Source organism: Callospermophilus lateralis, unplaced genomic scaffold (assembly GCF_048772815.1).
Source record: "Callospermophilus lateralis isolate mCalLat2 unplaced genomic scaffold, mCalLat2.hap1 Scaffold_82, whole genome shotgun sequence".
Lineage (NCBI taxonomy): Eukaryota > Metazoa > Chordata > Mammalia > Rodentia > Sciuridae > Callospermophilus > Callospermophilus lateralis.
The window spans coordinates 7,921,515-7,993,603 of NW_027516260.1; the positions used below are offsets into that span (position 1 = coordinate 7,921,515).

At 36.4% G+C, this 72,089-nt stretch overlaps 1 pseudogene; it reads right to left on the reverse strand.

Moving 5' to 3' along the window:
* Nucleotides 1-26,232: 26,232 nt before the first annotated feature.
* LOC143641027 (uncharacterized protein KIAA2013 pseudogene) lies at nt 26,233-28,155 on the reverse strand (annotated as a pseudogene).
* Between the last annotated feature and the right edge of the window lie 43,934 nt (nt 28,156-72,089).

The window sequence follows — 72,089 nt, forward strand, 5'->3', positions numbered from 1 at the left end:
CTAACACGTGAAGTCGTATGTATGTGTGTGTGTGTGTGTGTGTGTGTGTGTGTGTGTGTGTATTTACTTATTTATTTTGTAGTGAAGTTGTATTCAGCAACAATTTGGAAAATATAATATTTTATTCATTTATTTTTCTTCTGAGTACAGGGGATGGAATTAAATATCACTTTACCATTGAGCTTTATATATATATATATATATATATATATATATATATATATATATATATATATATATAATTTTGATATGGCACCTTACTATGTTGCCAATCCTGTCATTGTACCTGCAATCCAGCTTTATAAGATTTCTTCATTGCAAGAAATACTGGCATGAACCACAACAAATTACTTAACACATTTTCTGTAATAATATTTTCCAATTAAATTTTTTTAAATTGATATGGTTCATGAACAAGGCACTTAGAACTGTGTCCTGTATCTTGTGTATTCTAAATAATTTTTAACTGTATTGAGTGGACAAAAGTGACTATCAAAGATCAACGTCTGAAAAGGATATCAATAATACAATGCAGGGGCTCTAGTTTGAATTAACTGCCCTATAATATTTCATGTACTAAAGGCTTGGTCCCCAGGGTGTTGTATTTAGTGGAAGCTTTACAAGGTAAAGCATAGTGGGAATCATTTAGTTCATTGTAGAGTATGTACTTGAAAGGTATTTTTTTTTAGTTTTCTGTTTCCATGTGCTCCTGCCATAATGTACTCACTCACCTCAAACATAAAGCTGTAATACCAAATACACTTATCATTTATCAAGAAGAATCTCCAAAACTTTTACTCAAAATAAAGATTTTTCTTTAATGTGATTATCACAGGTATTTTTCATAGTTAGAAAAACCTGACTGACAAATTGGGTGAGTCTGAAAGGCCAAAGTCATGAGCATATATCTTATGTGTCTTTGCAACTCATTCAACAAAATATGTTAATTTAAAGCACTAGCTTTTAGTTTTGCTACAAATAATAATTCCTTTCAAATTTTTCAAAAACACTGATGACTGAGTTCATATCCAGGGATATGGATTCCATTGTTTTAATGCAATTTGGTTTTTGAAAATTAAAGAGCACTTTAAGTGACAGTACACTTCAGCCAGAACTAAGAACCATTGTTTCACAATTGAAAATGCATTAGCTCTGTGTGGTTTCCATGTATGCTGTGTTGATTTGTCCACTTCAGCCTTTCATGTGGGGGTTTATAAAAAACAAATTTGTCCATGTTAAAAAAATAAAAGAATGATTTTCTTGTATCCTCAAGTGTTTAGTCAAACTGTTGGTGAAAAAAAATATGTTTTCTCAGTAGACCTGTCTTGTTCTCTTGCTTTCATGTCAAGAAATTCTTTCATTAGAACAATGTCTAGGTTTAATCTATGTTAAAACTCATAAGTAAACTAGAAGGAATAAAGAAAAAGAATGAACTCAGTTGCAGACATAGTGTGTGTTATTCACATTTTTACTATTATCTCATGATGAGAAATAAAAATGGATAATTTGACTTTCATTTTCAAAACATAGCCCAAATCTGTTTACCCAAATTATTCCCTATTTAGAAAATAAAACAAAAGAAAACAAAAGAAAAAGAATGAAATATTTGAGTGTTCTCTTGAAAATGTTTGAATACTAAAAATGTAGTAAGGGATATGAAGCTAAAAAAATTTTTGCTTCTCTAGCAGAGAAGTTCCTGAATTCCTAAAAAAGTTGCAGTGTGTGTGTGTGTGTGTGTGTGTGTGTGTGTGTTGTGTGGTGTTAGAGACTGAACCCAGGGTCTTGTGAATTCAAGGCAAGCACTCTACCAATTGAACTAAATCAACAGCCTTAGAAAAGTTGCATAGTTACTTTGGCCTAGAAAAATCTTTGAGTTAATGAGGCAGGCAATTGTGATTCTGAGTTCAAAACCTTACGAGCCTCTTAGTACCTGTGGTATCGTACAATTTTATTAATTTAGAATAGGAATACAATTGTGTTCTAAAAGAAAAGGAAAATAAAAAGGTATGAAATGCAAAAACATCTCCAGTTTCATATCCTTTCCTGCATCAAGGCCCTTGACAATATTTTTTATAGCTGTCTTTTTCAACAGGCAGAATCTGTTTGTCAAGATGTAAATAAAATTGGTTATTACATTAGAGCCAGTAGAAGACAGACAATATGGAAGTTTACTGGTATGGTGTCTAGACTTAAGTGTCTTGAATTCTTCCTGTTATTATCTTTTTAAACCTCACCATCTCAAGAAGGAGAAGTTCATATTAGGCTTATGAAGGAGAAGAAGCTATATAAATGAGAGTGAAAAGATCACAGAGGACAGCTATTTCTCTTCAAGGCACAGGGTAACAAAGTCAAATAAGAGAGCATGTGCTTGAAAAAATCCTGGTGAATTCAGAATAGCTCAGATTAACACAGCCTAATTGGTCTTACTCACAAAATGTTCATTTGAATCATGAATTAGTTTGCAGGTTGTTTGTAATACTTTATAGCTCATCAACAAAATGCATTCAATACAAACAGGAAACCAGAATTTAAAACATTCTGATTTCAAGTAAACTGAATAGAATTAGGCATGCATGAAGCACTCAATTCATTTTTTTAACTTGATATTTTGCTCTCAGCTTATTAAAAGTTACATGAAAGGGAATGCATGGATGGTTTTAATGCCACTGAACACTATACAGTAAAAAGTGCAGAAAGCCATTAATATCCCTGGTGACAACTCTCAGACAAGTTGAAGATGGAAAACAGTCCTATGTTAACATAGTCAAGTTAAGTCTTGGCTCTCAATTTTTTTTATCTACACATATGAAAACTCATCTTATTAAAAATTCAAGAAAAAGTCACCACCTTATTCATACTGATCACAAGCCCAAAATATAAGCTCTATTAATTTATACATTTCTTCTCATTTTTCCAACTTTTGAACATTTCATTTTGGATGACCTTGAAAGTGTCCAGTTTGCAAACTATGGTATTTCTCATTTGAAGAAAGAATAAAACAAAGATAGCAAAAGACACAAGGAAGATACAATATTTTTTACTTGGACAGGAATAAAAATGTTATATTTTTATTATTATAACACAAGATTAATTTCAAAGGGTTAGCAAAGCCACACTCTCTCTAGAGGTTCTAGGAAAAAATTCATTCTAGCTCCTGGTGACTTCTAGAATTTTTTGACTTGTTGTCAAAAATGTTTATGGAACATGATAATATCCCAACAGATATCAAGAAAAGCAAATAACACTAGCATAATTGAGAGTCAAGGATCAGAGAAGAAGAAGGTGGAAGAATAGGCAAACTAAAAAGAGCAGAAGAAAAAATAGTACTGAAGAAGGAGAATCTATCTGAGAAGAAACAAGAAACTACTTAAGATGTATAAGATGCAGGGATAAATAGGTTGCTCTCAGTTGAAAAAAAAAAGAAAATATTGTGAAAGCATAATACTTATTCCAGTGGGCTCATATTTAGAAATTCCTATAAACCAGGAGTTAATGGTCCAATCAAACAAGTGTGCCACATACCTGGCTCCCTGCTCTTACAGCTCTACAAGAAATTCCACAATTTTTTTCCTCTCAAGTTTTTTAAATTTTTTTTCCTCCAGCCACTGCTCATCCAACTTATATCTGCTGTTGCTCCTTGCTCCACTTCCTGACCTATTCCCTCTGATCTCCCCAAGCTTGTCTTTAGTAATGCTTACCCATTCTTGTTTTTCTTCAACCCATCCCACCAAATTATATTCTCTGGTAACCTCTCATAAAATCACTATTAATGCCCCAACCCCTCTTTATTCTGGTTTCTGTATCACCCTTAGATTTTCTGTAGTAACAAAGCATCAAGTATGATTATCAGATTTGGTTTTCTACACAATGAGCTACCTTTTTTGTATAATTCAATAAATATATGGTCACAATTATTATTTTTTGTTTGTTTTTTGTTTCATTTTCAAAACTAATAGTTCTTTAAAAGAACTAGTTGTACAAAACTAATGTGTTGCCTTAGTGAGACCCGATGGTATAGTGAAAGCAAGAGTACCTGTAGGTATTATCTGTAGCATAATTAATGTTCTATTTATTGATATAAATATTAGTTCCATTGTATTTTACCTTTTAATAATTCATTATAGTTTTTATGCTGGTTCATTATTTGAGTTGGTTAATAATATTGAATTCATTAAATAAAAGGTAAGTGGGGAAGAGCAGAAAAGATTTAGAAAAATACCAGAACATACATTGGGATGTTGGTTATATTAATTATGTTGATTATTGAGCTGGTGTTATGGATGTGTTCAAATGTCAAAAGATAATACATAAACCTTAAATATGTTTGGTAATCATATCAATAACACTGAAAAATGTGTAATGTGTCTAGGTTGAGGTTAAAAATAAATCACACATATAAATAATAAATTTAAAAGAAAACAGAATTCATTCACTAAATATCTGTCTCAATATTTTGATAAAGGAAATGTTTATAAAAAGGCAAGTAGAGAAAAAATACACAGAAAATGAGCAACATTTAAAATAATAACAATGAACATACCATTGAAAGTATCAGGAATGACAGGTGTTTCATATAGACAATAAATAAATTGAAAGAGTTCTGGTAAATTTTACAAGTAAACATTGCATACTATTTATATTTTGTGATTCAACATGTATGGTTATATATAATGATGCCTAAATTAATGATGGGGATACATTCTAAAAAATGCATCATAAGTATATTCTTTTATTTAGCAAAAGATACAGGTTATTGACACATTACTTGATGGCATAAACCCCTACATACCTAGATTATATTGTAACCATCAGTGCAATGAATTCTAGTACCGATATAAAATATTATGCCATATATAACTATAAGATTTAACATTATAGCAATCTGTATAGACCTCTAATGAGATAAAAAAAATTCTCCTTTGGAAATAAAGAGAGAATACTTAAAAAAACACACAGCCATTTGGACAATGAAATATAAAAACTGCATTGAAATATATTACAAGGGCTGGGGATGTGGCTCAAGTGGTAGTGCACTTGCCTGGCATGCGTGCGGCCCGGGTTTGATCCTCAGCACCACATACAAAACAAAGATGTTCTGTCCGCCAAAAAATAAAAAATAAATATTAAAATTCTCTCTCTCTCTCTCTCTCTCTCTCTCTCTCTCTCTCTCTCTCTCTCTCCTCTCTCTCTCTCTCTCTTTTTAAAAAAAGAAATTTATTACAAAAATTGATATATTTTCCACAAAATCTATTGGGACAATACTGTATTTTTGTGACAAATATGTCATTATAAATTTTCCTGATATGAGCTACTTAGAATGAAAAAGCAGAATTGCAAGATCAAGGTAAGTCATGGCATATATGCACAAATATCTGTATATACATACATATATATGTTTATATATAAATATATATATTCTTAGTTATACATATCTATATAATTATATAGATATTTATATATATATGATGCATATAATAAATGTATATATACATACATATATTTAAAGGCATATATATATATGCCTTTAAATATATATATATAAGCTGGGATATTGTTTATTTGGTAGAGTGCTTGCCGCAAATGCACTAAGCCTTGGATTCAATCCCCAGCACCAAATAATAATAATAATAATAATAATAATAATAATAATAAAGAAGTTTGCTGAAGCAAGAGGCTCTCAGTTTTAAACCCAATCTTAGCAACTTTTCCAGGCCATAAGCAGCTTTGTGAGTCATTGTCTCAAAATTTAAAAAGTAAACAGACCAGAGGATGTTGCACAGTTGGAAGCATCCCAGAGTACATAACCTGATGTCACAGAAGTAAATGAAAAATGAAATTAAAAAAAAAAGAGACTCCAAAAAAGAGAAGTCAAGAGTCAGGGGTGGCAGCATATGCCTATACTTTCAATACTCAAGAAGCTGAGAAAGTAGAATCACAAATTCAAAGGAAGCCAAAATAATTTAGCAAGGCCCTAAGCAAGTTACTGAGACCCTGTATATATATATATATATATATATATAGATATATATATAGATATATATATATATATATATATCAGTGATGGTTAAGTGCCTCTGGTTTCATCTCCAGTACCAAATACCAAAACAATAACAACATCAACACAAAAGACAAACAAACAAAAAGAGAAAAAAGTACTTAAAAAGTCACTTCATAAATGAAACATAAGTGCTCACTAATTATAAAATAGCTCAATAGTGTTAGAAATTAGAGAAATGGAAAAATAAAATCGCACCTGTGAGACAAAATTAAATAGTATCTAGGAAACATATAGAGCAAATAAATTCTTATGAACTGAAGATGGAGTTAAAATTGTTATTTCTTTGAATAAAATAGCTATTAAAAAAACATGATCATGCAGAACTTAGTGACATATGACTGTAATCCCAACAGCTCTGGAGGCTGAGACAGGGGGATCAGGAATTCAAAGCCAGCCTAAACAATTTAGTCAAATACTAAGCAACTCCTGAGACCTTGTCTCTAAATAAAATACAAAATAGGACGGAGAATGTTGCTCAGTGGTTCAGTGTCCCTGAGTTAAATTTTGTATACCAAAAAAAAAAAAAAAATACTCATTCCCCAGCAAAACCATATGCTTATAAAATCATCACACATGTGTACCATGGTAACATGTGAGGATATGGCAGCTTTTGTACAAACAGATAAAACCTACAGCATGGATATAAAACAAAGTATATTGGGAAAGACATAAGTAGTAAAGACTGGAGAAAATTATTTCCTAAACCCATTTTCATCACACTGTATCTATTTGGAAAAATATTCTGAAACACCAGAGTTTTAGTAGAAATCATTTACATGTGATATTTTACATGCATCTATATTTTTAAAATAAATATTTAGAATTTGAGAAAATAAAAATATACAAAAGAACATAAAAGACTCAATTATGCACATCACATGTATACAATAAAACTGATTATTACCAATCTGTAAAATTCCCATGATATCTATTTTTTTTTTTCAAAATACCAGCATATTTTAGTTATAACTGAAGAGGGGCCAGAGCAAAAATTCTAAAATTTATCTGAAATGTTACATGTATATATTTGAAATTAGCCTCTAAAAATTTGAATTAAAAAATAAAATTATTTTGCAATAATAAAAACCAAGAAATTATAACTCAAAGTACATGTATAGGTGCATTAATATTCATGTAAAAATTTTATGCATTTTCATAGCAATTGAAAGGCCTACATAAATAAGCACATCACAAACAACATTTCTTGTGAATGGATGATAGAGCCAAATCTAAAGGAAAATTGACTTGGAGGCACAATTCACTTGCATAATGTGTTTATAAAATCTTCAAGGCACTGGGTCAAATCTCAGCACAACAATAAAAGGCATATCTTACCTGAGGGTGATATTAGGAATATAGGAAAATAGGAGGCTCTTGACTATCCCTCCAATGTATTGAATATATTGATATATTTTTCTTAGAAAAAGTAAAAAATAATGAGTTGAGAGATATGTATAATACTCAGAACTGGGAAAATGCCTGCCAAAAGATGATTAAGAAACCCTAGGGTAGACTTGGGTCTTATTCCAGCCTTAGGCAATGTGCCACATAATTGGGAAAAAATACCCAATCACCAGTGTCTTCCTGAGAAAAGGAAGATTGAAATATATATATCATCCTAACTCTAAAAATATTTATATAGATTATATCTTAGTCTGTGCTGAAGAAAAATCTACACATTCATAAGTAACAAGTACACACAAAAAAGTGATGGTTGTTTATGTTCATGCAAGTTCATCCATGGCTTCAACCCCTCAGGGAGAGATAAGCTAAAGCTCAGCTGGCATGAAATATGCCTAAAAAGATTTGCTAGGGTATTCTTCTAACTAATGTTGGTGACAGTTGAGGTACTCCATAGCCTGCATCAGAGTTACAAATGATAAAAATATATAGGACAAATTATACCCTTTATTGGTGTTTAGCACAGTGAGGTTCAATCTCTAGCCTCCCTCATAAAAATTACACAACTGCCAATTTTCCCTGGAACAAAAATTTTTCTCTACTATGTGTCTCATCGCAAACATGTTTCATTCAGTGGAAGAAAATAATTGACTCACATATAGCAAAATATTTAGAAATATAAAGAAAGAAGGCTTAAGAGGAGGAACCCAAGTTCAAAATTCTTCTAAGCCAAGTGTAGTTGCACACGCCTGTAATCCCAGTAAATCTGAGGCTCAGAAAGGAGGATCGTGAGTTAAAAGATATCCTCAGTAAAAGTGAGGTGCTGAGCAATTCACTGACATTCTGTCTACAAATAATATACAAAATTAGGGGATGGGGCAGTATCTCAGCTGTAGAGTGCTCACTTAGCACATGTCAGGCACTTTGTTAGATCCTCAGCACCACATAAAAATAAATACATAAAATAAAGGTACTGTGTCCAACTACAACTAAAAAAATACAAACTTTTGCTGGATATATGGTTCAGTAGCCATGTGCCCTTGAGTTCAATACCCAATACCAAAAACAAAACAAAACAAAAAACAGAAAATGTTCTAAACCCTCAAGCTCTGGGAATAAAGTTTATTAAGCATTTGCAAATGTTCTCAGGATCACAATTCAGTGGTTTTCCTTTTGTGTGCAAATGTCTCCATGGGCTGCTACACTCATGAGCAGTAGTTCAATAAAGGGATTAAAAAGCACATGTCTGATAATTCCCAGAAAATAATTAGAGCACACTCTCTGTGGCTACTTGAGTAACTGAACTCTCCAATTTTTCTATCAGGGATTTAGTGCAGAAGTCAAAATGTGGACTCTTGTTTAATGAGCAGAGCTTTCAGAATAGTTTAGTCAATAATCTGAAAGATTACAAAGAGTCAAGAATCTATAGATATGGAAAAAAAATGTGTTTACACTGTTGGTGAAAATGTATGTTTAGTAAAGTAATTTTTAAAAATAGTACAAAGAAAGAACAATTAAAAAAAGAATGAACATATAATACAGCAAAATTAATTCTGTTCATAAATTTAAGGAATAAGAATCAGTGTCAAAAAACTACTATATGCCCATTTTCTTTGTAACCGTATTGTCAGTAGTCAAGGAAAAAGAAATAAATTTTTCTATGTCTGTGGAAAAACAAAGAGAGAACAGGAACAAGCACTGTTACAAAGAGTCAATGATTTTTCTCATTTTTTCTCATATAAAATGTTCCAAACAAGAAAAAAAAGTCATAAACAGTGCCATCTCATGCTGGAGAAACAAAGTTACAAAATACTGTGTGTATTTGAAGTATGAGAAATAAATCATTATGTTTTTGAGAAATAAAGTTGGCATTTTGAATGTGGACAAAGATATGAAAATATAGGAACACATTCTAAGACCTCAGGGGAAAAAAATTTTTAAAAAAGAGTATAGCATTCTGAATTTGAGGTCCTGCTTCTCAAGCATCTAGAAAGCTCAGAGGAAAATTCAATTTAGTCTTGTATATACCAGCACTACTTTTATGCAGAAAATCACTCATGGATTTGGGATTCTCCCCTGATGATCATGCCAAACATCATAACACAATCTGGGAAGATGCCAGCCTGACAGCACAAACCTGTCCACATAGGCTTCTGTCCATGACTGGAGACACCATGAATAGATAGGACAGAATGTCAAGCATTCCAGCTAGTAACAAAATTTATACCAATATAAGCCATCACACTCAAGTTTTCAGTCACAATTTTTGTTTTCAAATCTAAAGCATTCATCCAACTAATTTTTAAGAACCACATCACAGATGATCAACTCTTACATAAGTAATAAAAGAGTCACCCTCCCATGATTTAATTAAGCATTAAAAACATATAATGTAGTCTCCAACCAGAAGCTGGATGTGCAGCTCAGTGGTACAGTGTGTGCCTAGCATGGACCAGGCCCTTGCACCATAAATCAACAAATAAATAAATAAATAAAAGTCCCAATAACTTTGTTGGCTCTCACTCTTTTTCCTATATTTTTACAAATTCCTCATATTTGTATTTATGATTACATTGAAAATATCCTCATAAAATACAATTTTACCACATGGTAGGTATGAAGAGAAAAAAACAGAATTAAGACTGCAAAAGACCCAAGAAAATTTAATCACCCTTTTCTTGATAAAGTCCAAAGTTCAAATATTTTGATGGTAACCTTAGAAGACACACATATCTACAAGCTAGAAAAGTAGAAAATGTTACCCTAATCTTGACCGAGTCACATTCACTCAATGCCACAGATGATAGAAAAAGAAGCCAACAAAAGGTGAAGAAAATCTAAAACAGTAAGCTCTGGGAGTAAAACATGCTGATCATATGCAAATTTCCCCTAGATCACAAACCACTGGTTTGTGATATCAGCCAATCTCAAAAATTTAAAAAAAGAGTTGTCAGAAAAATTGTCTCAGTAGAAAAGCTATTTTCATACAAATTACTGTTCTTAGTTCCCAATAATAAAAATGTATCCCCATTCAATTCATAAAAAATAGTTTTTTACAGCAGAACTTACCAGAATTAACTCTCAGCAAAGAGAGCATCTCAGTATGCAGCATGAAGGGAATAATTCCTAAAAGAACAGCACATAGTTCACATCACAGAGGCTCTGGTATTAATAGAAGAATCACAATTCACTTATATATAATCAGAATTTAAAATCAGCCTGATCAAGTTGTTGCTGACACTCAAAATGTCAGTGAATCGTGACTTTCAGTAGCTTCGTTCAATGCTTTAGTAACTATCATTTAATACTGACCACAAAATCATGATGGGAATTTTATCCAAAACAACTTGCTTTACATTGATAAATTGTATAAAATTTAAGTTGCAATGAAATATAAGTTTCTACTTCTCTACTTGTTGGAATAAAATAATTAGAAATTATACAATTACAATTATGCATAAACTTAAGTACAAGATTTTCAGTGTCAGTTACTGTGTATGGACTCATATACAAGTGATGGATGGATCATGCTACATTTAAAGGCTCTAAGAAAGAATAATTCTTCATATTTTCTCAAATATGATGGCTTCTGATATTCCTTAGCATGTGGCCACAAATGTTTCTATTCTGTGTTGATGGAGCCATCAAAGCAAAAATGACAGAGAAGTCCCTCTCATAAAAGCTGATGAGCTGTCCTCAAAAGCAACAGGATCTAGGACCAATATAAAAGGATATTAAGGACCCTACAATAAGCTTGTTTTTCCAAACATTATTTGAACTATTGATAAAAATCATTGCACAGAAGAAGTGAGGTCAGTCTTTGCAGAACAGAACAGACAGTAAAACAGCCACAAAAGTGACTTGGGGACACGATATTAAAGGATATAACAGATAGAATCCTGAAAAAAAATTAGAGAGCACCAAATGCACATAATTATCAAATCTTCATAAACCAAGGATGTAGGTTCATCTGAGAGAATCAAATTCAGATAAAGAACACAGGACTGAGGCACATACAGAGGGATTTAGCTGTGTTTTTTTTTTACTAAAATTTGTTAATATTTTATACAACTGCAGAGTGCTGAATCACCCCAATTTCTATTTTTTATCTTCTAAATATTATCACAACCTTTCATCTACAATGCATGTGGCATACTGAATTTATCCTCACACTTCTGCAATTCAAATTTATCTTTTTTCTATATAAATGTATATTTATGGGCACATACTTTTGCCCACATTCCCAAGATTATACTCTGGAAATTTGTCTGATATCACCTCCCTGAAATGCATTTTTGTAATTTAGATCAATAAATTTAAATATTCCAGTCTGTATATTTGGGAAAAATAGGACATTGCAATCACCTACCGATTTTACTAATTATGCACTACTATTAAAGACAAATCTTAATGCCTCCAGAAAATTAATTCTCATTTACCTGCTCATACATGGTGCTTTAGAGAGTCTCAAAACCTACCCTGGTAATTTGACTCAACCTCACCACTGAAGCTTCTAGATTACATTCCAGGTTGGACACTGGTGCTATACTTTCACTGGAAGTGATTCTTTGGTCATGGCTATTGTCCTTTCACTGCCTCCTACATGCTTGGAAATATGCAAATTGAATGGAATGTTTAGAATCATAATTTTCAACACATTTAGCATAGATCTATGCTATAACAGGTTACACCCACGCTCTTTAAGCAAAGAATAAGACACTTCACCAAGCCCTACACACACACATAATAATAATAATAATAATAATAATAATAATAATAATAATAATAATAAATAATCCCCAGGAAGGAAAAGAGTAATCATTCATTAAATTGACTTTAAAAAATATTTTAGTTAGTCATACATAACTTTAATAAAAAACAGTGATAAAAATGCAATTTCAATTTCTACACTTGTGTCTGATTACTTTAAAGACAACATAAAATGCTGGCTGCAGGGCTGGGTTTGTGGCTCAGTCATAGATGACCTGCCTAGCACATGTGAGGCACTAGGTTGTATCCTTAGCACCACATAAATAAATAAATAAATAAATAAATAGTTTTAAAAAACTTGGGTGCAGTGCAGTATGCCTGTAATCCCAGTGGCTTGAGAGTCAGAGGCAGGAGGATCACAAGTTGAAAGCCATGCTTAGCAACTTAGTGAGGTTCTAAGAAATTCATCCAACCCTAGCTCTAAATAAAATTATTCATAAAGGGCTTGAGATGTGGCTCAGTAGCAAATTATTACTGGGTTTGATGATGTGTGATACCAAAAATTCAATCAATGAATAAATACAAATCAGAGAGAGATAAAGAAAGAGAGAGCATAAAACAACAGAGAAATTAAACAGCATCACTATTAGTGACACTGTCAATGTCAAGGATGTAAACAATTTTCCATACAAGTGTATGGAAAACTTATCTAGGTTTATTAACTTATGCTTTGGACAGTTACTCTCCTGCTCTTGAACATATAAATGGAAAACAAAAGTCCTATTTTGAGATATGTATGATACTAAACATGCATTTCTATATAGCTTTTTGTTGACAAGGATGTCCACTTTTTGCAGGATTGAGTTAAGCCCAGATGACAGATTCTTGAGCTGTTTGAAATGATGTGTTTTTATCAAATCTTTATAAACCAAGATTAAACACAGAAACTAATGTTATAGAAGTTAACATTCAGTATATATAATACACACACACACACACACACACACACACACACACACACACACACACCACAATAACAGTAAAGCAAAAGTGAATAAAAAATGGAACAAATAAAAAATAAAAAATAAAAAACAGATGAAAGGGTACAAAGATTTTATGTGACTAGAATTGTCAAATGTTGATTGTGACCACACAAATTTGTAAAACTACTTGGAAATGGTTTTATACTACCTAGTGAAAAATACTCTGTGAATTATCAATTCCACACCAAGGTGGGAAGAAAAAAACACATAACCCATTCACCTTACTCTTTCTCTTGGGAACTGTGCCAGAGTTACCTTTTTCTTTCTCCCCTACCTTATTTCTCCCCCCAAAGAAACTACCCCTTACCCTCATGCTACCATTGATCCACCATTAGACTTTTTTTTTAAATTTGTTTTAGAAATTTATTGGTTGCTCAAAACATTACATTGATCTTGACACATCATACATCATACATTTGTTTTAAATAAGGTATGAATTCTTATTATTCCCCCATGTACAGATTGCAGAATCACCTTGATTATACAGTCACGTTTATACATACTGCCAAACAAATGTCTGTTGTATTCTGCTACCCTTCCTATACCCTTCCTATCCCCCCTCCCTTTCCCTCCCCTCCCCTCCCTCTACCCCAACCACCACAAGAGCCTGTCCAGTGACACCTCAGCAGCATCCTCACATAGAAAATGAGAGCAGAAAGCATGCCTGCCATCCAGTAGGACGAGAGTGCCATGGATCTATGAGAGGCTTCAGGCTGAGTGGCCTGCAGCAGGAGGCCAGAGGCATCTTGGTGCTGGTTACTAAGTCCTTTTCCTACTGGTAAATGGGTCCTGGGAGAGTGTGGCCATGGTCTTGGACTGTGGCCCATGCCATCTGATACCCACAGTCCATCCTGAGCTGTGTGCCTCCTTATTTCCTTGGGCTTCATGCACAGCACTTAATCCCAAGCAGTTCTTAAGTGTCAGGGGACATTGGAAACAGTGAGTGGGAGAAGGTGCTTGGCAGCTTTGAGGATCTCTGAGTCCTGGTCACAGGCTTCCTTAGCAGTCCCTACCCATGGCACCCAGGGACCACTGTACTCACCCACTGGGAAATTTAGAGTTCTTTCCACCTGTGCACATTATTAAAAAACCACCAGGATTCAGAAAAAGGGACAGCAGAGTCAGGGAGAGACTTGTGAGGGTCTCCAGTGGACGTCATCTCTCCTGGCCGAGGTTTCTCAGGAAATGCCAAGAACCATTAGACTTTTTAAATCTGAACTCTTGAGCTGGTCATGCTTTCCCTCTTTCCTTCACAGCACGTTTTTTCCTACCCCTATCTATTCCACCATTACTTTTTCATGAATACTCACTACTACATACTCAGCATCCACCAATCTCACATCCTGACCCATCCTTGTTCTGCCTTGTCCATGGATCATTTTAAGATCCCCTCCACTCAGATATCAATAGTCCAGAGTAAAGTCAGTTTAGGGTGTTATATATGCAGGTTTTTAGAAGTCATTTACATAACAATAAGCCTATAAAAAGTGGGAAGTATTTAAAGCTGAGGTTAAAATAAAATCTACAGAATGCACTGTTAAACTGAAGTGTCTAAAATTCATTAATCTCAATAATTTGGAAAAGAAATTATATAAAAAAGAGAGTAAAAAAAAACCATAATATATAAGTGACAAATTTGAAGACACACAAAGTGTATATATCCAGAGTGTCATATATTGCTGCTTTCAAAAGACAAATTAGTTTGAAACAAATGTGGTTGATGGGAGATATAGTAATCATTTATTAATTATATATAATGGTAATATATATGTATATGTAAAAAATGCATTTCATATAATTATACATTGCAAGAAATGAACTCTACAGTGATTTTTTTTTAATTTTGCTGAAAACAGTATAAATACCTACATTTAGGTTTTTTTATTACCAAATGTTCAGGATACATTTTATACTTTATAAAGTTTATCTCTGACCAACAGACCTTTTTTTTCAGTTTTTAAAAGGAGTAGTATTTAATTTTTAATTATTTTTAAATTATATATGACAGCAGAATGCATTACAATTCTAATTGCACATATAGAGCATAATTTTTCATCTCTCTGGTTTTATAAAAACTATATTCACATCAGTTCACTTCTTTATACATGTACTTTGGATAATAATGTCCATCATATTCCACCATCATTTCTAACCCCATGAAACCTCCCATCTCCTCCCAACTTCCGACAGGTCATTTTCATACACATTGTTGTATGTTATGAAGTTATAGAAAAGAGTATATACCTTATAATAATATGAACAAATAAATTTTTGCAACTAAGACATAGCTTAATAATAATACTAATAATAATAATAATAAACAACTTGCCATTTAGACAACAATAAAGTATATATCTGGCACTACTGTGTGGAAATAGAAAAATTATAGCTTTTCCAAAAACAAAACAAAAGCAAAAACAAAAACAAAAAAAACCCACAAAGCGGTATTTGTGGGGGAAAATGGTATTCTATGCTTTCTTAATATCAAGTATAAATTACTTTTAGAAGTAATATATATTTCAATATAAAAATAAAATAGAAGAAGGTGCCATGGCACACACCTCTAATCCCATTGGATTGGGAGGCTAAGGCAAGATAATTTTGAGTTTAAAATCAGCCTCAGAAACTTAGCAAGGCCCTAAGCAACTATGTGTGACCTAGTCTCTGTGTGTCCCTGATTTAAATTTCCAGTAAGAAATTACGACAACAACAAAAACAATACATAGTATTGATGAGGACACAAAACAAATTCTCATGAACTAAAGATGGAGTAGAAATTGCTGTTATTTATTTGTGAAAACTGTTTATACATATATCTAAACATATATTTGTATGTTTTCACAGTATGTACATATATATGTGTATGTACATGTAAATGTATACATGTTTATACGAATAAGTTTTTTTTTCTTATTCATAGTCATAAGCAGAATAAATACCCATCAAAGATCCTTCTAATCTGCAGAACCTGTAAATAGTTATGTGATAACGCAAGCAGACATATTGTTTGAAATAGAATTAAAGTTGTTCTTAAGGATATTTTTATATTTTGAGGTAGAGATGATGTGGTGATTATCTGAGGGGTGATTATCTGATTTAGTAATATGGAAGAGAGTCACAGAAGAGTAAGTTGCAAAGTGACACAATATGTGAGTCTACTGGCCATTGCAGATTTATCTTTTAGTGATTCAAAAGGAACACAATCCTGTCAACACCTCAAATTTACCCCACTAAGACCCATTTTAAATGTCTCACCTTTAAAGCATCCAAATAATAAATATGCATTTTTACCGAATTTGTGTTATTCTATTTAACAACAATAGACAAATAATGCACAAATAAATTTAATCCTGTTGAAATGTATGCAAATATACACTTGGGTAAAATAAAATTTTGAATATGTAGATTATATAAATATAAATAAATACAAAATACTTGATCACCATTCTGCTAAATGAAACAAAAAAGATGTTTAACATCTTCAAAGGGAATAGGAATACTGCACTAAAGTTTAAATAAGTGAGTTAAATTGGGTAAAATATATAGAGCTCCTAAATATAAGTTTTTTGATATAAGTTTTTGGACATTTTCTATTATTCTTTTTGGGGAGAATTATATAACTTCCAACTGTGATAAGATGATAACTTGATGTTAAGATAATGCTCAAAAAGAATTAGCACTTACAAGCATGATGATTTTTATCATAAATGAGGGAATGAGAAGAAAAGGGGGGGGGTAAAAAACAAAGAATTCCAGAAAGACTGAAAGAGACAATGGGTTCTGGAACCATCTGTCAGAATACAAATAGTTGCTTCTATGGCAGCAGCAGTTTAAATCAAGGGAATCAGGCATTTGGATGATTCATTGCTGCATCAGCTCCTGTCATTTGCATTTTACTTTTGCTCATTGCCTTTATTAGGTAAAGACACTGAAAATCATGTAATTTATGCAAAGCAATTATCAAGAGAAAAATACAAAACCTGCACATAATATTTTAGAGACCAGTAAACGACAAAGACAAAAATATACAAATATAACAACATTTTAATTTTGGCATATTTTGGAATTAAAATTTTAGAAATAATAAAAAGTGAATATGAGATTTGCAACATAGAATTGGATTACTTTAATAGCTGACTTCCTTTAAATTAACATAATATGAAATATGCTTTAAAAATGATCAAACTTTATGTCAATTATCAGCTCATTTTCTTCCATATTCATTTTTCCTCATTATACTTTCATAAGTTGATCTTTATGCTATGGGTCACATAAGCCAGTAAATACTTCTTGTTGAGCATCTTTCTGTGCCTATCTGACAAGCTCATCTCTAGAATCATCATGATTTCAAAGATAGGCTTCTTATAGGAAGAGCTTATTTAAAAATTACTGCACTAATGTGAAAGATTAGTAAGTGTTAAGTAATGATAGGTAGAAAAAAGAAAAAGATGACTAGACAATGAGATGTACAGACACTGAATACAAAAGTAAAAATTGAGTGGCCAAGAGACAGCCAAATAGATGAATACAATATCATATGGTATTCTAAAATTAAAAATATAATCAAATGAATTAGGGAAAAATATGCATCCTACATCAGTCTACAACTTCTCTATCTATAAAATGATCCACAGTGTTGTTTTTTTTTTAATAGTATGTAGTCGTTATGCATTTGAAAATATATTCTAAATTATCTCATTTAATTTACATATCCATTTAAGTGATATTCCCTATCTTTTAACTTATGTTTCAATATTTGTTTCATACAAACTACTCCTGCACATTTTCTTTCTTGGATCCCAAAACCTAGATTTGTTCCAATACTTTTGATGGCAAAGACTAGTCTGAATTGCAAGTATCTTATCAATATGGGATATAGTACCTATGTGTATATATATATATATATATATATATATATATATATATATATATATATACTATATCCCATATTTATATATAATAAACATATTACTCATAATATAACTTCATATATAGAGGATGCCACCTCTGTGACCATCAGGCCTGATCCCCAAAAGTCTAGTAAATCATATATTACCAGACTATGCCAGATATGCACAATTTTAGGAAGGGTAAACAAAGACATCTATGTATGCTTCATTTTTAGTCTATATGGTCTTGATATAAACTTACTTATACTAGAGAACAAGCTGTTTTCCAGACTTAAGACACAAAGAAATATGCATTTGTAAAATTAAAAATGAGTGCTATGTTATATAGGATGAGTGTTTTTAATGAAAAATTCTAAAATCTAAAAGGGATTTAGATCATTTTAGACTTCATATTTTTACATTAGGAATTCTCAACTAGTAAAGTTCTGAAAGTATTCCAACTTGTGAAATACTTTGATAACATCATGTCCAATAAAGGATACTCTGTGTATCTTTCAGCAAACTGTTTATGCATCCTTAAATATCCATAGCAATCCAGTCTGTGATGTCCTCTTGCAGTAGCTTCCCAGAAGAGATAACAAGGTGAGTTAATTCATTTACTTTTTTAGAAATAAATGAGCACATGTTAATTAATCTCAGCATTTACAATAAGCTATATTAAGATAAAGAAATGGAAAAGCACATGCATAAGTCTATACATATATAACAGAAAAATGACCATAGTGACCAGAACAAGATCATTAAACTCACAGTAACTATTGATGATTTTATAACTCTCATCACAAAAGATAAAGATCTTTAGATTTTAGTAATCAATAATTTGCATTTTGTTTACAATAGACATAAACTTATGGTGACACAGAAAATTTGAAAATAATTCTTTAAAGGGGACAGGCAAAAGTATACACAATAAAGGCGAAAGAATTATATTGACAATATTAATATTAGACAAGGAAAATTCAAGGGAAAAATTAAGTGGAGCAAATGCTTGTTTATTACAATGTTAAAAAAAAAAATGGTTTGTTGAAAAGGCTAAGACGTGCCTTGGGGCATATCTGGAGGTCAAATGCTGCCATCAAAGTGTAATTATCTGTTGTGCACTCGCTAGAGGAAACTTAAGAAGTCATTTTATGACATTCTAAATACCGAGCAAACGTCAAAACCTCTATGTAGAGGCTGTTAGAAATATAGGGAAGAACTAAAATTTTTATTAGAATCTGTTTCATATTTTCTAGTCAGCTATAAATATATTCAGAAAAAAACAAAATAAAATAATTAATGGGTAAAATAGTTACTTAGCTGTATAAACAAATGAGTTACACAAATTTGCCAACATTATTTCCTAATAAGACACAATAGGGGCCTTCTCATTCAAAATATTCTGATAATCTTTTACTGGAGATGGTCTGACCCTAAGGCAATCAAAAATAAGCCCCAAAACTAATATTTTTACTTTCCTTCAAAAATTATTTTAACATTTCCATGTAATCATTAATGTATATACATAGAAGCAAATATGTATACACATGCATATGTATATATGCAAAGGCAGGCATATACAAATATTTATGTACATATGTTATACACATACATATATATTATTTTTGAGTTGTAATTTTATTTATTTATTTTTATTGATTTAAAAAATACATGACAGCAGAATGCATTACAATTCTTATTACACATATACAGCACAATTTTTCATATCTGTGGTTGCATATAAAATATGTTGACACCAATTTGTGTCTTTATACATGTACTTTTGATAATGATGTCTATCACATTCCACCTACCTTACTAATCCCCTGCCACCTCTCTTTCCTTATACCTCTTCTGCCCTAACTAGAATTGATATATATTAACCATATATTGTATGTACACAAAATAAATACAAATGCCAAAATCTTCAAATTTGTAATTACTACATCCATTCATTCTAAGAGGAAAAGCAATTAGCCTCTCAGGAACATAATATAGATGCTTAAAGGATGCAATTGCCCAATTACTATGACATTCTACTGACATTTTAGATTCTTTTATTTTGCATTTTGGGCATGTTAAATACCATTTCTTTTAGAATGACACAATTATCTCCTACAAGCAAATAGTATGCTATCCCAAGACCTAAATGTAAATCCTTAAATTTGTAAAAATAGAGTCAAGCAAACATATAGTCTTTTAAAATATGAAAAATAACTTGTTGGCCTCATGGAAAAAGATAAAACAAAGTAATTTATTCCATTACAGTAACATTATGATTGATGCATCCTGTGTTTTCTAAGGCTGCAAAATCTCTTGGACTCCAATATAAGCAATATTCTACCTAGTCATTTGGCTTTTCCAGTTACACCCCTGAGTGAAAGTGAAGTTCTTCAGTCTACCTCACAATATTCATTTCCTTTCCACTGAACTGGGGGTTCAGTAATATTCCTGAAATTTTAATTAAGAGTTCATCAAAATAACAAAATTTCATTTCAGCATAATTTTCTGAGTTAAGCCAAAACCATATTATTATTTAATGAGAGTTCACTGTATCATAAATTCACTAAATCCATTTTCTCAATTATTCCTGCCACAGAATTTTTCAAGTGGCTATATGTTCTAGAGTAAAGATTTTTGTAAAAGATCATTAAAATATTAACTAACTGCTTAAGTTGTTTTTATAAGTCCAAAATTTAGGATTAAAAACCAAATTAGTGTTTTCTGTTTGTTTAAATCAAGCTAGAAATGTTCACCTTTCCTCTTCTTCCTACTTTCAGCAAATTTGAAAAAGTTTTTTTTTTGGAGACCTAAAACATATCAGAAGCAGAAGTGTTATGTCTAGACATTAGTGCTATTTCTTTCCTTTAGGATGATTTTGAAAATCCTTCTCTAAATCACACCAATATGGGGTTGATCAGATACCAAAAGAACCCTGAGCCCCAAACCAGTGGATTAGAATTTCCAAATTATGTCCTGAAAAGTAGATATCTCCTATTATCTAGTATTTTATACATTTCATAAGATGCCTTGAAATTGGTCCACTGGAATAGTGATAACTGTGATATAGGGTTATATTCAGTCATTTTAGACATGGGCCAGAACCATTCTCTGATTTAGAGTCCATAAATCAACTTGGATTAACAGTTCCTAATTCTTGCCCTTATTTTTTCCTTACATTCCAGTGTACAGGGATTCTAACACAATGTATTGTGACAGTATCATTGTTATTATGGGTCCACACCAGTGGCATGCATGATAGTCAGTTTACCTGTTTTTGAGGTTCCCTGCCATATGTCAAGTAGTCCTGTGAAAGAGGGCATATCTGTCACTTCTTATGGTTTATAAGATCTTTGCTTCTCACTACCTATAGACCCTTATGATTAATGTTATATTTTTCTCTGAACCATGGGGAAATATCATGATCTCTAGGTTGGACTTTGGCATGCCAGTTGAGGAAAGAGTATTTCCTGCAGAAATAGGAGTGGTGCATAAATGTCAGAGTTGTGGTCAGTATTGAAAAAGATTACATTCTAGAATGCAGCATTTATTGCCTAAAGAATTGAAGAATGTGTTGTCCTCTACTTTTAAAAATTCCAAATTATTAATATAGCATTGCATTAAAAAATAAACCATTGTTCACACTTTTCTTCATATTGCAGGCAATATTTGCACTTGCACACTTCACAACTACAGCCAAGTAAGGTCATTTGGGAGTGTCATTGCAAGCCAGGAGTTTTGGTGACTTAATGTATCGTGATGCAGCATGATATTAGTAATGACATATAACTACCCAAAATGTACTTACATAAGTAGGAACATTTTTTTTTGCTTCAATACAAACTAGTTTCAAAGAAGTGTTTTTGTGATTAATAATAGCGCTGTGATCATTACTCTAATAAGAGAGATGAAATTAGACAGGAATTATAAAATTGACACATGAATTTGTGATTAACAATAGTGCTGACATTATTTCTTATAATGAGAGATGTGGAATTAGCTAGGAATTGTGAATGCAACTACAACACACAGAAGGAATGGGTTTCTGGGCCCAGGATCAGGAAGAATTGGTATTGTGGCACTTTAACTGATCAGACTAAAACAGTTACCTCTTCTGGACCTATTATTCTAAATCTTCATTGAGAAATCATATCCCTCACAGAATTTCATAAATTCTCATATTTTTTTAAAGAGAGAGAGAGAGAGAGAGAGAGAGAGAGAGAGAGAATTTTTTTAATATTTATTTTTTAGTTTTCGGCAGACACAACATCTTTGTTTGTATGTGGTGCTGAGGATTGAACCCAGGCCACACGCATGCCAGGCTAGCGCGCTACCACTTGAGCCACATCCCCAGCCCTAAATTCTCATATTTTATTGAAATTGCTTATATCAGCTGAGGAGCCATGAAAAATTCTTTGCCAAAGGTGATGCATGCCTTACTGGAAGCTTTTTCCCAGGGTGTTTATTAGTTCTATAGCCTCCTCTGTCTTGTGGCTCACATATTTGCTCCTCCATGAATACTACTCGTAACTGTAGTTATTTACTCTTTTGTACACAAATCAGTGTTACTTAAGTGACAAAATTGTTGCAAAGTTCATTTATGTTATACTTTAGTCTATGGGTTGAAAACCACTCAGACATCTTTTTTATCACTAATATTCTGAAGATGATTTAATGTATAAGCTACCCTTTAAGAATCCTTCCCTTTAAGACCCTGTCAAGGTCTCTGTTTTATGCCTGTTACCTTGTACCTTGGCCAGAAAAACAAACAAACAAACTAACTAACTAACCAACTAACTAAGCAGCACATATATTGTTTTGCAATTGCCTGGGATATATTATAAAATGAAAGTTTCAAGTTTTAAAGTCACACTATTCTCCACCTATGTTCTGAATCAATAAAGAGATAAAATAAGACAGATGAAAATAACCATTTCATAGGCCTTACTGGCATAAATCATTGTTCCTAGTTTAAAAGTTACTAACTTTTACCTCAGAATTAGAAAAAAAAATATTGATCCAGTCTCTGGTAAATAACTGTGGACAATCATCCAAAATGGCAGAATGTCTTGCATGACATTACACAGCATGTCTGTGCCCTGAAGGCAAGCTGTGTTCCAAGCATAAAAAGCATAAGGATGAATTACACATATTTAGCACCATAATACACTTTATCCCTCAGGCACCTCATGCTTTCCCTTGTTGAGGAAGACCAGTGAGTGTAAGGAGGGGTCGGCAGTAAAACTATGTGATATACCTTTGAGGGATTTCACAATTTCCATTCACAGAATAACAAATATTTTATTAGAAAAACTAATAACTAAGGTCATATATACTCAAAAGTGATAAAAGCATACACATCTTTCTTTTTCCACAGCAAAAGGGTAAAGTACTTCAATGATTATTTGAAGTTTCCTTTTAGGGCAAATTCCATCTGGGATAGCTCCATCATATATGTATGTGAAGTTGTAAAATGAGAGAATATATGTTGAAAAACTTTCTAAAACTGATGGACAAATAATTTTATTGTGATAAAAGAAGGTCTCAATCAGAAAATTTTGAGGAATAAAAAAATGTGAAATATTACTTTAAATTTCACACTAAAAATAAAAATGTGTTCATAAAGTATACAGAAACATATGCCAGGAAAGAAAAAAATAAATGTGATTGAGGAAGGGAGAAGAAGAAGAAGAAGAAGAAAAGTTAAATTATAGGTACTGTCATTCAAAAAATACTTGTATTGACTGATTCATCTACCATAAACCTATAAATATTACATCAAATTTAATGTCTGCATCTTGTAGAGCTATGTGAAAAACTAATTAATAGACTATAGGAAGTCTTAAAACAGAAAACTTACAAATATATCACCAGCCAGTTCTAAACAATTAAATCTCCCAGAAACCCTAAAATGCAGGTAAAGTTTTATCAACTATGATCAAATCTGCAAAGAGGAAAAAAAGGACTTAGTCAAAATAATGCATTTTTCTGAATGCCTGTGTACTTTCTATCAAAACTTGCTAGTGAAAACAATCATCAACATTGTAATTGTGACTCAACAAAGAATAATTACCTATAAAATACATTAAATAGTTTTGTTCTCCTGGAAATTCTTTTCTGTTCCAGGCAAGTTATTTTTTTCATCATGGATTGAGAATTTTACTGAATATTTTTGCAAGCTTTGCAATCCTAACAGTACTATTGAAATAAATCATTGTGCATTGGAGTATGATCTGTTGATTCCTTTACAATAATTCCAAGTCTAATATTCTTATGGTTGCATTACAGGATATAATTCTACAAGAATACACAGTGCAATGCTGTCATCAAATGAAACACAAAATGATTGATCATGAATCATTGATATTGGTTAAGAAGTTATAATTCATTTTTTACTTTTCTACATAGAATTTAAAAAATACAATATCATACATCAGAGAAAACACAACAGCTGAGAAGTCCTACACTGGAAAATTACATCATCAAATGAAAATATGTGATATCTGTATGATTATGATATTACCATAATGAAGAGGTTGCCCAGGTAAATTTTTAAAGGTATTTGCAAGCATATTGTGATTATGACTTTTTTCTAAAGAAGCCATATAAAGAAAGGAAGACTAATACAGTTCCATTTGGTATAAGTTGCTTATATTTCTCAGTTCTGGTCACTTAATTGATATTTTGAACATATCCTGAATGCAGAACATTATGTAATTATTTTAATTAAATATAAATTAACACTGGTTGATATTGCCATAGAAAGACATTGCATGTATAAACTCAAACTGCATTTAAAAAATTCTTCTAGCATATTCATCTAAGTGAGATTTCTTTGAGAGAATAAACATTAAATAAAATATTGTGGCTTGTTAAATACAGACAAATTAGATATAAAATACAATTACAGGTGTTCTTCCTTGCAAAATAAATTTAGAAAATTCTCAGGAGACCTAGCCAATCTTTACTTTTTATATTACTAATTGTAAGAAATATTAATAATTTTAGAACACAAGTAAAACCTATTTTACACATGCAGTTAGACTCTTTTATAAAATTCTTTCAGTACATTGAAAAATATACATTGATGAGTTCTCCTAGTTCTTGTTATTTTGTTATTCTTAATCTTAAATAACAATTTCTATTTTATTACACAGAACAATTGATATTTGACTTGTAAAAATAACTGTACCACTACTCCTTCTTTGGGGCATGAAGTTAACTATGTAGATCTGTCCTAACATGAAACTCTTTTGACTTATCTCCTTTCACTTTATGTTTTCAAATGTCTACTCTTCTGAGCAAGATGGGTGGAGGAGGAAAGATCATAAGATACCACACCTACTCTCTAAACCATTCTTATTCTTATAAAAAAAGACAATTTTTTAGAACTTTTACAAGTCATCTACATTCCCTTCAAGGTTAATAGGGAAGGCAGATCATAAATAGGCTGGACCACCTACCTCCAACCCTATCGCTATGACTTATATCCTCCTATATCCATCCCTTGCTCTTCTGCCATTTTATAGAAACCACTTTACCAACACTTCCTGCCAAAAATGCTATATGGGTTTTTATCTTGTTTTTGTTTCTCTCATTGACATACAACATAATATTCAAAGTGTTTTCTTTCTAAGTCTTTACCATTCATAGAATCTTTTTATTTCCTTCCATTGGACTAGTTAAAAAGTTAAAGAAGACTTTATTGAAGACGATTTTAGTAGGGAAGACAGTCTGAACTCAATTCTATTGAACCAAAAGAAGGGAGGGTGTTAAGTGTCAAGGTAACCCAGCACCTAAAGTACTAGAAAGCACTCAGGGTAAGGGAGATTAGTCAATGGAATTAGACCATTTTTACTTGCTAGTTGATGTTTTTCTGAGTTAAGACTCCTCTACCATAGTCACTAGAAAACAATATATATATATATATATATATATATATATATATATATATATATATATATATATTTTACGCTCTGCACAGGTTCACTTTATTGAGTGGAAGGCTTACAGGTCCACTGGCCCCTCCCTCCCCACGGGGACACTTATTCCTTCCAATGCAAGCAGGCATCTATAAGCAATTCTGAGTCACTGTCCCCCACAGGCACAAAGGGTAGGTGCTTCCAAAGGATCCCTTGTCTGTAGCAGCAGATGGTGTCTTATGCAACAGTGGCAGAAAGCAGGACTCGCAGTTTCTCAGACACTGGGGTCTTCCTTGCTCCTGAAGAGGGGCAGTACTCGTTGTAGATGAGCTTGAAGAGGAAGAGGTGGAAGAGGGTGATGAAGGAGGCCACGCTGAACCAGAAGAGGAAGGGCAGCCCTGGGTCCTGCTAGGCCATGTGCTCATTGAGGGCCAGAATGGCCTTGAGGTGCAGTGTGGGCCGCAGGTCCTGCAGGTGTGTGAGGTCAGTGGAGATGAGGAGCAGCGGCCTGATGGGCTATGTTACCATGAATGAGAAGGTGTGGCTCCCGCAGGCCGAGGTCAGCTCCACTGGGTTGTCCAGGCAGCCCGCCTCATAGGCGAAGATCTTGACGGGCTGGCTGCGGGACTTCACAGACACGTGCAGGTAGGGCTTGCCCTCGGCGTCGGTCAGGTTGATGTGATAGTTCTTGTAGCGGATGCCGTGCTGTTGTGCAGCACGTCCGGGTCGCCCTGGAACTGCAGGTGGTTCTCCATGAACTGCAGCCCCCCCAAAGCTGAGCATCATGCCCTGAAGGACGCCCTGAGCGCCCACCTTCATCAGGCCCTTGCAGCCCGCTTCTGGGGGATCAGCCTCCACAGGTCAGAGTGCTGCAGGATCTGCTGCACCAAGGACAGCTGGGCGGGCCACAGGTTCTTGGTGTGCATGGTGGCATGGTTGCTGAAGCAGTGGTCTTCATAGTTGAGTTTGGCCTCCAGCTGGTCTCGCTTCCGTGGCTCAAGGAGGGACTGAGCAGAGGGGCTGGCGAGCAGGAGAGCATGTATTAGAGTGTCAGGTTCAGGGTCAGGCCTAATGGTCTGTGGGCGTCGGGTGATTTTCATTTCCACCACTGGGCAAAACAGCTGCACCCAGAGGCGCTGGTAGTCTGGAAGCAGCTCAACCGCGGGCATCTCCAAGAGCTCCAGCATCTCCTTCGGGGCCAAGTCCTGGAGTGCCTTCAGCTCCTTAGCGGCTTTGCTTTTGAGAACTTAGGGGTTGATGGGACCTGAGACATACACCACCCAGAGGACCATCTCACCCAATTGCGTTTTGGGAGCCACCTGGAGCTGGTTTACTAGCTTTTTGGCAGCCACCACTACTAGGTGCCCCTGTTGAGTGAGAGGGCATTGATGTGGATCTGCCCGAGTAGAGGAGGAACTGATGATCTCCGACCTTCTCCAGGATGCTGGTGAAGGCTTTCAGGACCTGCCTGCAGTGAGCCCCACAGTCTGCAGCGCAGCCACTTGCTGAGTTGGGTTGTTGAGCTGAATGCACTGCAGATAGACGTGGAGTCTGCCCCGTGAGACAGAAAGTCCTCCTGCAGCAACACATAGTCACGGCCAGAAAAGACCCCAGGCTGAGGCGGGCTCAGGGCCGGCGGCTGAAGGGCCAGGGCCCAGGCTTCCGAGCTGCAGGCAGCGCACCCTGCACAGCAGCCCCTCCCGCAGCAGCAGCACAGCCTCTACAGCTTCAGCCAGCAAGTTCAGTGGGCGCAGATGCAGAAGGGCAGGAAGTCCCGCGCCACAAGGGTGGGGGTGGGGCTCCTGCTCTCCAGGAGTCACCCACAGCCGGTCGGCGGTCATGTTCCGGGCTAGGAAGCACCAAGACCTGCACTCCTGGGCCCAGCGCAACGGCCTCGCAGTGATCCTGCAGGCCGCACCAGGCGTGGGTGGCCGCCCCCAGGCAGGAAGAGGGCTCCTAGGCGCCCAGCTCTCAGCGGGCCCAGGGCTGCAGGCGCAGGCCTCCCGCCACCTGGCGCTCGCCGCACCCTGGAGTGTGTAGCAGCAGCAGGAGGCCAAGCAGCATCAGAGGTGGCGGGCCCAGCTGCTTGACAGGAGTCCTGGCAGCCCCTTGAATCGCTGCTGCAGCCACATCGGGCAGCCAGGCGTAGGGCGGCCCCTGACCGCCACCCAGCCCACCAGCCAGGCCAGCCCTGCCTCACTCCCTGGCCAGGACCGTGGAGCCCACCCTGACGCCCGCCGCAGCCTCCTGGAGAGCCACCGCCACCGCTTCCTCCTCCTTCTTGGTTACCTCCCTGACAAGAACTTCTTACTGGTTACATTTCAAAGGAATTGCTTCCAGGTCTTTGAGAAAGATATATATTGCTGAATTGGAAAAAGGGCAAGAATCTGGTAGAATATTTTATCTGAAAAGGGCAAAAAAATTTCAAGTGCAAATTTTACAAAGTAAATGTTCTAAGTAAAGCAATATCAGGGCCCTAACATTTGGGGGAAATACCTAATTTTTAGTTAAGCTGCAAGGGGAAGTAAGATTAGAAGTTATTTCAGTCATCTTGGACCATGAAATAAAGAAGGAATCTAAGGAGAGGTGAAGATGGAAGAGAGAAACTGGACCCTCAAATCTTTTTTTTTTTTTTAATATTTGTCTATTAGTGTCTTAAGACATTCTCCAGAATTCTCAATAACGGGAAGCTTCACATTGCTTTTGAATATTACCTTTTTTTGTCACATGAAACCAGAGGATACCTAAATAATAGCCACTATACACAGGCACAGTCTCATGTGTGATACTGTCTTATGCCTCTATCAAACTGCAACCCAATTGCCTCTGAGAAAAGAAAAAAAGAAAGAAAGAGACAATTGAAAAATGTTTGCCTGATTTCTTGTCTCCCAAGCATATCTGAAATCAACAATGATATGTAAAAATCTAGGTTACATCATGCATGGTGGTACAAGCGTGTAATTGCAGCAACTCCGGAAGATGAGGCAAGAGAATCACAAGTCCAAGACCAGCCTCAGCAAATTAGTAAGGCCCTGAGCAATTTAGTGAGACTCTGTCTCAAAAAGTAAAAATAAAAATGGATGGGGATGTGGCTAGCTGGTTAAGGGCCCTTTGTTTAATCTCAATCCCTGCTTTAATAACAACAACAAAACCCAATCTAGGTTAGATTAAAAGATATGAAGAGAAACATTGCTTCTCCCTTCTCCATATGAATCCTGGATGTAATAAAAGTGATGTTGTGCATGTTTTACCCTGTCTTTTAGTTCCCTTTCTGGATGTAGAATCACCCTGTGAGGTTTGCTGAAGGATAAGAAAACAGCACATTAAAATGCATTTCTAAACTATAGGAGGACTTCCTACCCCCTCAAACACAGAAAAATATAAAAGGAAAAAAAAAAACGATTGTATAAAACAAGAATTTTTACTATATTGACACCTTTTATAAGTGAAACCACTATCAGATTTATTAACCTTTGTCCAAAGTTATTTCTGCATCTGGATTGGGAAGAGAAAATTTTTTGCTAGTTAAAATGTAAAACATTTAAGTAATCCATCACATATTTAGTGAACAGAACACCATACTCAAATGTATGATTTAAATTACTCTGTGATCAGGAGAAATATGATTTCATTGATAATGCAAAATAAATGCTGGAAAGGACAGCAAAACTACCAATAGCACTTAGTGGAGACAATTCTTACATTACAGATGAATGGCAGAGGCAGAAAAAACATTTTTAATTTGGGAAATGTGAAAATGATTCTGATTTTCCTCCACTGAGTCACAATTTCCTATTGTGACTCAGTGGAGGAAAATCAGAATCCTTTTGGGAGAAAGAGGAGTGATTGTTAATCACATAAATCTACGTTTACAGGGAAGAGGCTATTTTAGTTATTGGATTTAAATGCTGAGTAGCTATTATCATTTCTTTCCAATACTGGCCATCGGATTCAGGAACACCTTATTACTGATCTATATCTTTAGTCCTTTTTAATTTTATTTTTTCTTTAATTTTGAGAGTGTCTTGCCATGTTGCTGAAGATCTTGCTGACATAATAAGACTGGCCATAAATTTGCAACCCTCCTGGCTCAGCCCCTTAAATTACTAAGCATCATTTAACACAGCAGCTATTATCATTTTTTTATTATTGTATGAACAAATGTATCCATTTGGTTATGTATTAGTGCTTACTGTATGCTTCTTTTTTTTCCTCACCATGAGATACTAACAAACAGAATATATTGAAGTCTCTCTGTGTCCTCACATAACTCTATCCTAGCTGAAGTACACAGAAAATAAATAAATGTGTCAGGTAATGATAAGTGATGTTTCAAAAAACAAAACTAGAGAAAAGGATAGAGAATAAGATAGAGTAATGCTTTATTTTGGATGAGATACTCAGCAATCATATTATGGTAACTCAATGTGAATAGAAATATAAATGTATAAGTGGGTGGAATGTATGAATAACCCTATAAAATCCTAGCTGAGAAAGAAGCAAGTGCTGAAAATGTGAGAGGTATTTGCATAACAAAATGATTGATATGACCAGAGCAGATTGATCAAAGAAAAACAAGATAGAAAATCAAGTTGCAGTGGAAGGGTATCGCTTCGGCTAGCAAAAGAAAATAGAAAGAAAAAAATGTCAAAGTCAGTTTTAAAACATGTAGCAGTTGCAGAGAAACAATGGTTATGTTGAAAGCATGAAACTAACTGTTACAGATACAAATTCTACAAAGTGACTGACTGGAAATGTAAAGACTAATGTCAGTTAATAGTCCCATGTGATAGCAGAAAGGAAAACTAGATTCCAACTTGTCTTCCCCATAATCCCAAATGCTGGTGTTGAAGGGTGGTTTTGTTTTTTCAGTCTTGCTCTGTGCAGTCATTTTTCCTCAACACCTTCAGCCTGTAGATTCTTTAAGTTAGTCTTGAGGTAAGAAATTTTAATATAAAAATAGCCATTGGGTTGCTAACTCTGGTAGATAAGACGGTATTATTGTCTTCCTATTCTTCCTGCAAAACAGTGAAGATCTGTGTCAATATATCTAAACTGAGCAAAGCTATAATACAGAAAGAACTCTGATATGTGCAGAAACTCAAGCAGGCAGGAAACTGAAAAGCAGGACACCCATTAGCACCATAATAGCATTCTCAACAAGAATTTACATAGAATTTTTGAAAGAATACAATTGAAATGCTTAATAAAAATTATCCCTTGTTAGTCTTTTAGAGGCAAACACATATACCTTTAAGTCCATTTACTTTAGTTTTAAAATCATTTTTATATATAAATTTTAAAACAATAGCAAAAGCAGTTCAAACTTTTAAAATGCAAATTAAATGTAATACAGAATATCCCAATGAAATAAAATTTATCTAAAGAGATGATAGTAAGAGTAACAGATGTGTGTATTTTAGCGTTAAAATGTGTTGATAAATTGATAAATTTAAGAAGAGATAGGTTAAGGTGTTAGTTCTCAGTAGTTGAAATATAAAATGTTAACAGAAAGAACAGATGTTGCTAATCTTTCATAGATAATATTGTAGACAAGTTTGCAATGCACATAAAATAAGTCAACAGACAACACACCTCAAAACATTTTAAAATTTTAATAATTTTTGTAAGAACAGAACAACTCAGGGCTAGGGTTGTGGCTCAGTGGTAGCACGCTCACCTAGCATATGCAAGGCCCTGGGTTTGATTCTCAGCACCACATAAAAATAAGTAAGCAAAATAAAGGCATTGTCCAACCACAATTAAAAAATAAATAATAAATTAAAAAAGAACAGAACCTGTCTAACTTTCTACTTTTCTTTATAAAGTTTATATATCAAAATCTCTTTTATATCCTGGGTTTTGTAATATTTGATGTATTACTAGCACTAAGAGTTTTCTATAAAAATAACAATTAAAAAAAAAACAAGCCACCCAATGAGGTAAAGTTAAAAAGAGCTCTCAAAGTGCCCTTTAATCTTATAATGTCCTCGATGATATAGTCATGAATCCAAGATGTAGACATCCTGACCATTTCAGCATATCCTTTTCTGTTTGAAATTCCATCTGCTCTCACCTCTTACAGGCATCTCTTCTCATATGTCTCACTTTTTAAATTGAGCACTGAGGAGTTCATCTCTTTTCTTTTGAGACCCCCCCATTAGCATCAAGCACACCCATATTATTTAATTCAATGTGTAAGATATCTTTCCTTCAATATTTAAAACACAATGCTTATATCTATAAAGATAGACACCTGACATAGAATGAGAATACTCCTTGGACAGGGATGTGTAGAATTGTTTGAATGGAGCCTCATACAGCCATTTTATTAGTGTCATCTCTAGTTTATAAATGATTGAACTGAGGCTTAATGAGTTAAAGACACATGGACAAGATCAGATAACTAGGTAATGGTAACTCTCAAGTTTGTGTATTTCACTTTGAAGTTAAGCTTCCTTTTATATCACTTGAAAAATATATGTGCACTACTTGGGAGAGATAATTACAAATATCCCTACTTAACAAAATATTTGTAGTTACATAGAAATGAAGTTAACATCTAAAAGCCTTCCTGAATAAATTACTCTCAAATGAGTATATTAATGATTCAAATATAAAACCTTCTGTAAAAGAAAGACCAATTTATAAACAATTAGATCATCATTATTAATATAGAGTATTAAATTTTAAAATTCTCATTAAACATTTAAAAGTTATAAAGTGAAAACAATTCTCTCTTAGAAAATTGAAAGTATATGTCAGAGATAACTTGCAGAATCAAATAAAATGAGAAATTATAAAGAGTTAACTAATTCCTTAACAGATAAACATTTTTTAAAATTTTCACATTTAATAATGCTTATATTCAATGAACCATGTGTACTTTTAAAGTATGTGAAATTCATATTACAAAAATATGAAAATTATACAACCTCATGATAAAAACTTACTTGAAATGCACATATATCATGTAAATCACTTAATTTCCTCATTTTTTGAAATGGATTATATTGGAATAAATTATTTCACAAATCTGAATATCTATACTTGTATTTTGCCATAGGCAGCAAACAATATCCCCCAAAAGGAAAGATGATGTAATCACCATGAGATTTTTTTGTTGTTGTTATCTGCTAATGATTTTTATTGATTACATTTCACAATTGAAGGATTACTTTCAATTTGTTTTTTTTCTTTCTTATATACATGACAATAATGGAGTGCATTACATTCATAATTATCTATTCACAGCATAATTTTTGTAAGTCTGTATATAAAGTATGTTTACACCAAATTATTTCAATACACATGAGCTCTCTTATTTTTTGCATTCAATTCTTAATATATCTTTATACCACCATTTATCATATCTCTGTTTGTATATAAGGTATGCTGACAACAAATTTACATCATCATACATGTATTTTGTATAATGATGAGGATCTCCTTCCACCATCCTAGCTATTCCCCTTCTTCCTTCTAATTGTGTAATGAATGAATTGTTGTTAATTTTGTAGAAAAAGAAAACTATTGGAAAATCCAGTGAACATTTTCAGTTTTCAATTTATACCAGGTATCAAGATATGAATATTAATTTCTTAGGGCTGCAATTGGCAAATAATATTTAATTTAAAAACTGTTTCATGATGTCAAGTCACTGTTATTCTTTTTCACAGAAAGAAAAACCAAATTGCATTTATATGAAAAAGTGCTGAAGTCATGTCTAATAAGTGATGTAGCAAGCCTGCATAAATCAGCAGATTCTTATCTGAAAATTTTCTCCACTACTTTTTATGAAGACTACCTTGAGCAGGTTGCCTCCCATCACTGTGCCTCAGATTGCTCATTAATTGAATAGATTTTAGTAATTATTAAGAGGATACCATGAGGATGTAATGATATAAGAAGTAGAAATCTTCTAGTGCAGGCTCCAAAACATTGTTTTGGTTCAATAAATATCACCTATGATACTCATAAAAATATAATATTTATATAATCTTATACTAGACAGTTAATTAAAACAAATAAATAAATAATAGTAAATGTATTAAAACTTCTTCAAACACTTAAACTTATATCTGTTTCCAACATAGAAAATAATTCCTGGTGACTTTTTTATCTTAGGACAATGAATTTCCATTTCTGAGGTGGTCCCTTTAGACTTAACTCAGAACAGTGATTTCTGGTTCTAGAGTTAACTGTGTAGTCCCTACCTTCATATTGTTTAAACATTTTAGTCATGATAGACAGAGTACCAAGATAACAAATCTGCTATATTTCTTAAACATGCTTAATGCTCACAAAAATCATAACCTGAACACTTGGACAAGCAAAACAAGCCATGGTAGTTTTTCTTTTTTACTTTAATTTTTATTTTTTAAAATAAATATATACTAGTAGGTGATTACACTGTAATTAATATGCTATTTCACAAGGTAGAAAATGTATTTACTTCCATCCTGTTAGCCACAGTCATATATTTACTTGGGCCAGTGGAATGGGAGATTGATGTCTTCCCTTACCATGAAAAATGCAAAGCTTAAGCATTTGAGACACTCAATTGCCTGGACCTTCAGTTCACAGCCTTGAGATCTACTTCTGTAAACTTTCAAATCAGGTAAGATAATGAAATTTATTAAGACCATTAACTTTCCTTTTTCTTTTGGACTTTATTCCACCTGAAAGACAACAATTTTGAGGATTTCTCTTAAAGGAGAATTTCACTGAGTAAAATTTAGTTGTGGTTTAAAGTAAAGTAGCCATATGGTTTGCAGTCAATGACACCGTGATTCCTTTATTGCTAGCCTTGTTACTATAGAAATTCTCCTCTTTTTGCCCTCACTCTTTCAAACTCTGCCAACTCACATGGCATCATAGTAAAACTCTGCAACTCACAATTTTATTGCTAAAAAAAAAGAGAGAAAAATAAATTACAGTAGATGGGTTAGAGAGAGAAGATGGGAGGGGAGAGGGGGAGGGGGATATTAGAGGACAGGAAAGACAGCAGAATACAACAGACACTAGTATGGCAGTATGTAAAAAAGTGGATGTGTAACTGACATGAATCTGCAATATGTACATGGGGTAAAAATGGGAGTTCATAATCCGCTTGAATGAAATGTATGAAATATGATATGTCAAGAGCTTTGTAATGTTTTGAACAACTAATAATAAAAAAACAATTTTATTGCTAAAATAGTTTGAATACTGATACTTCTGCATCATACAACTCATCTAGAAAAAATGACAGAAACTTTCCAATTTGACAAAAAAACAGATTTATGACAAAAACAAAATTGTAAATTATTGAAAATTGAAATAAAAATCTTTCATTTATCTCTATAGAAAGCATGAAAAGAAATAATTTGGACAATTAATCAATGAATCTGTTGACTTTTATGATCACAGTACACTAAGCGATTCAATCTGTATGATCAATCCGTCTTGTAAATTGAAGAACACACACAGAAAAACTTTTTATTTGAGGACACAAACATTACAAGCACTTCATGAAAAATTATTTTAAGGAGAAAGGTAATGCAGTACTGCAAATGCTACATAGAATTTCTAATGCCTGAGCTCATCCATCATAACATCATTTTCTTCTCCATTTTTATTTCAATTTCTTTCTTATCCCTATTGTGAGGGGTAGTATAGTGTAATCTTACTTGATTAGTTCTGCTATAACAAACCACCTGAGACTGTGTAATTAATTTTCAAAAGAAATTTATTTTTATTTTATAAAAATAAATTTATTTATTTCTTCATAGTTCTAAATGCTTGAAACCCCAAGATCAACGTGCAAGCAGGTTCAGTGTCTGCTGAAGGCCCTATTCTCTGGTTCCAGGATGTTTCTTGAACACTGTCTTTACAAGTCAGAACAGCAGAAGAGCAATGAAGGTCCGAGGTCATTGTTTAGAGCATTTTCATAAGGTGTTAACCTTTTCACAAACTGTAAATCTGTCATGGCATAATCACTTCCCCCAAAGTTTTAACTTTTCAATACCACCACAAAGGGGATTGTGTTGCCACTGATTTAAGTGGCACACAATCAAATCATAGCAATAAGTGACCTCAGTGGTTTTCAAAATAACCCTGTCACTGTCATCTGATAATGCATGTCTAAAATGTCAGGATTGAATTTCAGAACTAGTGAGCTAGTATCTTTTCTAATAGAGCCAAGAAAAAAAATCTTTGAAAGAGAAACTAAGGGGTTTATTAGGTAAAAATGTTTTGAAAACCAGTGACTTAAACAATGGTACATGTGAAGTGTAAGAGTCACAGGTATCCAATAGATACAAATTCTCCATAAAAGTTGTCATTTTTGACATTGAGTAAAACTTTGAAAATCAGCCAATAAACAGTTGGTCTAGAGAATGATTGGATTAATGTCTTTAATCATAGACAAATCAGCAAAAATTCTACCAACGTAAAAAAAAAACACAATTAAAAACCAAGTATATCTATATCTACAGATACAGATAACCTTAATATACCCAAAATAGAAATCTAAATTATATATACACACAAACACACACATGCACATGAATATATCTATCTATGTATCTATCTATATCTATCTATATATATATATATATATATATATATATATATATATATATATATATATATAGAGAGAGAGAGAGAGAGAGAGAGAGAGAGAGAGAAACATTTCTAATTTCTAATAAAGTGCCAGAATTTAGAAGCATAATCTGTCCCTGTATTTGAGTGCACAGTTCAAAATTTATTTCACAAGTTAAGGAAATGAATATACAATATGTTTTAAGCAAATTGAACATTAGGTTTGAAATTATATTTTAAAATACACATGGAATCTTATATTTATAAATATGCATTTATGTCAAACTAGTTGTAGGAATAGTGGTAATATTGATGTTAATATTATATATTGAGTTGGTTAGAGTTAGGCTTACTAAAAGAATATGTGTTTCAAATATGTATATATATAAGAATGTACATGTGAAAACATGTATGAAAACACATGGATATATGTGTTATAAAACAGAAAATTAAATAGGGTGAATCATATGAATATATTTTTTTCACTTGGGGAGAGTGGATATATAATAAAGTGAATATATACCAATTTAAACACTAATAAATAAACCATTCCTAATTGAAAATATAAGTCAAAGAACACATCACATCTTATATGAATATACATGCACTTATGTTAAATTAGGTACAGTTACAGTAGTCACATTAGGGTTAATAATAAATACTGAAGGGTTTAGGGTTAATGTAAAGGAATGAATATATACATCAGGAAATATGAATATTTCTAAGATGTTCTTGTGGTCTCTCATACTTCCAGCACACATTTCTGTCTCCCCTCATGGTAGTCCAGGTAGGATATAAAACAAGTTAGCAACCAGAACTCATAGAGATGATAGAACTCACTAAAACCAGAATTTATAGTAGAGGTTAAATCAATCAAATGTAAACAGTTTTGAATTGAACAAGTGTTTGTATTTTTAAGATGTCCTTCTATAAACTTCCACACAAGAATTCTGCCTGTATCCTTACTTCACCTACTCTTCAGCTTTTCTCCCCTCACCTTCTCCATCCTTCTCTTGTGTCCTCCCTTTTTGGGAGTAAAACATAAAATTCCTATAATTTTCTTATTATAGGAATTACCTCCTCTTTTTATAGACTACAGAAGCAAGCAGGGGTTTCCATATTTATATCAAATAAAAAGGACTTCAAGCTAAAGTTAATTAAAAGGGATAAAAAAGGACATTACATACTGCTCAAGGAAACCATACACCAACAAGACATAGCAATCATAAATATATATGCCCCCAACAATGGTTCAGCTATGTTCATTAAACAAACTCTTCTCAAGTTCCAGAGTCAAATTGGCCACAACATAATAATTTTGGGTGATTTAACACACCTCTTTAACCACTGGATAGATCTTTTAAACAAACCTGAACAAAAAACTATAAAACTCAATAACACAATTAATAACTTAGACTTAACTGAAATACATAGAATATTTCATTCTTCAATAAGAAAATATGCTTTCTTCTCAGTAGCACATGGATCCTTCTCTAAAAGAGACCATATATTGTTCCACAAAGCAACTCTTAGCAAATACAAAAAAGTAGAGACACTACCCTGCATTCTATCAGATAATAGTGGAATAAAACTAGATATCAATGATAAAATTAAAAAAAAAAGTGACTCCAACGTCTGGAGACTAAATAATATGCTACTGAATGAACAGTGGGTTGCAAAAATTTTAAGGAGAGAAATAAAAATTCTTTGAGATAAATGAGAACACTGATACAACATATTGAAATCTCTGGGACACTATGGCATTATGAAGAAGAAGGCTCAACATAAAATTTTGATTTAATGATTAAGAGAAAGTTTAGTCAGTAAATATTGGTACTGGGAAACATGAATAATCATAAGGATGCATGAAAATATATATGAAAGCATACATAAGTATATAAGTTCCAAAACATATATAAATATATAAGTTCTGAAATATATAAGTTCTGAGCATAGGGTTCATAATTTGAATACATACTTTTTACCTCCAGAGTGCATGGATGTTTCATATAAATGAATATATGATGACATTTGCAAGTATACCATTGGTAATTGAATGTATAAGTCAAAATACTCTTAAATATGTATAGTATGTAGCCTTTCATGTTACTTTAGATTTAGGAATAAGACTGAGTTTAGGATTAGTATTATCATTTTTTTTGGCAATAGGGTTTGTGTTAAATAGTGAATGTGAGTGTCAGCAAACATAAATACTCATAGGAGTGTACTTATGTAAATATGCATAAAAATAATATAAATATTTATGTTCTGAGATAGAAATAGTATAATGTGAGTCATATGATTCCAAATACTTTTAATTTGAGGATGAATACATAACTTTATGGACTCATAAAATATGTATGCAGGGCCTGGGGTTGTTGCTCAGTGTCAGAATGCTTGCCTAGCATGTGTGAGGCACTGGGTTTGATTCTCAGCACCACACATAAATAATCAAAATAAAGGTCCATTGACAACTAAAAACTATTTAAAAAGAAAACAAAAATATGTATGCAAAAATACTATTGAAAATGTAATAGTCAGTGTATACACAGATGTTCATAATAATACATGCTTTTTAAAAAATAAGGCTTAGGTATAAATGTAAGGTCAGGGTTAGTATTAAATTTTGTATTCAGTAATGTTATTTTTAGGAAGTAAATATGTATGTTAAGTAACATGAGTATTTATTGCATAGTACTTGTGAAAATGTTTATGAAAACCTATAATGTTTATGAATAGAAAAAATGTATACTGTGAGTTTTGTGAATACACATTTTTATCTTGATGATGCATAAATATAGTATATAATGAAAACATAATAACTTTATGCAAAGTTAACGTGGAAGTTTGAAATTATATTTTAAAATACACATGGAATCTAACATTCATATACACACAGTTGTGTCAAACTTGGTATAGGTATAGCAGTAACATTAGAGTTAGTATTATATATTGAGATGGTTAGGGTCAGGCTAAGGGAATGAATATGTACATTGGAAAGTATGTATGTTTATTAGAAAGATCATTTGAAAATGTGTATGAAAACAGATACGAATAAATATATTCTGAAATGGAAATGGTATAATGTGAACAATATGAATAAAAGTTTTTTAACTGGAGGGTGAATGGATATGACATGTAATGAATATGAACTAAGTTATACTTCTATACACCATTGATTATTGAAAATATAAATAAATATACAAATAACATCTCATAGGAATATACAGGCATTCATCTTAAATTAGGTATAGTTAAGTGGTAATTTTAGGGTTAGTATTCTATATTGAATGGAGTTAACATAGGTTGAGGTAATCAATACATACATCTGAAAATATGAATTCCTGAAAATGTACTTGTAAACATTGTATGAAAATCCATATAAATGTAAATGTACAGACTGAAATAAGAGTATAATGTGACTCATGCATTAAATATTTTGTAATTCGGGGATGTAAGAATATACCATATACATGATATTTAGTAATATATGTGCAAATATAAAATTGATAATAAAATATATAATTCACAATACACACAAATATTAATTTAAATGTACAAACTTTATGTAAAACTTTGTTTATATATAGAGGTCACTTTAAGTTGAATTTTCAGTTCAGATATCATTTAGGGTTAGTGTTCTGTTTAGGGAATTAATTTTTATATTCTAAAATCCACGTATTCATAAGAACATACATGTAACCGTCTATACGACATTACATATCGATTTAAAAATACATGTTCTGAAACAGGGTTGATTGCAATGTGATTCATGTAATTATACCTTTCTAAAAGTTGGGGATTCGTGGATATGTTTGATAATGTATATATGACAAGTCATATAGCATATACCATTGATAATTGAAAATGCAAGTCAAAATACACATAAAACCAGAGACTATTCTAATTACATTTACTTTATATTAGATTTAGATTTAGCATTAATATTAGGGATAGTAGTAAATATTGAGTAAGGTTTGATTTACAGTTAGATTAAATATGTAGATTAAGAAATATGAAAATTCACAGAATGTACCTGCAAATATATGTTGCCCCAAAATACTTACAAATACCATCCTAACTAATATGATATAATTCCCATCACAAAAATTAAAATAGACAATTATAGACAGAAGAGGAAGGATATCTGTTGAGTTATCTGGCATTGGTAATGATCAGGAGCTCACAATGTTGCAGGTGGCATAGAGGACTATAAAAATAGGATCAAGGGAAAAATGTTCTAGCATTCATGGAAGTGTGCTGACCTATAAGTTTCTTCACCAATGCATCTAACCTTTTGGTGCCTGAAATATATGTGGCTTCCAAGAATGTTGACTCTTTTTGGAGTGAGAAAATTGCAGTGGATGTCCATTAATGTGAACTGGAAGACATTGTTTAATACCCTTGGACATGCTTGCAGAAGCAAAGCTGAATCCTCTTCTTGGAGGTGAAATGTGGCCACTGGTGGCCAAAAGTCTCCCTGTGTGGATTGTAAAGCCATTGAGCCATCCTCCAGGTTTCATGGCTGTTATTGCTCCATCACAGGAAATTTGGTATTATGCTGCAAGAAATACAAGAGGTAAACTAGGACATAGTGCTGGAAGCAGTTCTATCCTGGAAGGTGATTCAAGGCCTCAGGAGAAAAGTCATTTAGCGTCTCCAAAATTCTGAGTTGAAACCTGACTCTGAACATATTCCCACCCCACTCCCCATAAAAAGATGCCTTCCCATACTAGGGTCCACCGGCTGCATGATGTCAGTACCATGTGATTTGGAATAAAAAAAGAGATTCTGGTGGCATTGGCAATGATTTCTCTGCACACACCTACAGTCATCTTCCCTAGGCCCCACCATCAGAAGGCTCAAACTCACTGGTATCTCTATTCTCCAGTATTGTAATGAGTTCTGGCCACTGAAGTTTATCTCTGATTCAGTCGTGGAGAAAAACAAGGAGTTTCTAAAGAGCTCCAGTTGTTCATGGTCCTACAAATTAAAAAAAATTCTCGATAGAGATATAGCCATATTTCTTCTGAGACCTCACGCAGGTGGGCTTTCCAAAGAGTGCAGCAGCAGGGAAAATGATTCTAAAATGTGAGGCATATGTGTGTTTCAGGCTCTTAACTTTGGCTAACAAAGCTCTACAGAGAAAATTGTGTGAAATCCTGGCTGAGACTTGTAATGTTGTGGAGAAATCCACACTGGGCCTAGGTCTAGGTTCCCAGAGACACCTCTGATGCTTGAGTACCCAAAATCTCAACACAAATCACTGTGATTCTTCTATGAAGTAAGCCCCAGAACTCAGACCACTGATCAGATTCACACAAGGGTGGAGCCTGAGGTTTATTCAGACATCCATTATAACAATCACACAAATACCCACACTTAAAACAGGAGTCCTCCTTTATGGAACAAATTACACTCATTTTCTTCTTTGTATGTACTTCTCTTCAAAATTTTGTTGGAGGATTCCGTACTTAGAGAAATCTAGGATTGTGTCAAGTTAGACATCCTGTTTCCCTCATCTGCTAAAGACATTGTGCTCCTGACTCACTTCTTGAGAACAATGGAAAGTAAGGTGGGCTTAGAGTTATGACTGTGCTAATTCCCAAATTATAGGCCAAGTGTCTGCCAATGGTAAGTTCTTTATGTGTATTTGACTCAAGAATAAACCCAATCACCTATATCCTAGCTCCCTCAGGTACAAAAGAACCTTATTGGACTCAAAGTGTCCCTGTTTTTGCTACATGAATGTCAGGAATCTTACCAGATGCAATCTACATACTCTATTCAAATTTTGAAACTTTTTCCTGGGTTTTCATAAGAAAAGAGGTCCCTGGGGCCAGAAACATAGGGAAGACCATAGCCCCTCATAAACTTCTCCACAGGACCAAGGCTATGGTAAAGACTCCTACTGCTCATCCTATTTGGATTTCTAACCATCCAGGCAGGGTTCTACTCTGAAAGCCTTAGCTTCCACAGTGATTTATAAGTTTCAGAAGTGATGTTCAGTATTCCCTTCACCTAGCCAATAGATGACCATTTCACAGAGCTTGGAGGTGGTATACAACTTTTACACAAAACCACCTGCACCTTCTGGGTACTGGTGAAATTTCAGGAGGAATACAAAAAGTCATGGACATAGGAGATCTTCCCCATCCATAGGCAAGAAACAGTCCATTCATAAATTTGAAGTCTGAGTGCCGGGAATGTTTCCACTACACAGGACATGTTCACTGAAGGATATTGGTTATTTTCTATTTTAGGATGGGAGATTAAAAATTGATATATAAACATGGAAGCAGTAGCCATCTGCCAAGTGACTCACTGCTCTACATTTCATGTGAAAACTGAAAAAAAGGTTTTTTCTCCATATTCTCAGGGGATATGGGACACACACACACACACACACACACACACACACACACACACCTGGTAAGGGTCTTGGTGTATCCAAAGTGTCATCAAACATATGCAACAATACAAAAAAAGAAATCAATGGGTCCTCACTCTTTGCCTCGTTATTCTTTCATTGATCATTCATCCTGGCCTTCTTCTAAAACTGAGATCTGACTGACATCCTATCAGTCTGAGAACTCTTTATCCATGCCACTTTAAGCAGGTCTCAGTGGTGCAACATGTCTGGGGGGGCTGGGTAGAATCTTTTTAAACAGGAGCCACTTGGCAGTAGTCTTCATAGGTGGGCATATCATCTGTTGACTCAGGCATAATGAACAAGAATTAGTTTCTACCCTCACTGAGGTGCAAAAAAGTACACAAAACACCACTCTACTGCATTCAAAATTTTTACAGCACATCAGCCAGTCTCAACCCTGTTTATAGTGGTATTTTCTTAAAGAATCAAATAAATATGGGTATGGTAGCTCAAGCCTCTAATCCCACTGACTCAAGAAACTGAGGCAGGAAGACCTCAAGTCAAGACAAAACTTAGCAACTTAGATAGTCCCTAAGAAACTCAGTGAGACCCTGTCTCTAAATAAAATAGAAAACTGGCTGTGGGGATATGGCTCTGTGTTTGAGTACCTCTGGGTTCAATCCCCAGCCCCCTCCTCTATACACAATGTAATTATCTGGCTATTTCAGATGCCTGTAGTGAAAATGTACAGGTGCACAAAAATTTGCACATTTCCAGGTGGCAATGTGAGAAGTGTATCAATAGTCATTTTTTCTTAATGACTTTCTGGCTCCATTTTAGTAAAGACATTCTTTGGGTAATACTGTTTTTGTTGATAGTCTCCTTTTTTGGGCGAGGAGGAGTGATAGCTGGGATTGAACTCAGGAACATTCAACCACTGAGTCACATCCCCAGTCCTATTTTGTATTTTATGTAGAGACAGGGTCTCACTGAGTTGCTTAGCACCTCACAGTTGATGAGGTGGCTTTGAACTCATGATCCTCCTTTCTCAGCCTCCCAAGCTGCCACTTTTTTCATAGCACCAAATGGAAACTTTGTGGAGGTAATCTCACTCATACGTTAAATATAAACTATGAAGAGTACGTAAGACCCAAGCTCAAAGATGGATGAATAATCTGGTGCCTATGACCACTCAGTTGCTCAAAATAAGCCTGAAATATATTCTGATCTGCTCCTATTTTAAAGTAATTTTCTATATTATTGGTTTCTTAGCATGGTCTAATCTTTCTACCTCTAATAAAAGTATTCCATCAGCCAAACTTTTCAATACACACTCTATTTTACACACCTAAAACACCAACCATAATTCTACCATTTCTTCTCCTCCATACAATGTGTGCATTGTAGCTATAATATTATTTTTAAAAAACATAAGTCATTTAATTCTTCTCTGTAAACACTTTCAATGCCTTCCTATTATACCTAGACTACATGTCAGACTTTATCATATGGTCTACAAAGGCACTCATAAACTTTTCTTGTAATAAATATCCAACTTTATCTTCAAGTTATCTTTAGTTATTTCCTTCTTGCTCACTACGCTAATAACCACTTTCTCTTTTGTGTTCCACAAGATGAGAAGTTGCTGACTCAACAAATTAGACCAAAAAATTCACTCTTGCAAAGGCAGATAATTGGAGAAGTTGAGAATAAAGCATGGCCTGACTCCACTTTGAATGTAGGCTTTTATTGCTCTTCTCCCTGTTACTACAGTTTTGAATTCATAATTATTCTGACAGTGATGTAAAAGTATATAGCCATGTGAAGTGATTTGAATAAGAGGAATGTATCTTTATTACTAGATATCTGTATATAGAAATGGCCCAAGCAAGAACCCTAGAGTCTCTACTGCACCTTGTGCTAGAATCTTGCAAGTGCAAGTCACTGAATGAAGAAAATTAAGATTCCTCCTCATTGTGAGTGAATTAAACATAAAATACTGGAGATTAAGGCAAGGAACACAGTGACCAGAGGACTTAAGAGAGAAAAGTAAACAATCTGCCACCCTATTTGGGCTGATAACAAAAGCCAGAAGGGCCCTTCTCCCTGCAGGCACAATTCATTTGGAAAAAAACTTAAGTACACAGCAGAGTAAATAGAAGCAGTATTTTGAGTGCATTGCCAAGTGCCCCCTTCACTACCTTAATCAAAACAGCACCCTATTATGAGAATTTCTTTGGGAGGAGATGTAATGAGCTGGTGTCACCTCAATTTTTTAGGGTTAGAGTCATGTTGTGTGAGCCTGCCATTTCTTCATGCTTGAGCCTCCTTTTTCAGCCTCCTTTTTCCTCATTGCCCAGAGCACACATGGCTGTCACTACAAGATAAAATATATTTGCAAATTAATTAACTTTGTCCAACACTTGGAGAATTAGATTTCTGTTCAGGGTTCTTCCTGAGTCATGGATTCTTAAGACATTGAAGGAATTCAATATCACATTTTCCTCATTTCCCTTTTGTATTCTCTGGCTATCATTTTCCTACTTATTCCTTCTGTCCCCCATTTATTATCATATTTCACCCAGCAGAATATGCTTTGAGAGGTGATGCCTTGTGAGAATTTTTAATCTCTATAAAATAATAATTCATAACAAAACCAAACAGCTAATAAACATTAGGTTGAAGAATAGTAGAAGGCAGCTGCACTGGAGTTTCATTTTGTCAGGATTTCTTTCCTTGACTGGCTCTTTGTTTTCATTAAAAAGTGCACAAGGATGAGGCAAACAATATATAAAATGGAGAGAAGAATTTACAGAATGTTGGATCTGCGATGAAAACCATTAAGGGATTTTTTTAAACAATCAAAAGCTTAATTCAAGAAGGAAGAATTTCAAAATCCTTACCAGTATCAAAGCAAAAATACAAAATACTGTTGAATGTGTTTATTTGTGTTCATTGTATATTTCTAATGACATTTACAAAACAAACTTGTACAGTATACTATTTTAATGATACTGGCATATACAGACATAGAGCAGTATTGCCTAAATGAAAGGAAAGAAAGTTTAAAGAGACATTTTGAGGATGTGTTTACTCAGATTAGAGTTAAAATTGCGGCGCCCAAAACATAGAAAATTCTTCAGAACATTAGAATGGTCTAGGATATTATGGGAAAAAAAAGAAAAAACAACGGCACGGGGGAAAAGAGAAGACAAACTGAAAAGCTCCTGCACAAGATTGATAAAAATTGAAAGAATGAAGAGACAACCTACAGAATGGGAGGACATATTTGTAAACTATATTATCTGATAATTGGTTAACAGCCTGAATATATATAGAATGCAAACAATGCAATAGCAAAGAACAAATGACCTGATTTAAAAATGTGCAATAGATCTAAGTAGACATACTTCTAAAGACCTACAGATTGTTCAGAGGTATAGGAAACATGATCAATATTACTAATTATTAGGGAAATGAAAATTAAAGCCACAATGAGATCTCACTTCACTCTAGCTTCAATGGTTATTGTCAACATATTTAAAGATAACAAATGCTGGGAAGGATGTGGAGAAAAGGGGACCCTTGCATTTTGCTGACAGAAATGTAAATCAATATGTTCATTGTGTAAAACAGTATGGGAATTCTTCAAAAAAATTAAAATCATGGCCTAGGGTTGTGGCTCAGAGGGTAGAGTGCTCACCTAGCATGTGTAAGGCCCTGAATGTGAACCTCAGCACCATATAAAAATAAATAAAATAAAGGTATTATATTCAACTACAACTAAAAATAAATATTTAAAAAAATGAACCTATATATGATCCAGCATTTCTAGTACTGAATTCAAATACAAAGGAAATAAAATCAGTATATCCAAGAGACATTTGTAGGCCCATGTCCCATTGGAACACTATTCATGACAGATAAAAATGTAAAAAACCTAAGTGTCTATTGACTGATGCAGCAGCACTGCATCTATTATGTAAGATTTAGGAGGTACTAGTTCTTTTTTTTCCTATTCTTTTCAAGTCTCAAACTTAAGGGATAGTCAGTAGATAAATCCTTAAGATTATTTTCTTGGTCAGTATGTAGTTAATTACTTCAGTAAATGTATAAACAGTACAAAAAGTTACTTGATCAACCTTTTCTTTCTCCCTTGCAGTGCTGGGAATTGAACCCAGGACTTCATGTATGCTAAGCAAGCATTCTAATATAGAGCTACTTCCCAACAAACCTTTTTTTAATGATTACCACACATAGAACTCAGATAAAACTTGCAGCCTCTATTCAGCTGACTAAAATGGGGCTGCTCTAAGAAAAGTCAAGTGTTAAAGTCACAGAGAATGATTACTTAGAACTATGTTTCTCTGAGTGTGTGTGTGTGTGTGTGTGTGTGTGTGGTGTGCATTTGAAGTGCCTGAATGACAGTCAAGTGATGCTCTACTGCAAAAGACACTCTGGGATGACATGCAACACTACTGTTCAGAAGCTAAAAAATACTGTTATTAGTTTTTAAGTCTGTTTTCAGTATTTGATTTTTGTGCTACTTCTATTTAGTAAAAGAGTATTTTGCCTTATTCAAAGCCATCAGTATTTTATTGGCTTGCTATTTCAAAAGTTTTTATTTATTAAATGGATATATATTGCTTCATGAAATAGCACATTCTACTTTAGAATTCCAATAGTAAAAAGAGCATTGGATTTTATATCATATCCATTATAGGGTATAAATCTAATGATTTTTGTAAATATAATAATTTGCAAATATCCCTTTGTTGTGTGCTATCACATGAAAGCAGCTTTCTCTTCTTGCTTCCCATCTACAGCTGAGTCATGGCACTTCTTGTCCCTTGGAAATGGGAATATAAAATTTGTGAAAGGTACTTTTAGAGAGGAAAAGAAAATAGTCTTTCTAAGCTGACAGACTGTGAAAGGATTAAAGGCAAGATTAAAAAAAGGCTTCTGACATTGATGTGTTAGCAAAATTTCAGAGAAATGGAGCCCCAGTACAGTTTCTGCTCCTATTCTGCAGTGTTTGCTTGGAAGATGATGCTGTTCTGACAAAGATGGACTAGAAAGATCATCTGGATGCACATCTGCTATGCTCTGTATGTCTATGTTCTCGTATGTAGCATGTGAGCGGTCCAGACACTTTTGTGACTTCACTTGAGCTCAAATGGAGGTGCTTAGAAAGAAGGTACATTACTAGAGGCCCAGAAGTAGAATAAACAGGCAGATGGAATGATTAAAGCCCAGTATTCACTTTCTCCAAGCATATCATTCCCAAAAACCATGCATGACTAGAGTGGTTCTGTGACCAGAACAGATGTGATACCTATAGCAGCAAAGAACTCCATTCAATATACTTAGGCCTGGTTCCAAGATTTCCATCTACTTCATATCTATGAGCATATATAAGATATTTCCTGCCTCTCAATTAATAGCCAGACTTCATTCTAAGCAGCAGGAGAAGATGCAGCAAATATAAAAGGCGATATCTTTAAAAGACACCTAGATATCCAAAAGAGACTATAGGACACAAATAAATTGTTAATGGTTAAAAAAGGTCTTCTTCACTTCACATTAACCTCAAGGTACTGAGCATACAGAAGACAAGCTGAAAAAAACTATTACAGAAAATTAATTGCATTTATTTTTTTCACCTAAGCAATATATACAGTTTCAGCAAGGTTAGGTACCTGTCTTTGGGAGCACTACTGCCTGTTTCTCATTACAGTGTAGGCAGCTGAGAAAGAGTGCCCAAATACTGATAGCAGTTTTTTCACCTTTGGTATTCTATAAGTACATAGATCCTACACCTGTGTACAAAAGTAAGGACAGTGATTTAAAAAAAATGACATCAGAATGCATTGCAATTATCATTACACATATACAGCAGTTTTTCATATCTCTGGTTGTATATAAATATGTTGACACCAGTTCTTGTCTTCATACATGTACTTTGGATAATGATGTCTATCACATTCCACCAGTCTTGCTAACTCCCTGCCCCCTCCCTTTCCCTCCCACCCCTCTGTTCTGTCTAGAGTTCATCTATTTCTCCCATGCTCCCCCTCCCTACTCCACTATGACTCAGCCTCCTTATATCAGAGAAAACATTCAGCATTTGTATTTTGGGATTGGTTAACTTCACACAGCATTATCTTCTCCAGCACCATCCATTTACCTGAAAATGCCATGATTTTATTCTTTTTTATTGCTGAGTAAAATTCCATTGTGCATATGTGCCACATTTTTAATCCATTCATCTACTGAAGGGCATATAGGTTGACTCCAGAGTTTAGCTATTGTGAATTGTGCTTCTATAAACATTGATGTGGCTGTGTCCCTGTGGTATCCTGTCTTTAAGTCTTATGGGTATAGACCGAGGAGAGAGATAGCTCAGTCAAATGGTGGTCCCATTCCCAGATTTCCAAGGAATCCCCACACTGCTTTCCATATTGGCTGCACCAATTTGCAGTCCCACCAGTAATGTATGGGTATACATTTTTCCCCACATACTCGCCAACACTTACTGTTGTTTGTCTTCAAAATAGCTGCCATTGTGACTGGAGTGAGATGGTAGCTTAAAGTAGTTTTGATTTCCATTTCTTTAATTGCTAGAGATGATGAACATTTTTTCATATATTTGTTGATTGATTGTATATCCTCTTTTGAGAAGTGTCTGTTCAGGTCTCTGGCCCATTTATTGATTGGGTTATTTGTTTTTTGGTGCTTAGCTTTTCTAGTTCTTTATATACCCTAGAGATTAGTGATCTGATCTTTTCTTTTTAAAGAGAGAGTGAGAGAGGAGAGAGAGAGAATTTTTTAATATTTATTTTTCAGTTATCGGCAGACACAACATCTTTGTCTGTACATGGTGCTGAGAATCGAACCCAGGCTGCATGCATGCCAGGCAAGCGCGCTACCACTTGAGCCACATCCCCAGCCCCTAGTGATCTGATCTTTTAGGGGAAAATATTTGCTCCCAGGATTTAGGCTCTCTCTTCACCTCACAGATTGTTTCTTTTGTGCGAAGAATCTCTTTAGTTTGATTCCATCCCATTTATCAATTCTTGGTTTTAATTCTTGCTCTATAGGAGTCTTATTAAGGAAAGTTGGGGCATAATCCCACATGATAAGTTTAGGGCCTACTTTTTCTTCTATTAGATGCAGAGTCTCTTGTTTCATTTCTAGGTTTTTGATCCACTTTGAGTTTTCTGCATGGTGAGAGATAAGAGTTTACTTTCATTTTGTTGCATATGGATTTCCAGTTTTCCCAGCCCTATTTGTTAAAGAGACTATCTTTTCACCAGTGCATGTTTTGGCACCTTTGTCTAATATAATTGTAATTTTGTGGGTTTGTCTATGTGTCCTCTATTCTGTACCATTGATCTACCAGTCTGTTTTGGTGCCAATACCTTGTGTTTTTGTTACTATTGCTCTGTAGTATAGTTTAAGTTCTGGTATAGTTATGATACCTGCTTCACTCTTCCTGATAAGGATTGCTTTAGCTATTCTGGGTCTCTTATTTTTCCAAAGAATTTCATGATTGCTTTTTCTATTTCTATGAGAAATGTCATTGAGATTTTGGTCAGAATTGCATTAAATCTGTGTAGTGTGTGTGTTTTTTTTTTCTCTGAGAAGAAATGAGGAAAATTACCACATTTACAATAACCTAAAAAAAAACTTGGGAATCAACTTAATGAAAGAGGTGAAAGATCTATACAATCAAAACTACAGAACCCCAAAAAAAGAAGTCAAAGAAGACCTTAGAAGATGGAAATATCTACATTGCTCTTGGATAGGCAGAATTAATATTATCAAAAGGACAGTGAGTGATTTTAAGCATTTTCTGGGAGTCTGAAGGTTAACCCCCACACCCATATTTTCATTGATTAGTTTATTCACTTATTCACAAATGCAGTCTAATTCATCATCTAGCTTTGTATGTTAGTTAATCCTTTGTTCCCACTAATAATTTTTTAATGGCTCAGCTTCAACATGCTGGAAGGAAGTTTGAAAAAATAAAATTGTATAAAGAGCAGAAATATAATTTTGAAATGAAAAGATAAAGAGAATAAGTTCCAAGTAAGTGGAGAAGCAGAGAAAAGTACTTAATGGCAACCATGAAGCACAGACAAAAGCAAAAGCAAAAAAAAAAACATTTCCCTAGGAAGAGGAGTGTGGAGAATGGTGACAGTGATTGAGAGATCAATGTCTAAGAAGAGGGTCCCTGATGACTTTTTGGCTGTGGCATGCTTGGTGCAAGCATGGAAAGTTTCTGTACAAAGGTGTAGGATGCCCAGTTGCTATGGTAATGCCCTTCAAGTGGAGGCTCTGTGCTAGAGTCTTATCAGCCTCAACCTTGCTCTCAGTCACAGAGCTCCTGGGAATGAAGAAATTTATTTAAGCAAAGACAACCATAATTTTCTACCACCTCTGTTGCTCTTGAACCTGCCCACATAATAGTAACTTTAAACAATGGACTTTTTTGAGAGATACACAATGCTCCTAACATTGCATATTTCAACTGCAGAATGTAACTGAGGTATAAGCTGCATAATGTTTCTAACTCTGAAACTTTCATAAATACAAAGAATTGCCGCAGTCTTTTGCTGGGCACAAATTACGAGTCTCCACACAGCTTGTAGATTCAAACTGCAATTCTTTATTCCCGATCTCACACCGGCCGTCTACAAACACGCTCTGGGGGAATCCAGGTTCTCTGCCCAAATCCAATCCACCCAAATCCACTCCTGCCTAAATCCACTCCGCATGGGCTTCTGTCTCCCAAAATATACTGTCTGACCCTAAGCACTCAAGAGGAACTCAGCAGCAGGATACGCCCTATTCTAAAGGGGGAACACCCTACTCGCCTATTATGCTAAACTTCCCTATTCTAAAGGGGGAACACCCTAATCTCCTATTATGCTAAACCGCCCTATTCTAAAGGGGGAACACCCTAAACACGGATCCTGCCCTGGTCCTTGAGCAAGGTCACCTTTCAGAAGTCCTTCCACAGACAGCATGGAAGTAAGCTGGCAAGGAGATTGTCATACCTACTTGGCTGATGGCTCCCAGCATCTCCCCCCTTCTGATTAATTAAACAACAAGTAATGTGGCTTAAGGACCGTGCCTGGTAGGTTGTCCAGTTCAACATATGGCTCTTACCCGTCATTGGAAAACTGACCTTTAGGCGTCAGCCTCCTGTCTTAGGTTGATACCAATGCAACTGGATCATACCCGTCACTGACTACCGGTCCAGCATACAGCCATACTTGTGGATAGGTCTATGCACCAGTGGGGGGGTGAGGTTCTTTGCCTCACCTCTGTTGGCCCCCAAATTTGGCCTTGGTGCCAGTGGGGGAGTGAGGTTAATGTGGCTTAAGGACCACGCCTGGTAGGTTGTCCAATTCAACATATGGTTCTTACCCGTCATCGGAAAACTGACCTTTAGGCAACTGACCTTTAGGCGTCAGCCTCCTGTCTTAGGTTGATACCATTGCAATTGGATCATACCCGTCACTGACTCCCGGTCCAGCATATAGCCATTGGCCCCCAAATTTAGACCATCACTAGCAGAAGGGAGGAGGATACAGAAATGCCACGACACCAAGCCAATTGACAGTTCCTTTGGAAAAATTGCATCATTGGTGACACCATCAGCAAAGATCACTGGTGACACCATCAGCAAAGATATGCCAGCATTACCACAATTTGCTGCACTAAACATAGTTACATAGTCCAGGCAAGTTCTGTAAGCAGTTCAAAGGGGAGGAATCTATCAATCTGTCCGTCTCCTCCCAAAGTCCGTTTCCTCCCAAAGTAAGTTGACTCCTTGATTGAGCATACTTGTTGAGTTATATTCATTGGGATGAAGATAGGAATTCTGGCAATGATGCTAAAAAGACATTAACCTGAAAAGAATTATTAAATATAATGAAAAGGAAAGGTGAAAGTAAACAAACAGATCTGTTAACCTTCTTAAAAAACAATCCTTAACAGCTGTTTACCTGATTTAAATTAGTAAACAAGCAGATCTGTTAACCACCTTTAAAAACAATACTTAACAGCTGTTTACCTAATTTAAATTAAGCCATTTAAATCACGTGAATAAAAAAAAATAATAATAATAATTTGGATCCATTTTCTCATGAGCGCTCCTCATATATGAAATACGCACACACAGACATACAACACAAAACACAAATGTGCAAACAAACGTACAACACATAAGATAATAATAAAGGCCTTGTAGCTTTACCTAGGTGAAATCTCCATTGCAATGTTTAAAAACTCCACAGTCAAAAAATAAAACTGATCAGAAAAACATTAACCTAGGTTTGTATGAGCTCAAAAAATAAAAATAGAACCTTATGATGTGGGAAAAATGCAATAATAAAATAGATATTGAAAAAAGCATCCTTGTTAATCACTGTTGCAGATGTAAGAATGGCCAAGCTGGAGTTCTGGATATCAGCTGTTATGGATTTGAGTCAAATCATCTTCTTTTCGATCTGTAGAAATCGTTTTAGTTAGTCTTTCTGGAATCCAAATTGGCTGCTGTTCTCCCTGTGGAAACACACAAACAGAGCCCCGACTCCAGACAATCACTGGGTCTGGACCTTTCCATTGTCCTGTTAGAATATCTTTCCAAAGAACTTTAGGCTTATGCACATTTTTTGGATACATATGCCTTTCCGCAGCACTAAGTCCTGATGAATCCAAATTTAAAAAGTTTAGAGTAAAAAGGGTTATTTTAAGTTTATCTTTGGGGGATATATACCCCTTTCCAATTTTTAAGATTAACTAGGCTTCGAATGACACAATCTTTCCTCCGTCATGAAGGCATCTTAACCACCTTCAAATTAACCTTTTAAAGCCTACCAATTATCATCTATACTGTACTTTTAAATGTACTTTTTCACCACCTACAGCTTCACTATTTTAAACGCAGCTTAGATTCTGTATAAATCACTTAATGTTAGTTTACATGGCTGCCCTTCAACCAAAGGCCTTTTTTACTCCATTAAGAAGCTTTGTCTCAATCTGCCATGTACAAATACCTTTTTCTTCTTACTTCCTTTCTCAAGCTTTTAAAGTAAGTCTAGTTTCCTCAAAATCTTTTTAAATGGCATTTCACAACTTTTTACTTTACCACATAGAGATTATCTCATCTAGAAACATTTCTCTTTTTTTTTAACCTTTATATTAAAATATATTTTCACATCTTGAATCTTTTTATATCTCTTTTCTAGCCGTTAACCCTTTTTATAAATTATCTTTGGGGGATATATACCCCTTTCCAATTTTTAAGATTAACTAGGCTTCGAATGACACAATCTTTCCTCCGTCATGAAGGCATCTTAACCACCTTCAAATTAACCTTTTAAAGCCTTCCAATTATCATCTATACTGTACTTTTAAATGTACTTTTTCACCACCTACAGCTTCACTCTTTTAAATGAGGCTTAGACTCTGTTTAAATCGCTTAATATTAGTTTACATGGCTGCCCTTCAAATAAAGGCCTTTTTACTCCATTAAGAAGCTTTTTCTCAATCTGCCATGTACAAATATCTTTTTCTTCTTTTTCCTTTCTCAAGCTTTTAAAGTAAGTCTAGTTTCCTCAAAATCTTTTTAAATGGCATTTTACCACTGTTTTACTTTACCACACAGAGATTATCTCATCTAGAAACATTTTTTTAACCTTCCATATTAAAATATATTTTCACATCTTTAATCTTAATCTCTTTTCTAGCCATTAACCCTTTTTATAAATTTACATTCTGAAATAACCCTTATAAAATTTCTGATTTAGACAAATTACTCCACTTTAATAAGATGAAATAAATTACACCTGATAACCTTGTTTCAGCAAAGATACAGACCAAAGCAATATTAAACATTTTTCCATTCACCAATTTATGAAAACACACATAATGGTTAAATATATTACCTTATGGAACTTAATAAGTAAAGAGTACTTGATTTCATATTTAGTGGTTGATATTTTAACACTTTAGCTTTGTAAATTAATTAGAACTTTGTAGAAACCAAGATCTTAGACAAATGTAGTAAACAGAACTAGCCATCTCTTTCTTGTTGAAGAAAAATCCTTCTACAGGATACCATGATGGTCCCATTGATATATTTAACAACTTCTCGTTTAAAAGCCATGGGCTGCATTTTTGTATTGTATCAACATATGCCCTAGCTGTTCTTGGTCTTACTGGGGTGCCTTTTTTCTCTAACAATTTCTCTTCCTCGGAGGCGAACAACTTAAAACCTTGAGTCAACCATTTTCCCCAGTTTGCCTGAGAAAGTTCTAGGAACAGGCAACTTGAAATAAAAACAAAATAAATCAAAACAAGAACACACTGTTTTTTGATATGCTCACCCATTCTTTCGCTCTCCTTCAGGGGCGAGTAATTTCACTTACTTCCAATTTTTAAACGTTCCGCGTACGAGCCACCAGATGCCGCAGTCTCTGGCTGGGCACAAATCACGAGTCTCCACACAGCTTGTAGATTCAAACAGCAATTCTTTATTCCCGAACTCACACCGGCCGTCTACAAACACGCTCTGGGGGAATCCACGTTCTCTGCCCAAATCCACTCTCTGCCCTGATCCACTCTCTCCCAAATCCACTACTCTGTCCAAATCCTCTCTGCATGGGCTTCTTCTCCCAAAATATACTGTCTGACCCTAAGCACTCAAGAGGAACTCAGCAGCAGGATACGCCCTATTCTAAAGGGGGAACACCCTACTCTCCTATTATGCTAAACTTCCCTATTCTAAAGGGGGAACACCCTAATCTCCTATTATGCTAAACCGCCCTATTCTAAAGGGGGAACACCCTAAACACAGATCCTGCCCTGGTCCTTGAGCAAGGTCACCTTTCAGAAGTCCTTCCACTAGACAGCATGGAAGTAAGCTGGCAAGGAGATTGTCATACCTACTTGGCTGATGGCTCCCAGCAAAGAATAATACTTGTGTAGTCTTTAATCTAATTAATGAGATATATATATATAATAAAGATTGCTGGCATAATTCTTTAGATCTGCTTCTCTATCCAAGAGCAGCACTCCACACAATCCCAGCTGTTATTTTCACAATCTGAGTATGTGAGTCTTTATTCTTCCAATCTCCCATTGCCTGTCACAGGAACTTGCTAGTTTGGCTACACTGGTCATGGCAAGGGAGGGTTATTGATTCGGAAGTCACATAGAATGTTTCTCTAAAGTGGAAGCAACATAGGTGGTGTGCACATGGTGGTTCTCTTAGAATTAAAGTATCATGAAACTCAACACTTACAGACATTGCATTAAATATTCTGTCATTTCAGAGTGAAAAATACTTCCTTCAACTCAAGGAACCTCTAACAAATGAAATAAATAAGCCACAGATAAATGGTGTCTGTAGGCTATGTAACCCAGGTAGTACTCAGAAGAATTAAAACTGATAGTGTTGCCAAAGAACCCATTATTATTTATTTCTTTATTATCTTATTTCATTATTATCTTGTTTCAGAATCAAAAATAAGCCCCTTATTTCCAAATCAAATAGAAACATCTGTTTGTTCAGAAGTATAAAATTAAATGGCAATCTTATCCTCCTAGAAACATTAGCTGACTGTCCAGATATGAAAATTTTCTGATTTCTTCAAACTTATTTTCCACTTATCTCTTACTGTTTCTTCCTATAGCCAACACTTGACCTACATGAGGCTAGGTTCCAGTCTGTGTTACTTTCTTTTTTCATGCTATTTTGTTAACCAATCTTTAAATTTATTTAACTTTCCATGTCATTTCACTGCTGATTCTTCAACATTTATGCCATTTGATCCAACACTACTTGATTATTTTTTCACAAACATTAGACTGCCTATTTAGTCCCCTCAAACAAGAAACATCAAAATAAAAATCTCAAAGTTTTCTCTGAAGTAATTACCAAACTGCTTCTCTGAAATCTTACTCAATTGATTAATAAATTCAATTATTCCTAATTCATCCTTTGTGTCCATATGCTCAACCAGTCTACTAGCCAGTTACAGAAATAAGATTTCTAGAACATATATCAACTATTTTTGTTTTAGTATTTGTACCCATATTCTTCTTTGGGTAACTGCAATTTCCGCTGGGTTATCTCCCTACTTCAAAACCAAATCTGACTCCAAAGTATTTCCTCCCCCAAACCCATAATAGGTACTACAGCAAACTCTCCCCCTTATTGATCAATACTTTGTTCTAAGAGTGAGATAAATGTCTAAATTCTGAATTTCTTAGCTTTCTTAGATTGTGTTAATGATGTGGCCCTTTCAAATATGTTTTTTTTTTTCAGAGAAAAGAAAATACCAAACCAAGGGATCCATATTCTAGTTTCAAGCATGCAACCTATCCTAAATTCTACTATAAGATTATTTGGTATTTAATAATAAGTGGATTCTGGCATCACTTTTAAAACTTATTTAACCTCCCATATTAACAAATCTCTTTTATATTGATACATATGAAAAGTGCCCATATATCACTAAAAGGTACTCACAGGGTCAGGAGAGTTTCCCACTTTTACTGGTTGTTGAGGTCCATGTAAGCAGAAGGCCTATGCAGTCAAGCAGCTCTTAACACCAGGCTCTGCCCACTGGTATTCCAGCAGAGTGCAGAAGCTGAGTCTATTTTCTCTTGCAGGGTTCAGTATGTTCTGAATCCAAATAGCTACATGCAGCTCTAAAAACACCACAGTATCTTGCCACTTAAGTGTGCTTAGCTAGTGATATATACCTCTTGGTCAACAATATTGGTCCACATTTAATAAGAGTTCAGAGAAAGCACCAATGTTATTGTTCCAAATTTATGCTAATGGTAGTTTACAAATATACACACATTATCGGATAGCACTTGAGTCTGAAACTTTAGCTTTGCCCTTATTTCCATTTTCCCTGCAGGAGGCATAGCAGCAGTGACAGGTCAGTATGCCCTTACTCCCTTGACCCTGGCCTGCACCTTCATGATATTGTTGGCTACATTGCCTACCCCCTCCCTTTCCAATCCAGTACAATGAGAACCACCCTGGAAGAGCATTCTAAGAAATAAGCCAGGAACAGAACAAAAGGGTTGAATGTTTCCTATGACATGAAAGATGTTGCTAAAATAAAGGGCCCCATACCCCTGCCACCACTGTCTCAGTTGCTTGCTTTGTGGGTAGGTCCCTCTGCACCTGGGCTCCAGAAACACCATAGCCTCCCTACAAAACATGCAGAACACCTTGGTATTTTTCCTCCAGTTGGAACCATACAGTGAAGATGGAGGACTCTGAGCAACTGGTGCAGAGAGCCCTCCAAAGATGTTGCCCTGGCCACAAAGAATGAGACAGAGCTCAATGAGCCACTGTCCAATGAAGAACAATATTTTCTCTCTGTGGCTTACAAGTATGCTATTGAACATGCCATTCCTTCTGGTGGATCATCAGTAGCATTGAGCAGAAAACATCTGCAGAGAGCAAACAGAAGATAATACAGATGGAAAGTATGGCAGCATAGTGTCTGTAGGGCTAGTGGCTGACATACTCTAAGAATAGAAGAACAGACAGAAACTTCTATTCGTCATCTTCTGACCCTTCTAGAACCACCTCATCCAGCTGATTTCTCCTGGAGAAGAGGACAGCTTCTCCCATGATGTTGATAACTTTCCCCTCAAGAGAACCAGAAAGTGCCAGTATGGTCAACACAGAGGTGCTGGTCCCTGTCCTTTAAGTTCTCACCTCAACTCTCACTTAATCTAATCAAGACAGCAGCTTGTGGGAATTTGGATCAGTTCTTTCATTTGACTCCTCTCTCCTCCTACAATTCTTCCTGGTCTTTGGCTGGGTCAAGGTCAAAGGCAGTCAAGCTTGGTCAAGGGCTCAGACCATTTCTCTCTTCCCTTGGCCTTGGCATGGGCCACAGGCCTGAATGCAAGATGCACATGTACCTTTAACTTGCTGGATGGACTCAGGAAGGGTGGTTCTCCTCTAGCCTTAGTCTTGGCACATGTGAAGTGTGGAACACAAAAAAATACCACCTTACAGGGGTCCTCGAGGATTACATGGGATTGAAATGGGAAAACAGGGGTTACCATGCAGTGATAATTGATGGGCTTGGGTCTTGTGGAGAGAGATACAGCCTAGGTCCATGCACATTTTAAAATTATCCTTTTCAGGGTTGAAGGGTTGTCACATGGGAGTGTATATTTAGGTGTGTGGGATAGCTCAGGATGGTTCTCAGTTGCAATGGTGAGTCTCAGGGAGTGCACACACACAAATACATGCAAACATACTCATGTGCACCTGGGGGCTTAACTGTCTACATGGATTCCTGTGTCTTTTGTCTCCACCTTGGCAGGTGCCTTTTTTTTTGACCCATTTGCTTCTGCTGATAAGAAAGTTCAGCATGGGTTCTATCTCTCAGAGCAGTTCATTTTGATTCTGGCTATCCTGAGTGCCAAACTTTCTACTTTTCTTGGCAGGGTCTCAGCTTGGGGGCGTGGGGGCCAGGCCATAGGCTTGGGACAGTGAGTTAGCTTCCTGCCCATTATCTTGGGCATGTTAAGGCACAAACCTGAGACCTGTAGCCTCACCCACTGCCAGCAGCTGCTCTTTGCTGAGTGTTGACTACTAGGACAGATCAACAGCTTTGGTGGGAAGACCCAGGGGTTGTCATCTGGATAGTCTTGGGGGTTGCATCTCCAGTGAAAATGGTATTCAGGTACATGGAAAGCCTCTTAGGACCTCTCGGAATAGGCAATTCCCCTGAACACTTTCAGGGAACTGTCATAGCTTAGGTCCACCAAGGACCATCCATTGACCTAGAGAATTATGTCTCTATTCTTCAGTTCCCCCTTGAATCAGGTCCAAAATGATAACAGGTGACTTGAAGACCTGCTCATTCATCAGAAGCCCCAGACTCCTAGCTTTATGTTTGAAAACGTGAACAGAGCTGACATTACGTTGGACCTACTGAACCCTGAACATACAATCTTCCAATGTGTCTAGCATTCAAAGGTCCTTCCTGAAGATCTCAAAACTTATTGAGCCAAGGAGGGGCCAGAATTCAGCTTTACTGAGAGAGGAGCTGGAAAGACCCGAATAGAGAGGTTTCAGCTATTACTGTGTCTGAGGTCAAGTCTGCCTCACCTTTTCATTGCCATGTGGCCATCAGTGGAATGATTTCATGTGTCTGTCTCCCTATTTGTTCTCTGAGTAAGCAAGAGCTCATAGCAGACATCAGGAGAGCAGTGGGACATGTCCCTGAGCCACAGGTCAGGCAGGCCAGGGAGAAGAGTCTGGGACATGTGTCTAGAGATGATGTGTAATCAATGTGGGCTCTTCTCTGGGCATCTTGACCACCAGCAGACAGGATCTGGGATTTTCAGAGCTGAAGAGAAGAAACAAGGGCACAGAATGCAGAAGAGAAAGATAAAAGATTGAAGGGGACCATCCCACACTATCTTCTAAATGAAAGTGGAAATGCAGATAAATTGTCAAATCTAGCTCAAGACACTTGGAGCTTTGAAGTCAACCTAGAAATGCAGCCTTCGTCCTCAAGGGGACAGCTCCCTGGTTAGCTTTAAGCTTTCCAGTTTCACCTAAAAATAGACATTCTAAGCAATCCAAGGGTCTCCTTGGGGAAATCAGGAACAATCAGAAAGCAAATGTGAAGAATCACAGGATCTTTCTTATCTTTGTCCCACCACAGAAGCTGTCATTTCAACTTGTCATCTGGCTTTCAGGTGTATATGTTTTGAAAACTTTCCATGCACAGCTCAGGACCTCAGTTGGCATGGCTCCTTGAACTCCTCATTCCAGCCATTCCACAAACTCCTACCACAAGCCCGCCAGAAGAAGAAGGCCACCCTTCCATGGATCCAGGAAGAACAGATGCCAACCAACATTTATGACCATTTTTATAATTATTAGTTTGTTTCAAGTTAAAAAATATAGACTTGGCCATATTAAAAATATGATTAACACCAAGACACAGGTCCACTCAAAACTTTGGAAGGTGTTTGTGCCCCACAGACCATCTGAAACTCGGATGAAAAAAAACATAAGTATGGCCTTTGAAATCCGGATGGAAAAACATAAGAATGGTCTTTGATCAATGAATGCTTGCTGATTGAAGAAGAAAAGCCCCAAAGAGTAAATATGACAATACTTATTGCATTTATGCTCTTAACATGCATATTTTTCTCTTTTGATCCTCATAAAAACTCCTCAATAGACAGGTAAACCAAAGCCAGAGAGAAATTCAGATCTTTGTTCAAGACTACTCAGGCAAGAGTGGTGGAGGGAGGATTTGAAATTGGATCAGCCCCACTCTGGAGTCTAAGTTTTGAAACTTGCATGTTAATCATTTTAGATTTAGCCTCTAATTATTCTCAGGTCCCACTTTTTCTCTTTAAAACACTGGAAATTTCCAAGTTATGGATTCCCCTTGCTCAGCAATCTCAGGTGTGGCTAGGGTACCAAGGGCTGGAGATGCTGTGGTTCAGTTGAGGCATATGCAATTGTGTACACAGTGGGATGTGTCTGTGGGTAACTGTGTCCATGTGTGTTATGGTTTAGAGTTGAGGTGTCCCCCAAAACCTCATGCGTGAGACAATGCAAGAAGATTCAGAAGTGTACTGATTGGGTTATGAAATCCTTAACCAAATTGGTGCCTTAATCCTCTGCTGGGTATTAACTGGGAGGTAACTGTAGATAGGAAGGGTGTAGTTAGAGAAGGTGAGTCATGGGTAGCATGCTTTTGGGGTTTATATTTTGTTCTTGGTCATTTTAGCTGTCTTTGCTTCCTAGTGCCATGTCCTGAGCTGTTTTTCCTCTGGCAATCCTTCCACCATGATGTTTTGCCCAATTTTGGGCCCAGAATAATGGAATTGGCCATCTATGGACTGAAACTATGAAACCCTGAATGCCAAATAAACTTTTCCTCCTCTAAAGTTGCTCTTGCCAGGTCTTTTTGTCACAGTGGTGGAAAAAGCTCAAAATAGTGTTTCTGACAGGTCTGGGCTGGGGCAGGTGATCTGTGGGTGGAAGGTGGTAAAGGGAAGTGTGGGGGAATCAGAGAACTTCTTTCATCTCTTTACTCTCTTTTCAAGTTCCAGCTCCATTTCCATGTCAGCACTTCTTTCTGCCAGTTTCCTCACCACAATTTAGTATAGAGGGAGCTCCCATCTGCCACATCTAACAAACTGACACTCCCTTGGTTCCCTTTTAATGACTTCCCAGGGTCACACCAGGGCTAAGGTAATGATCTTTTATAGCTTCTGAGAGCAGGAGGTGGATTCAGAGACCCTCAACACTCAAAGGAGTTGCCCTCCAATGGGGCCCCTTGAGGTACTAGCATATCTGATAACCCCAGTATGAGTGAGAAGTAATGAATACCCAGCCCGACCCAGGCTGCCTCCTCCATCTGGTGTCACTCTGCATGTGCTTCTCTATGTTCATGCATTGTCCTCATGCTGTGTCATTTATTTGCTGTGTGTGGCCTGTTAACCAGTTGAGTGTCTTTCAGCCTCTTGCTGCCAGAAGTTGTGGTTTTCAGGAAAGACCACCAGAGTCTCTGTGCCCTCTGTGAACTTCCTCATCAGGAGGGTCCCTCACCCTCTCTCACTTCTTGAGTTCTCCAGAAGCCTGTTTTATTTTTCTGGGAACCAAATCCAGGCAGGATGCTTGCTGCTTAGTTGAAACAGCTGTCTCTACAGCTGGGAACTCCAAAATGCTCAGGTGTCCATATTCAATTCTGGGCTTTATTCTTTAAGGGAAAAAGAAACTTGAAGGTAAGGTTTTTTTTGGGGGGTGGGTGGCAGCAACAAGACACCTAAATATATTTATTCCACTTGCGGAATTAGGTCAGATTTCGACAGAGAACAGAGATTGGATTTGGCCTTTTGTGTTCTTTGTTTATGAAGAAAACAGATATAATGCAACCACATACCCCACCCTGCACCCAGCCATGCTCAGCATTTTAGAGCTACTCTGGGTTTGTTCTCTCTCTCTCTCTCTCTCTCTCTCTCTCTCTCTCTCTCCCCCCCCCCACCTTCTAGAATAAGACTGGGCTGGTGCTTAGGAAACAGAGGGGCTGTTGATCTCTCAGGCCTTAGCATTAAGAAAGTAAGATGATCCTGTGAGGAATTGGAATGATGCTAGAGTAGTGAGAGTAAGAGATATTCAGCATGTGTGCAGGTGCACAACACACACACACACACACACACACACACACAAAGACACATAGTACACAATTTGATCTATGAATTCTTAGCAGTCACCATTTCTTAATAACAATTCCACAATACTCTGTCTCTTTTCTTTTTCCACCAGAAGAACATACTTATTTACAATCCATTTCAATATCATCCTGACCAGGATTGGGTTTGGCAGTGTCCATTGTACAAATCAATCAATCAAGCTGCTATAGGAAACCCAAGTTTCCCAGTTTGTGAATGTCTAGAACCCATGAACCTTCTCAGGCCACTGTCCAGCCACCAGAAACTTTCTTAAGGTCCTTTCTGGTTCAGTGTCTTTGGGGGTGAATTATTTGTTTGCTCCATTCGTCAGTTTCCTTGTCTGTAAAATGGGGCCATTAGTAGTAACCAACCATCTGGGTAACTGGGAGGACTCAATGAAAGAGAGGACACAAGGCACTTAGCAACACCACAGAGTAAGTGCTCACAAAAATTGCTTGCCTCTTATTGTTATGTAAGATGTAATGATTTGGGCTTCATGGATTTTAATTCAGTATACTTTCTGTTCCACCTGACCTTTTCAAAGGGTCTTTCTGTATCATCTTGAAGGGGTCTGTCCCTGGAAGTCACATGGAGGAATGTCACCTTAGTCACAGTGGGGGTTACCATTCATGGAGCAACAAAGCTGGCTGGAACAGCCTGCCAGCCCAGTCTCTGCCTTTGGAGCTGGGATTTTCAATAAATCCTATATGTACACCAGAGTACATACTATGGAAACAATACTTGGCCTCAAGCCTCATTTGAGTACTTCAGTGGTTTGGGGTATATTTATTTCATTTACCTTACTACAAAGAAATGAGAGGCTAACTATGAGGTTACATGGCAGTGGGAAGGCAGAGCCCAAATAGGCCAGTGTGTGATGTTACCTCCTTGCTCTATGGCTCTGAGCATGCCATTGCCCACCCTGGGCCTAATTTATTTCTGAAACTGGGGGAATGGCACTAGCAGCATTTTTATATGATGTCCATTTACTGGTGGATGCTGGTAGTCAGAAAGTGTCTTCCTGGTGGAAAGAGTAAGGATACAGAGCTGCCTGGATATAGAGGAGGAGGGTGGAGGAGACAGGTGGGGAAGAGCTGAGCTTGTGAGATAGCATAGGTGAGAGGGAGCAGGAATCCTGAGGCATGAGACACAGTCATCATGAGGTGAGGGAAGAAAGCCAGCACCTTGATATAAAGCTGGAGGGTGGCTAGAGGGATCTGGACCCCGCCCCCTAGCCTTCCAAGCAGCAGTGAAAGATTTTGGACTTTATTCCTTGTGCAATGGCAAGTCAAGGAAGGTTTTGAGAGAAATTCGGTGGTCAGATTTTGATTTAATTAAGATCATTATGGCTGCTGCTGAATCAAAAATGTGGAAAAAGCAAGGTTGACTATGGGATACCTAGTCAGGAGCCACTGAAGGCCAGAGATGTGAGGCAGTGGTGGGTAGGACCAGGTTGATGAATGGAGAGAGGGGATGGTACTGGGAGTTGAACCCAGAAGGACTTAACAACTGAGCCATATCTCTAGCCCTTTCTTATATTTTATTTAGAGACAGGACACCTCATTAAATTGCTAGAGGCTGGTTTTGAATTAATCATCCTTGTGCCTCATCCTCCTGAGAATCTGGGATAACAGGCATGTACCACTGTGCGTGGCAAGGGGTACATAGATTTAAGAGAGATTCAGGAGGGTAAGTCAAGGAGATTTGGTAACTAGCTAGATATAGTGGGTGAGAAAAAGGGAGGTATTTTGGGTCACTTACTGGCTTCTGGCTTCCACATGTGAGTGGCATATGAAGCCAGTTCCTGAGTGAGGGTAAACTGGATAGTGGGGTGAAGGAAGGAATAAGAATTAACAACACTCATCTGATTGAATTGCCCTTAAGTGGAAATATATAATTTAATTGGGTCAGCATTTCTTGATAGCTTTACTTCCATAATTCTAAGGACTGAGGAGGATTCAGGAACTACACTTTCTTTAGCTCATTCCCCAGCCTTGGTCATCACCTAGCTATTTGATCTTGGGAAAGCCATTTAACAACTTACTTTCAATCTTCTTTTGTGAAATTGAAAAGGTAATAAGTATTAGTTCCCAAGGATTTTCTGAGTATTAAACAGGACGGATGTTGTAAGGAGTACATTGTAAACTGTAAATGTCAACATTAATGACAAGACTGAGTCTTTATTTTGAGGAGGACAGAAGAAGAGCACCTCCAAATTGCAGTCCAGCATTGACCAAAGACTCAACCCAGGGTTTGCTCTCATGCCTTGCATCCCTGAGTGCTCACTGGGGCAGGAAATCTCAGTCCAGAGGACACCAAAAAGGTGCTTGGGGAAGGGAAAAGAAGCAGAAATAACTACTTTGAAGAAGTGGTGATAATATCAGCTCTTTTATCTTGGAAATTCTCTGTAATAAATCACAACATCTTCATAGGTCCAAATGAATTTCAGCAAAGACAGAACACATTAAATAGAAAAAACAACTGTAATAGCAGAAATAACTTCACAGGTCAGACATATTGGTAGCAACAATAAATGTAACTGGGCCATGATAAAAGATCAAAACTCTCATATTGGATAAAAGGCATTTGTGCAAATTGGCATGGATGGGGGGACAAGGGTCAAGGACAGGTGGGAGTACAGTTATCCAGGCAAAAATGGACCTAGTGTATATTTCTGCACTCTTATCTCTAGGGTATCTTAAGTCTGCTTTCAATTTTACTATATAATAATCATATAAATTGACCCTTAGAATATGTTAGTACCTGGAAAGTAAAATGTAAATATTTTTGAATATATGATTGGTTATTTACACAATTATCTTGAATTAAATATTTTTTAGTTTGGTTATAGTATATGAAACCAGTATTTTTGCAAATGAAATTTCATCAATTCCATATGATTCATCCTAGTACTTTGAACATTTGACTTTGTAAGGTCTTGTTAAATTATCTCATTTGATTTTTGCACAATTCCTAGGATGTGATATGATAAAAACCCATGTCTGAGGACTGGGGTTGTGGCTCAGCGGGAGAATGCTCATCTAGTATGTGTGAGGCCCTGGGTTCCATCCTCAGCACCACATAATAAAAAAATAAAGGTACTGTGTCTGACTACAACTAAAAAATAAACACTAAAACAACAACAACAACAAAAAACCTGTGCCTGAGAGGAACCCCTCAGGGTAGCTTGAGGAGCAAGGATGGTGTCATCTGCTCACATGCTCAGCCTCTGCGGCTCACTGGCAGATTTGTTTCATTCAGGGAACGCTGTGGATGAGCCAAGCTCCAACAGGTAGGGATGTTCCTGTGCTCTGCACAAAAACCCCCATGCGTAAAGTGCCAGTGTTAGAGTAGATTTCAGGTAAATAAAACCCAACCCTCTAAAACCACAGATCTAATCATTAAAATGTTTTATTTTCTAAAAAGGTATTTTCAAAGTTTCACGCGATTATTCCCTTACACACGAGCACACCACCGAGGTGTGACACAATCAGTGATGGAAAAGTCGAAGATCCGTATGAGCCAAGAGGATTCCCAGTTCATCGCAAGCCTCAATCACAACCTTGTCAGCAGCGGAACCAGAAGGGGCTGCAATGTATGCCACACCACTCTGAAGAAAAAATTGGTATTGATTTTTAAAACCAGTTTATGCAAAAACCAAAATCCCCCTCCACAGAGCGTAAGCCAATGAAACCTCATTCATACAGGCCAAAGAACAGCATTTGGATGATCCACACATCAAATGAAGAAGTCAAATAATCCTCTAGGTAGTACTGGTTTATATCACATAGCCACAGCTTGGATATGTAACTCCAAGAAATTTAAAAATCAGAAGCACGACTTTGGAAATCATATCTACATGATGCTCAATCCTATGCAAATGCACAATTCCTACTTACCCTTTTAGCTCTGTCAACATTATCCCTGAAAGGGAAGAAGGCATCGGAGCTGAGCGAAGCCTCACTTAGTTTGTCCACCCACTCTTTCTTCTCTGCCTCAGTTAGTAACTCAGGGACTTCCTCGAATACCGCCTGCCACTTCAGCAAATCTTCACCCTGGTGGGAGTGAGGACAAGTTAGTCTAACACCATCTTTAGTTCTAACTGAAGAAGAGCAAAGCAACAGGGACAGAAATGCACTTGGGCATTTTAATGACACAACTATACATATTTTAAGAAGTTCTTTGATGTTTCTAAAAACATTTTCATTAAGGAAGAAAAGTGATTCTAAGTTTACCAAATATAGACTATATCATTTTTACTTTCTAAATCAGTTTATTCCAAATATTTGCTCTCAAATCTCTTAAGTTAAATCCACTACTTTTTATCCCTGTACTAAAGCTGTGCTCACCTACTAAGTGGACATGTTTCAGATTCCAAACAGCCTCTAGTATGTTCAACCTACATGGCGCTTTTAGTGGGGGTGGAATCATTTTATGGAGTTCTGAATGACAAAGCAACTCTCTGAGAAACAGGTGAATTCTAAATTAGTTCATGAACCTACATACAGTACCATTTAAAGAACCTCTGCTGGCTTTCTTAAACACTCCCACTGTTATTAGAATTTTCAAAGCCTACAACCTAACACTCAGGTACCTAGCAGAAAGCATGAGGCAGAGTGGCCTCAATGGTGAGTTTGGCAGCATCCTCTCTGCTGGCCTGGGCATTTGACTACCCTTCCCCCCAAGTGCACTCACCTGGTGCGCTCTGGGCAAACTGGGCCTCCTGGATGACAGCGAGTTTGGGCTGTGAGGTGCTGAGCTCAGGCTACAGGGGGGCTGGCGAACCTTCATGTGACAGGCTCTCAGGGGTCTGGGCACCACTTGAGTGAGCAGATAGCAATCCCACATGGTTGGGAGAGGCTGGGGCACTCCTGAGTCACCAAAACAAGATAGCATCCTTTACAGTGATCCCTCATGGAAAGGGACTGTTTTCTTAATGAGTTCACTTTGCAAAACAGTATCCTTTGTCTTCTGCCCACTAACTGCAGTTCCATGAGTCTGACTCTGGTGAGCTGAGCTGTGTGCTCAGGGAGGCTCAGGCACCTGGGGCAGCATCACCCTGGGCCTGGGGCTGCTGCCTCTGAAGCAGCTCCTGTGCAGTCAGACAGTGGGCAAGCTGGGGGCTTTAAGACTTACACTTCATGTGTGTTTTTCTTGGTGGGGGGGGCTTAAAAACAAGATTATTAATGAAGCTAAAAATCGGTGGTTTAAAATCAGGCAAATAAACAATCTTGAGTTTAAGCAGCTAAAGGGTAGTTTTAGAGAACTGTCCACATGCCAAAGGAAAGCAAGGCCTCACAAGCCGGCTGCCTCGTTGCTGAGGTGCAGGAGCCTGAGGAACGGCAGGGCAGAGCATCCAACACTTTTCCAAATCCCCATCCCAGCATTCAATCAAAATGCACCTGGCAGTTCCTTCGTGTTCAGAAGAGGACGTTCCCAGTCCACTGAAGGAGTTTAGGACCACAGGTGAGGTCTGAGGTCCCTTTTCCTTACCTAGACGAGAGTGGTCCCAGAGGGGTTCTAAAGCAAGGCACACCCCTAGGCCGTCTTTTCCTAAAAGCCTGCTCTATCAGTTTGCTCTCAGAGGCTGGGTCTATCCTCCAGAAGGAGCCTTTGCGTGGTTCTTCCTGGGAACATGGGTCTTTGATGAAATAATGGTTCAGAGAGAGACTGTGGCAAATTGAATTCTATGAAACATAAAAAAAATACGTAGAATTCATATAATTCTTTGCTGAGAAATAAAAATGTGCCCTAGTTTTTGGCCCTGCGAAGCAGAAACCTGGGGGAGCAGCTCCTGCAGAGCAAGAGTCCTGTGCTGGGGGAGCAGCCCTCCCTGTAAGCACGGCTCAGCGCAGACTTGGCCCTGGGTTCGACCTCTCAGATGGAGTGGGGGGCACAGCTCATGAAGCTCCTGAGCTGCAGGCAGGCAGGCAGGCAGGCACTGGGTCAGGGTGAGGCCTGCAGCACAGGGAGATGCCATTCCCCACCTCCAACTCCCAGGGTAGAAAACCGAGGCCCACTTCTGCCACCACCCAGCCTCTCCCAGGCAGAGCCAAGACCTCACTGATAGTTTTCCCTGTTCAGAGACACAGACCTGAGTCACCCCTTCACAATACCATGTTGCCAGAGTTAGCTTATAGAATCTGCCATGCCATCTGAAGTGCACTGATCTGGTACAGAGTATTCAACAAACCGACAAAAGCTTGGCACCATCACTACTGTCACTTTTCTAGTAACAGACACTTGTGTTGTTTGTAAAGTACGTCCACAAGCACAGTCATGACACAGATGCACAGGAAAAACCCCCCTCAACTTGAGTCCATCCTTCTACTTCAGAAGATCCCAGCTATAGGCCTACCAGAGGAGACTCCAAGGGAAGCTCCCCACTGTGGCCTGACCCAGGAATACCAGAAGCCAAATGGGACCAAAGTCACTGATCAATAAACATTCCATGCATTTACACTTTTAAACTTCTACAAATTTTCAAAGTGATAATAACTCAAAATAAAATTGGGGGCTATTCAAAGATCATTCCTAACTGCCCCCCCCCAATTAATCTTACAGGTAGAACTGCTACCCATGGCCTAAAATTCTGATTTGTCAAAGACAGCTAGGAAAGCAAACACATATCAAATATTACTGCACAAACAATCTCAGAGACCATTCAAAATTTTAACTGGTCACAGGATGGAATTAAGGCCTCTGGCCCCTGTGGACCTGAGTTTTCTCATGGGAAGCACAAAGGGGCAAGCTGTGTTTGGTGTGATTGTGTATAAATACATGTATTTGTTGAGAATTAGTACATTTATTTGGGGGACAGGGTAGAAGGGACTGAACCTAGGGGCACTCAACCACTAAGCCACATCCCCAGCCCTTTTTATTTTTTGAGACAGGGACTTGCTGAGTTGCTGAGGCTGGCTTTGAACTCACGATCCACCTGCCTCACACTCTGGAACTGCTGGGATCACAGACATGGGCCATGGTGCCCCGCTAACTTAGTATATTTTAACAACCAAAGAAAACTTGCAATGGTGTTTGTCACCAGGTGTAGCTGATAACCAATCTTCCTCTCAACTCCTCTGAAAGTCAAACATCTGTTCTCAACATCCAAAGACAGAGAAGCCAACGTCTGCCCACCACGTTAACCCTCTTACACCGGCAGGAGACAGACATTCCAAGACTGTGGATCAAGAGAAACAACACCAGCAAAAGCCACAGCTAGCCCAGGCTCAGGCACCCCAGTACAAAAATCCAGAACCCAAAATGCAAAAGAATGTGAGACTGTTGAGCATCAGCATGACAAGACCCCACTCTGGGCCAGGGGCTCCGCTGTGGCCAAACAGAAGCTCCCCAAGTACTACACAGCTTCGCTTTGGGGCTGTGTGCAGGTGTGTAGGGATAGGATGAACTGTGATCTCCTTTCCCCAGGAGATCTTGTGGTGTGTATTCACATGTCCCCAAACTGAAAAAGCCTAAAATATAAAACTCCCTGGCCCCAAGCATTCTGGATAAGACCTGTGCACAGGAGAAGCCTTGCAAGTGCCTTGCAGGTTCACAGCTCCCTCACCCACCAGCACCCACCACCAAGGCAGTGACCCGGGAGGAACACGGAAGCACAGTGGGAATGTGGCTTCAGGGCCAGGTTCTTTACACATGGACAGGACATGGCAGAGGCAAGGCAGCTCTGCTACCACCAACAGCACTTGTGGGAGCATGGGTCTTTGCTAGCAGCCCCATCAGGAACGGCTCTGGACAAGAAGAACTTTTTCAGTGTTACAGGTCTTCTCTTCATATTCAGCATTTAAAAATAACAAGCCACTTTTTCTAAGAAAAGTGATTTCTAGATCATTAGAGTTCAGCATTTGGGCTTGAACACACAGCATTGGAAAGGAAGAACTCTCATCCTGGTTTGAACCAAGTGGCACAGGCCTTGAGTTACCTTGGGAGTGGGCACTTTTCTGTTTGTGTCTACCTTCAGTGTCTATCATGTCCTCCTGTTTACTTCCTCCTATTTTCCAGAGCCTCCGTGGCTGGGAAATCACAGGTGAAAAAAAAAAAAAAAACAGAAACAGACTGAGCTACAATGCATTTGGATTTTGTCATTTTTCAAGAGCCTTTAATTCAAATGGTCAACATGCCAGTGTTAGGGTAGCTGGCGCAAATATCCACGAAGGACACATCTCTGAGTTCAAGCAAAGGTTTGTTGACAGGGAATATCTGCTAGGCCGCCCTTCTTCAAGGTGCAGCAGCCTGCCAGAAAAAACTTCTCAACTACATAGTCAAGTATAAAAGAGTAGTTTAAAAATAACCTATCTCGTCCTGTGATTATTATGTGGCATCTTTGCTGTAGTTTTGGTAGTTAGGGACTCTTTCAGGGTGGGCCTTAATGGGAAGGTCATGCCTGCATGGGTGGCAGGTGCTGATTTTCAAAATGGAGTTACTTTGGCCTAAGTACCTGACAGACAGAAGAGCATATTTTAATCCCTTCAATGACAAGAAACCCTATGGTAGAATACTATCCCCCCCCCCTTTTTTTTTCGGTACAGGGGATTTCTCTCAGGGGCACTGAGCCACATCCTCAGCCCTATTTTGTACTTTTTATTTAGAGACAGGGTCTCACTGAGTTGCTTAGCACCTCTCTGTTGCTGAGGCTGGCTTTATACTTGTGATCCTCCTGTCAGGCTCTGGAGCTTCTGGGATTACAGGTGTGTGCCACCACGCCTGGATCATATTTGCAATCTTTTCATGTCCTTTTTTTTTGAGACAGGGTTGTTACCCCTAGAATGGAGCCACCCTCCTGCCTCAGTCACCTAAGTAGCTGGGCTGCAGGCATGCCTGGCTTTT